This window comes from Xiphophorus couchianus, chromosome 20 (genome assembly GCF_001444195.1).
Source record: "Xiphophorus couchianus chromosome 20, X_couchianus-1.0, whole genome shotgun sequence".
Classification (NCBI taxonomy): domain Eukaryota; kingdom Metazoa; phylum Chordata; class Actinopteri; order Cyprinodontiformes; family Poeciliidae; genus Xiphophorus; species Xiphophorus couchianus.
The window spans coordinates 14,546,742-14,606,503 of NC_040247.1; the positions used below are offsets into that span (position 1 = coordinate 14,546,742).

A 59,762-nucleotide genomic window follows, 5' to 3' on the forward strand; every position below is an offset into this window, starting at 1 on the left:
AAAAAAACAACCTGTTTTTGTTTGCTTCACATTGAGGTTTTTTTTTTCAATTATCCGCCACCTAATGAAATCCACTGAGGACTGTGCAACACTGTAGCCAATGTTATTGTTTCAAAATAAATTTTGTTATATAGTAATTAAATGGTCTTAAATTAATTTACTCTTGAAGCTTTATTGAGATGGGACATTTTTTAAGTCCCTGCACAGCACATAATTGTGAGTCTAAATAAAAAATGATGGTAGGAAAAGTTATGAAAAGAGCTTTAATTGCTCTTGCAAAGCATTTATAAATTCATAAGAACCAGGCCATTCATCTTCACCTAGAAAACACAACCAGGCTCACAGAAGCCTGCCTTTATGAAGTAGACAGCAAGTATGTGTGTATTGTGATAATATCCTTACTTATTTAATATGATTCTCACTGCTCGGTTGAGCAGCTGCTGAAGTGAAGCCAGATTAAATCTTTGAATCATGTCCATTCATCCTGATGATTCAGTGATACTTCCAGATGTGCTAACTACACAGCCAAGCTCATTTTGTCTGGCTGAGCTAATACTGAAACAGGCTGAGGTTCATTATAATGCTTCTATGTTTCCCACCACATCCAATCAATATTACAGCCAACCTTTCACTATTTATTTTGGTTACAAGCCATGTTCCCAGAAAACATAAAAATATAACAGTCTTAAGCTTTCTCATCATCCTTATCACTTGTGACTTTCACACTCCATCTTCCATCTGAGAGGTTATATCTCAGTAGCCTCTCTCATTTTGGTGTGCTGAGAATCCATCTGTGCTTACAGCATCTTGCAAAAGTATTTCTAATCAGTTCTAGTGATGTACTTCACAAATTTGGCCTTTATGGAAGAGTGACCAGTTTTATTTGTTTTTATGGGCCATGATGGGGAAAATCAGCAAAAGTGAAAATAGGTGCTATAATCAAATAAAACAGAATGCTCTCTCCAGATTTTCCTCAACATGGACAGAAATGATTGCAAAAAAACACCAAATCTTTCAGCTATAATGCAGCTTTTCAGAGTTTTCCTTTATCTCCTCTGAATGCATATTTTTTCTTCTGCTACACAAAAATACACCCCATCCAATTAAATCCAAATATGTATGGGTTTTAAACATCAAACACAAACAAACAAAAAGTCAAGAGCCAACATGTTTGGTTGTTTCTGATCCCATGGCATGCTTTCAACTTTAAACTTTACCATTCTTCATACCAGCATCAACAATGATCTCTGGCACATTATTTTGCTCAGCAGAAAAGATAACATTTTTACTTTCACAGCTTATAACAGAAGTGGTTTCATTAGCATCCAAGAGGAAGGAGTTCAAATAAACTGGTGGAAGCCGAGACTGTCAGAGGGAGGTAAACAGCAGCCTGGCCGCCTGCACTTCTAGTTGGACTCTTCTTTAGTTGAAGTACTTCAAATGAAAAACATAACCATCCTTAAGATCAAACTAAAAGTCCAGATGCCTTTTAATTAACACCACATGAAAAGGTCCGTGCAACACAGCCTCGTATCTGTGTGTGGATTTGGATATTTTATGTCCATAAACCTGCTGATCCAGATTATTAATCACATTTAAGCTTATCAGAATAAGCCACATCTTGTTTCTAATAAGGGGAACTATATGGACTTAAAATTGTGTTCTTTAAAGTGCTTACAAAGAAGCTGGAAGATTTTTTTTTTGGTGCAAGTTTGAGTCTTTGCCAATGTGATAGCTTCTGTTTAGCTCATTAAATATGCATGAAGCAATCCTGCAAATGTGACTTGCATGTACAAACTACTCATGCGTTTGGTAGGAAAACAACAATTGTAGGGGAAAGAAAAACAAACAAAAAAACCTAACCTCAAACTAAATCTGCTGAATTCCACTAAACATGTTATTGTGTATATGCTGTGTGATAAATGCACAATGTATTCATACACACATGTGAAATGCGTTACATCAGTAGCATTACATCTGGCTCACACTGCAGTTTCTCACACTGATCCTCTGAATAAAGAGCTGCTTAGGAAACAGTCTCCCCTGTAGTTTGAAATTATTTAAATATATTAGACTTATTCCATTCCAAAGACAGGACAAAAATAAAAATCAAATGTATATCAAGTACCTACAGCTGATGAGTGACTGTTGCACATGGCAGGAGGACTATACCGGTAAGTATAGTCATCCTGCTGTTGTGAGCTTTCTTATGTTTCTCTTCTATGAGTCGCTGACTGACAAGGTTGAAGAGGTGAAGACCACTTGTTTCTACATCGTGGACACAGGGAGGGATGTTTTATCATCCATCCCTCCCTTCGCTTTGCTCTAGCGTTTGGTGTTTTATCAGTGTTTAATGTATGATTGCACTTACCATTGTTTTATGTATCTCGACACTTTGACAAGCCATGAATCCCATCCTGACAGACCAACCATTAGTGTGAATCCACCGCCTCTCCTGCTTGCCTTTCCTGTCTAGGGCATGAGCATCACATTAACTCCACAACAAATGAGAATTGGCTTTCCTATTGATATTCTTTAGCTAAACATCTAATTTCAGTTTGTTGCTATGGAATTCCAACATCATTTCATAGGTATCAGCAGATCAAAAATGTTACAATTTTTTTCATTTGCAACTTTATGTAGCTGGATATTGCAGAATGCAACATATATGAGAGAAAAAAATGGAACATTTGTTTCAGCTACTCTCTTACAAATTGTAATGTTAAAAAAGCAAAAAGATGCAAAACTTCAAGGGTTTGATATAATCCAACCCTAAATGTAAGGTGCATAGCTACATGGAGGAAAATGTGCAATATCCATGAGTTTTTTAAAAACTGAGAATTCCTCGCTTTGCTCGAATTACTGCACCAGGAAGTCACTGAGCTCCAACACTGGAAGAACAAGACTTGCCATTCTCAGAATACAGCAGTGTTGCAGTGAATCAAAATCAATGCCCAAATTTATTTTCATGGAAGGGAGTAAGCGTGACTAATGAATTTCCTAAAGCGTAGAGTTGCATAATAAATATCTAAAGTCAGGTGCCGCAAAATATTGTTTGTGCCCTAAATTTCTGTTTTTCATTTTGACTTAAACGTTTTCCAGTCTATAATATTACAACATTGCCACTCAAATTATCCAAATCTTTACAAATACAAAATCTACCATATTTTTCTAATTAAAATTTTGTAACTAATGGTTAAAAAGAACTAGAAGCTTCACACTTTCCTTCTTTCTTTTACTTCTTTACAATTTTTCCACCACTGAGCTTTAGCATCTCAGCTACATAAATAAATAAATAAATAAATAAATAAATAAATAAATAAAAAGGCTTGCATCAGGCTCGATGAAAGTCTATCCTATCCATATCAGGTATCAGTAGATGCGGGAAAAAAAGTGCAAGACAGTAGAAGTATTTGTTTTGTGCCTGTAGACACAGAAGTTTAATTACCATTATGGGTTATGGATAGAGAAGGGAAGATGACATGAGGGAGAAAAAGGGGTCATGAGGAACGTCACTGCCACACACAGCAGTGACAATCACATTACATCACACGCTACATTTAGTAAATAATTTTTGGTTGTTTATAGAAAGCACTCTAGGAAAATCAACAAACATCGTCAGCTGCACCCTAGACAAAGAAGAGGCCCAAACTTAACATATTTTCTTTATCAACTAGCTTGGCGAGAATAAAACATAAAAACACATAAAAATATAAGAAACAATTTCTATCCAAAACAAAACAATGTTCACAGTTCATCACTTAAGGGTTATTTTTAATCACATACACTCAAAAATCATTGACTAGGATGCAGCCATTGTTTCTATATTGAAAAGAAAAATAAATAATGTGTACAATTAAACAACATCAAGGAGGAGAAGCTATTTTCCTATCAATCTTGTTTAACTGTGAACATTTTGTAACAGTAAGCTTAACACTTCAGGGCCCACAGTGGGTGAAGCTCTCTGTAGCAAGCCAAAACAAGACTAAGAACACTGTGGGGTGAGTTTTCTCTAGAGCTTTCACAGACAACCAAACCTGATCTAAGCCGTGCTATCCAGCGTCTGTGCCAATGTGCTTGAGTTAGCCTGTTTGAGGTGCAGGTCACCCTCCATTTCCTGCTTGCCACACCTGCAGCAAAAAGGACACATTCAGTTTTGTTGTAAGGCTGATCAAATAGGGGGAAATGCAGAGTAGAACGAGAAACGCAGAGTAAAATATTCTAAAAAGGATTGTGTCCTCTCAAAAAAAAAAAAAAAAAAGGCTGGAGATATTTCAACATGAGAGCCTAAAGTTTGGCTTGAATTTCTTCAAATATAAAGTTTTATTAGACATTACATCCAGCCTATTTTAAATAAGTTGTAATTTTGTTTTTAATTTTCATTTGAATATAAAGTAATTCAATAACCAACTAATGCATTTGCGCATTAGTTTTGCACAAATGCAAAAATTATTTTTTTTAAAATTCACCTCCAATAAAAATACTAAGTTTAATTATAAGCATGCTGAATATTTCATGGGTAAATAAATGCTTAACTAAATGTCAACTTGGCATTTCTTCACATCTTACCCTGAGGCTGGTCCATTCCCCGTCCTTTCGTTTGGCTGCTGGTCTAACTCTGACAGCAACTTCAATATATTCAGAGCAGCCTGCAGAGATAAAGGAATAACATTTATTACGCTGAAGCCCATTCCGCTCAGCACCAGCTTTAACAATGCCTTTTGTCTTGCATTACAGTAACTCAGAGATCCAAACCATTGAAGAGTTTTAATACTCAGCAAAGTAAATATTTCACCCACTAATAGACATTTGTCCCATTTTTCTATTGCTAGGTATTAATCTGCAACTGTGTCATCTCAAAAAAAGTAGCTGAAAAGATGCTGTGTGCATGAATCTGCAAAACTACTTGCAAAATATTGATATTTCTTGAATTTCATCACATTTTTTGATGCAACAACTACAAACCAAACTGTATTTTATTATTATTTAAAGCAGGGCACATTTGTGAAATAGGAAAAAAAGAAAGAAATGTATGGTTTTCAAAATGTTTTGCAAACAAAAACCTGCATTTCTCCAATGGCTTTACAGGTCACAAGATATTTCAATTCATTTTTGTAAAACATGTCCAGCCCCATCAGTTTGAAGGAAGAGCATTTTTCATTTAAAGAGCTGGCATTTTTATCCGAACATGAGTTTTCTTAAAACCATTTTAAATGCTTATCTGTTAATAATCTGTATCTTAATTTGTTTTGCCTTTTGAATCCTGTTTTAAGTTTTATGCATTCTTATTGTGAAAGACTGAGAATTTTATTAATGAAAGTTGCTATACAAATAAAATGTACTTTTCTAAGACTAAGTATGTATAAGTTCCGTATCTCCAAGGAACAATATTTTTTTCATGTTGATAACTGGAGATAACTGAACACTGAGTGTCCTTTTATCCACCAGAAGTCATGTTTAATTTTGTTCTTGTTAACTATGATCCATTCTAAACTCGTACTATGAAAGTCAAAGCTTTGTTTTCTTGTGATCATGATTTTTTTGCATCGTATTTTAAAATAAACATATTTAAATATAATAGACATCTTTCCAGCTAATTTTGGTTTTATTGGTGGCTATAAATGGACTCTGAATATTTTCTGAAATCATAAATAGTTTTATAGTAGTTATATTTAAGTTACTTACCATATCATGACAGGACTCTATGTCTTTTCCAATGCCATGACTGATGAGCGGAGGCTGGGAGGAGCAGTTAATCAGCGATACAAATTCATTCTTATTGTTTTTTGGGAAATCCTTGTATTCCACCTGCAAGCAAATCACATACTTATAGAAAAAAAAAAATACAGCAACTATAAAATCCATGCTTTAATGAAGGCGACGTGCTGTTTACCTGCAGACCCTGTACAGACGCAAGATAGCCAAGCTGTTCCGAGGGTCTGGTGAGCGGTCCGTGGGGAACCTGGATCATGTTGTTTGTGTTCTTTAGTATCGTCACAGCGGTCAGGGACGTGCCGGCATACAGCAGCTCGTTGGCGATGGTGGCAGTGATGGTGGTCTTGCCTGGGTTGGGCACAACTCGGCTGTAGTCCTTGACCTGGGATCCTTGGCAGACCCCGACTGCTTGCGCCACCTCGGGCACCATGGGCAGGATACCTGCAGGCAGCTGCTGGTGGCTGAGGTAAGGCAAGCGGAAGTCCTCCTCCTTGGAGCCTGACATGAACACCCATGTGAGAAGATGCTTGTGATGTTTTTTTTTAACCCATTCAAGGTGACTCTAATGGAGACTTACCCACAGACACCTCCTCTGCAGAACCTGGTTCAAAGAAGGTCACTTTGCGCCCATCACACGACTTTTTCACTGGCGTCTGAATGAAAAGATATCAAGTCACATAAATATGTTTTACTGGGATTTATAACATTAAATTGCAAATATCATTTCAGAGCCAGGAGAGTTAAAAATATTTAAAGCGAAAAAAAAATAAATTCACTTGGTTTCAAATAACGTGGGTAATTTTACAACACTTTTCTAACAAAAACAAAGAGCCTTTAGGAGACATGCCCCTGTAAAAGGGAAAGTTGCCTAAAGCAACATTAAAATATCAAAAATGCCAATGAATGAAAAGGATGGATTTCTTGTCATCCAACACAAAAAAAATTCCCCATTCAAAACCCTTTTCATACAGCAATATGAAACAATCAGGAGTCTTTGCTTTTAGGAAAGAACCTACTCAAAGCTGAGGGATGAGAAAACATTACAGATCATGTCATGGTGATAAGGGAAAGCTCTTATGGTGTGGATACAGCAGCCATCCCAGAGATAACCACAGGTACCTCAGAAAATGTGCTACTTAAGCCCGACTTATTTTTTGAGGTCTCTGTCACTACGAAATATCTGCCAACAGTCACGAATTGCGTAGTTCAATTTTATTTTATAAAATAAAATTACCTGTAATAATTGCCAGCTGCTACGAGTATTTCAACCACCAAATGTGCAGCTTTAGCTTGAAGTGACTTTTCAGGGCAAAATGAAAAACCATTGAGAGAAAACCAGCTGTAGGCAGATTTAAACAGTTCCGAGGGTCCAGATGACAGCCTAAAAATGTCTTGACAGCTGCACTAGGGCAATTCAGCTAGTGAGTAAAACTCAAAGTGATTAAGTGGAGAAAAGTGAGCCGTTCTGCTCCTTCCATTTATTGCCAATATGTTTCATAATCACAGCAAAGCTCAGAGAAATCAGTGCTGAATCTTGTGTGCAACTCAAAAACAACCCTGGTTGTAATTAAAGTACAAATTACTCTCATCTTAATGTCAACAGAAATGTTGTTTTTTGGATACATATTTTTTGTTCACACTGAGTATTGCCAGCTTGTTGTTCCTTTTCCTCATCGGATACATTTTCACATGTTGAACTCACAGAAGGCGAGTTCCACACTTAAAGAGTTTAAGTAGAAAACCATTAAAAGCATCAACTGTATTGTTTAACCTGCCACCAGGAGCTTAACTGCAGAGATCTGAAACTCATTATTCTGAGACCAGATTCTACATCTGTGCATATCCCTCATCTGGGAGCAACAGTAACTATATCCCTTGATTGTTTCCAAACCCACTAACTGTCTCACCGCATGATCGATTTAACCTTGTCTTAAGTTACATTAACATTTAGGCCTTTACCATCACTATTTTTTAGGTGCTCAATGAACAAGCCTAGGTTTTTGTAGGTGATGTCATCACTTTGGCCAAGTACTGAGCTGCATTGGCTTTGATTTCTCTCCGTTTCAAACATTTTCCATTTGGGACATTAATAAAACTAATTCAACAACTGAAAAGGAGATGTTGTAAAAGTTGTGCTGCATTTCCTTTAAAATTAATACATTCATGAAGCTTTTTTTGAAAATTGAGCAGTACCTTTTCATCAGATTTGAGTGCTGGTTTGGGAGGTTGAGGCTGAGGCACTTTATATCCCAACAGTTCTAGCATTTTCTCAGCGGCATTCCTCTTGGCCACCTTCTTACTCGGCCCCAGCCCCTCTGCAGTCTGGCCGCACACAGTCACCTGCAACAGAAGATGGAAGTCACCAAAAATCCCACAAAGAATAAACAAGCAAAGAAGGGCAAACGGAAGCATGACTGCCAGCATGCCTCAAACTGCAGATGATTCACCTGCATGACGAACTCTCTGCGCCGCGGCAGACCTCTTTCTGTCACCATGCTGTACTCCGGCTCCTTCTCCTTCTTGGCTTGCTGGATCTGAGCCAAGCGGCTGATGGGATTCATCCCCTGGCCATACTCAGGGCTGGTCTGCAGCTGTTGACACGATGGACAAATCATTACCTTATGAACAGCCTTTAGGTCTCTTCTGACTAATCCCAACCAGCGTTAAAAGTTGCATCACCTTGATTATAGATTTTGTTTTCTTTTTGATGCGTGGCAGCTTCTTCTCCACACTGGGTATGTGGGGGAGCCTCTTTAGCTCCACCAGCGCTGCAGCAGCTGCCAGCTTCTTTGCAATCTTTTTGCTTTTGCCCTCACCCTCTCCCACAAACTCCCCGACTATAACACGCACTAGAAAACTCTTCATGTGTGGAGGCCCTTCTTCCTTTAAAATCTGTGTGGGAAAAACAGTGATCTTCCATGTAACAATATATATTTGACACGCAATCCCTTCTTATTCCTATGTAGCTGGATCTTTGAGAACAGCAAATCCATTCGAACCTCAAAGTTGACGGGTAGGTTCCTTTTAAGAGCAATTTCAAACACTTGACTTATTTCTGATTTGTTCAAGTTCTCCTCCTCGGGCTCTCCGTTCATCTGTCAAAAACAACATTAAAAATAGAAAAGTTGTGAGTCTCTTATCTAGTGCTGCATAAAAGCCTTTTCATGCTGAGCTGCTCTTCTTTCTCACCACTGGCAACTGCTGCAGCATTGGCTCCTTCTGCAGCACTGTCAAGGCTTTGGCAGCGGCGTCGTGTTTGGCCTGCTGCCGCGTCCGTCCCTTCCCAATGAACTGCTGGCTCCCGACGGAAAGCTCCATGTGGTAAATTATTGGTCCCACTGGAGGAAATGGATAGTAGTACCTGGACACAATGAGAGAGTTTACACCAACTGCAAATGACAATTATTGAAACATTTTATTGACTTTTTTTTTTCCCCCTTTGTGATTTAACTCACTGTTGCATAGAGCGCTGGTAAGGTCCTGGAGCGCGGACACTGTAGTTATAGCTTGGTGGTCGCATACCCGGGTATGGGTCGATGGGTTTAAAGTTAGGTTTTTTACCAAGTTTCAAACAAAGTGCATTCAACTCCATGGTGTGTGTGCTGCCATCTACTGTAAAGCAAAGAGCAGAAAACTCCTCTAAGATAAAATTCATGTGTTCATTTTCCTCTATGAAAATGATTACTCAGATTGGGCCAGAGCAAGTTTGAGCGGCCCACCTGGGTTCCTGCCGGTGTTGCGGGGTGTCCTCACTGTGGGTTTGGGAAGCGTCGTTTCGGCAAGGGCAGATGCTGCAGCAGAATGCTGGGCTTTCTTTATACTGGTTCCTTCGGCCTCCCAGTACTGATCTCCCAGTGTGAGTCTCACTGAGAAAATCTGAAGGGAAAAATCGCTTCATTTGAATAAAAGGCACAAAACAAGTCAGAGAACTGAATTCTGGTATGAGACGTGTACCTTGGAGTGAGCTGGTCCTTGCTCAGAAAGAAGCTTGTATTCAGGTTGGATCTTGTTGAAACGGGCTAACTCATTCACCAAACACATGGGAGTCTTCTCTTTAGGGTTTGCCATGTTATAAACTATAACAAAACAAAATAAGTCACTCACAACCAACAACCTAACATGGTCCTAAACACTTAAAAGATTCCTTTATTTAAATAATTCAATTCAGAAAATCTGAGTACATAAAGAGTTATTTGTTTCAAGAGTTTGTTAGCTTTGATGATCATGGCTTAAAGCAAACAAAAAACAAAATTAGTTCCGTAAAAATTTTGAATATTGCATAAGAGAAAAAAAAATTAAGTGCAGAAATTTCAAAGAGGAAAAGCAGACTTTGTGACTAACTTGGGTTTTCTTATCACCTCCATAAAAAGCTGCAACATTAAAAGGAGCCCCAATCGAGAACTGAGCATTTACCACGCAGTGTATGGACTTACTTTTTTCATACGTCTTAAATTCATGTTATTGGCCTCATGTAATGTCCTAATTATCTGAGAAATTGAATTTTGCATTTTTATTCGCAAAAAAAATAGTGAAATATATCACTATGTACAAGATCAATATATCTTTAATTTTTTCAACTGAAATGGTAAAACAATGCGTTTCGAGATGCATCAGCATCCTTCAGGAGACTAAAATATATTTTAAGGCAAACAAACCTGTGGTGGTGTTATAGGGAGTGGCGGAGCCTGCAGGCAGAGCAGAGCTTCTGATTGGCTGGCTGGCGCTCTCTGATGGAAGGGCACCTGTAGCACACGGGATGCTGTAGCCAGGCTGCAGCTGCCCTAGCTGCAGCGGGGCAGAGGCAGCAGGAATGGCGGTAGGCGGACACTGAAACTGGAGCTGAGACATTCTTTTGCTCTGATGCTGAAGTCAAGATGAGAAATCTGCAGTGGGAAATATACAACATCTTCCAGAAAAATGTAGCACTGCATTCAGAGCACTTCAAATCATGCTAAAAGTGTTTCAACAGGCTGAGATAAGGACTTTTTACAAGCCAATCAAGTTCATTTACAAACTCTGAGATACCAGGAAATATGGTATCTTAATTATTTCCAAAAAAATATAATAAAAAACAAAAACAAATAATCATCTGTCTATGAAGCATCATACTTTGCAAAATGCAGGATGAAATGGTCGGTTCTCTTAGCAATCCAGACTCTAATTGGATTACCAGACAGGGAGACATGATCCTCTACAGACCAGTGGATGTGTGCATCTCTCCAGCTGATGCTTTGCATTGCAATCAATCTACTTCTTGAATTTTTCTGAAATCAATAAGGTCAAGTTTTGACTGCGATTGGTTGATAAACAACTTGAGAAAAAAAGAAAGCAAATACACTCTTAGTAATCAGCTGATAGACATTAACCAAGCATATAATGAAATCATGATAAAAATACGCAAATTTAAAATTCATTGCCACACAGCATCAGCTCTATCTATTTTACAGAAAACATCTTTCATTCTTTGTCAGTCTTTCCTGTTGAAGACCCGCTTCAACAGGAAATAGCGTCACATTAATAGCTATGGTAAGGCCTAAGGTGTTTTGTGAATAATTTTAATCTTACTGAAGTACAATTCTAAGAAAAATCTTAGAATTCCACAATTCTAAGTATTAGGAGCTACATTTAGTCCAATTACTCCTTGAGAATACAGGCCCAGGACTCATAGGTGTCAAACTCCAGTCCTCAAGGGTCGGTGTCCTGCAACCTTTAGACGAGTTTCTCCTTCAACACGCCTGTTTAAAATAATGAGGTTCATTAGCAAGACTCTGGAGAACTTGACTGCATATTGAGTAGGTCATTTTAGTCATTTGATTCAGAAGTGTTCAACTACACATCTCAAAGTTGCAGGGATCAGAGTTTGACATCCCTAGTCGGTGATTGACTCTGTACACCTGTGGCCACGATAGTGATTGAAACACCTGAATTCAGTTACCTGTATAGCTGACCCAGTACTTCTAGATACTATTACAATGAGGGTTGTTGATGGATTACAGTCCTATAGTTTCTAAAATTGTTTAAATGCTGCATTAATCTAAATTACCCAATGAATAAAAGCTACAGTAGATGACATGAACCTTTTGTAGAGGTGAAAGCTCTCCTCCTGCCATAATGATGAAAAATATGAGCAAAGAGACTTATAAGCTTTTTACTGTGTAACTGGATTTCATCAGTCTATCCTCCATACATTAATTTTCTTTTGTCACGAATCATGTGCGCGCTGATGCTGTTGCGGTCTAAATAGGTATATTTGGGCGTTAAAACTCCGATTTCAGTCACATTTAGCGCGTTAATTCACAAATATCAGTCTGCCGAACCTCACCCGACTTGCAGATGAAATGTCACCTTAAATGTTTCTGTTCCTAAGAGATTAACCTGTATGCTAGCCAGTTAGCTGACGCATACAAGCACGCAAAGCACTTGCAGAAACATAATAAAGGTCAACTACATTATTTTGAGTGATTACGAAACCTGTCCTTAGAAAATGCTACTGTCAGCTAAGAACATATTTAAGTTCCCAAAATAAATCAGGCCGCCGGTTTGCTACTAAAACAATGTTAGCAAAGCAGTTTTCTCGCTGCAAAGCCACTAGTGGTTTAATTTTCGCAGAATCAAAAGCTATCATTTCCAAAAAATTGTGTAGATATGACGAAAACCCCATAATAGACGAGCAAAATAGCTTGACATTGCGCTACTAATCAAGTCTGGTGTTTAATTTACCGGCGACTCCTACAGCAGTGAATCAAAGCCGCTAGCCATCTGGCTAGTGCCGACAACTCCGAGCAGAAAATCAACCTCACCTAGTCGCTCCTTGTCTTCAGATTTTAAATCAATCCATACGAACTGACAGCTTAAAGTGATTTGTTTTTCTTGGTTCCAGTTTCTAGCGTCGGTGTGTTATTTTTATTGTCAAAATGCGGGCAGCTAAGAGGAGAACATTGGGAGGACAGGGCAAACACTAAAGAGAATGGCACAGACTTAATTCTCTCCAGGATATGACAACAGCAGACAGGAAGTACTTCAAATAAATTCCAAAATAATTTAGAAACGCATTCAAATTAAACCTACAGCAGGTAAAAGGAGATCATAATTTTATTTTGGTTGCACAAGTACATCAAAAAAGAAAAACTTAAAATAAAATTACAGGCTTAGCGTCACTATTATTCCAAATTGTATTAAAAAACACACAATTTTTTTTAAGCTGATAAATATAAAAGTGGTCATTACTCACTATAAAATATTGCTTCTATAGTCTAGCAGTTTAAGAACATGAGGATAAAGAGTCGTTACTGAGGTGAGTGGTTCTATGTGGGAGGTTACAGGTTGTACGCCTGACAGATATTCAGAGAATCTCTCAACATTAGGTCACGCAAACGCCACAATGCGTCCACCATGGTTGTATGAGCTCCTTTGCTCTTCAGCCAGTGTGCTGGAAGCCGACTCTCCTGCTCTTTGGTCAGGTGGGCATCACGTCTTTGAGCTGTAAAGAAAATAATTTACTGATTTAAACAATGCTTTGCAAATATATTCAAACTGCCTGAACCTCTCCACATTTTGTTTTACCGCAACAGCCTTTAAATAGTTTCACTGAGATTTTATGTCGTAGACCAACACAAAGAAGTATATTATCCAAGCTTTGAACATCTCATGGAGCACTGTACACCAATCATTTGTAAATCCAAAGAGAGTGACGCAATCACAAATATGTAGGAAAATGTGTTCTGGTCAGATGAGACTAAAACTTCGCTTTCTGGCTTACATGCAGGTGCTACGTTTTCATGGAAAACCAACAACTTCCATACATCATTCCTACAACCACTTATGGTGATGGAAACAGTATTTTCATGAGAGAGGAACATTGTTCATAGTTGATGGAAAATTGGATGCAGATATGTACAAGGCATATCTAGAATAAAACCTTTTTGAAGTCAGCAAATATTTGAGACTGTGGAAGAGATTCACATTCTAATAGGACAATGACTTAACATACAACCGTTTTATTCTCTATATGAGCAGAGCCCATAAACACAGACTCCAAAAGATTTGCAGCTGGTAATTGAGTTAAGTGGTTTCCACAATACTAACATAGGGGGCCTGAATACAAATGTACACATCAATTTTCATATTTTTATGAGGGGAAAAAACTGAAAACCTTGTATCTATCTCCTTGAATTTAAGGATTACACACAACTTTATTTTTAAATTTGTGATTGCAGCCTGATAAAATGTGGAAAAATCAAGGGGAATGAAACTTCTGAAAACTAAGCAAGCAGAACCACATACACATGTTTTTTGAAGTGTGTAAAAACATGAAAATGACATATTGTAAGTTTTGTTGATCCAGAAAAAAATACTAAAAATGTAGATCTTGAAACTTAATTCATTGAATTTACAAAAACAAACAGATACTAGAAAGTGTGCATTTCCTATGAAAATGCAAGTGTGAATGCTCAATGCTGAATGCTTTTTGGTGAAAATGGCAAAAGCGTTTGAAGCCAACTGCTGAAGACTTGCAGAAAGGTAAGAAATACTCCATGCAGTGTGAAAAACCCACGTAAAAGCCAAAATTAGCTAAAAAGCTAAAACTAGCTAAAATACTAATTATTGGTATTTGCTACTAGTGGTAGCAAATAGGCTACCACTAGATTACTGTAATATATTCCATGAAATGTAAAATAAATAAAGCAAAAAAAAAAAAAAAAACTCATGTGAACCCTAAAATTTGAAAAGGACAGAAACTTCCCCTCATTCCTTCTGATAAATACAGTGGGTGAATGAAATCCATACCTTTCATGGTTCTTGAGATATCAACATTTGCTTGGAAGCATTGTTTAGCACGGTGACTACAAAAAACATGCTACATGCAGTATGAAAAAAAGCAATGTCAAAAGCTCAAATTATTCCCAGGTGTTAAACGGCATAAAAGCTGTTAAAATGCCCAACTTTAAAATGGCCACTGCCTTTTTCTCTCCATGACAGCTCGAAACTGGATGATTCAATGCAATTAATAGGCAGGACCTGAAACATCCACTGTAAAACACAACGGACATTTTATATTGTAATTCTCAATTCTGCCACAGCGGTTTCCCCCATGGGGAGAAAAATTCACAAAAAGCTGATTATTATAAGAAGTATAAAGATTATGGATACCAAGAGAAATAGCCGGCATTAGGAGAGCAAGCTGAATAGTATAAAAGTTGAATGGTGAAAATGGCACAAAGTATGCAGGAGAAGAAGCGCGGTGAAATTTATGGAGCAACCAGAAAAGTGGAACTCATTAGTGTGAATGCCTAAAGCATTCACTCTAATGAGCACTTTTCTCAAATCTTCATTGTGGTAAGATCATGTAAGTTTTTTTTTAAATCCATGAAAACTCATCATTATGTAAGGTATGTTAGCTCAGCAGGTCAGAGCATGGTGCTAATAATGCTGAGGTCATGGGTTCAATCCCCCAAACTGGCCAATTGAAATCTAAAGTCTTTCAGACAATCAACACTTCAAACTAAAAAAAGGCTGAAAAACAAAATCAACACTTCAAACTAAAAAAAGGCTAAAAAACAAAATCAACACTTCAAAATAAAAAATGGCTCTGAAATACAATCAACACTCCAAAATAAAAAATGCTGGAAAATAAAATCAACACTCCAAAATAAAAAATGCTGGAAAATAAAATCAACACTCCAAAATAAAAAATGCTGGAAAATAAAATCAACACTTCAAAATAAAAGAAAGCTGGAAAATATACCTCTATGCATGTTGATTTTGAAAAAAATAAGAATATAAGCACTTTTGTCAAGATCATGTCAGATTTTCTTAAATCGATGGAAACTAAACATTATGTAGTTTCAACATTAGCTCAGCTGGTCAGAGCGTGGCGCTAATAATGCCAAGGTCCTGGGTGCAATCCTCATACTGGCCAATTGAAATATAAAGTCTTCAGAAAATCAACACTTAAAAATAGCAGAAGGCTTTAAATTAAACCATTATACATATTGATTTTGCAAAAACATTAGAATACTAGAAAGTGTGCATTTCCTATGAAAATGCAAGTGTGAATTCTCAATGCTCAATGCTTTTGGTGAAAATGGCAAAAGCGTCTAAAGCCAACTGCTGAAGACTTGCAGAAAGGTAAGAAATAGTCCATGCAGTGTGAAAAACCCACATAAAAGCCAAAATTAGCTAAAAAGCTAAAACACTAATGATAGCAAATAGGCTACCACTAGCATGCTGGGTTACAGTAATATATTCCATGAAATGTTAAAAAAAAAAAAACTCATGTGAACCCTAAAATTTGAAAAGGACAGAAACTTTCCCCTATTCCTTCTGATAAATACATGCCTACAGCATTCACACTAATAAGCCTAAAGGGAGCAGAAAGAAGCACCTTTCAGCATTTGGTCCCACTTGCTGACAGTGTTTGACTCAGAATTTAATCCCTCTATATACTTCAGGTAGGCCTCTGAGTGGAGCACCCTCTGTGTTTTTGGTGGTGGTGCCACAAACATCGGAGTAGTCGGCTGCAAGTGAGACGGCTGGCCCTGTCCTGGATATGGTGGAGGAGCATGCTGTCCTGGACTGAACATGCCAGGCTTGGAAGAAATAGAAAATAAATCAAAGCTGAATGTTAATCACAACATTGTTGCATCACTACAATAACTGCCTTCTCCATTTAAGTGCAGCTAATGAGGAATCAATATGACTATAAACACACTCAATATGATTATTTACTAAAATATTAAATAAAATAAAAAATCACTCACCTGTTGAATGAAGTTGCTTTGCCCAGGACTTCCTGCCATGCCATTGATACCAGCTCCCATCATACCTAATTTAAGACATAACTTGCATTAAATTTAAGAAGGCCTGAGTTGGTTCTTACTGCTGGATTTCCTTTACATTAGGACTTACAACAACTTCTAAAATTGTTAGTCTATCAATATCAGTTAAATGTTAGTTATCTGGTATCAGCTCTATCATGCAATATGTGTATGAATATGGATGTTGTACATTAGGTGCGTTAAGTGAGTGAATGTTGGCTGTTTGAGAGCGGGGAGCTTTCTCAGCTCAGATGTGTGTAGCTCAGGCTTTGCAGCCTGTGGACCAGGTAAACCCCTCCAGCAGGAGAGACACCACCGCATGTGACTGAGCAGGTGTGGCTAGGACAGTCGGGCCCTTACCCTGATGTGGCATGCTCGGATACCCTGGCATGCCTTGGAGGAGATGGTGAGGAAGCAGGTTAGGACCCCCTGCAGGGTGAGGTGGCATTGGGGCCACACTCAGCAAACCCTCGTGGGGGCCCTGCATGGGCATGTAAGGTGGACCATAAGCTCCCATCATGCCTTTGGGAAGAAGGCGAGGAGAGCACAACACATTCATGCATAAGTTACATGCAGCTGTCGCTAAAACAACATGCACTACTGCTACTACACACATTTGCCCTTTTCACACATGCACCTTCAGAACATATGTTTATGTTTCAGTCAAGTTTCCTCCCTATTTAAGAATTACACTGAATGGAAGTGTGGCAGTTTATTCTACATATATATGTTGAGCACTTCAGTTTATATGCAAGCAACATGGATGAGTTCTATGAAGGTAAAAAGGCAAAGAAGACAGATTTTGCCAAGTTTTCTATAGTGACATTAAGCCTGTCTCCACTTGCACAATGTGAAAAGGAACTCTGGACAGTTGTGTAGTCTAAAGAAAAACTGATTAGTGAGGCTAATCACAACAAAAGGCTTTAATTTACCAGGGAGCATAATGCTTAATGTTAACAGAACAAAAGTATGTGTAGCAATACTATGATCTGCTGTCACTGCAGTTGGTCTGATCTAGATTTAGCAACGTTATCACTCCGTTGCCATAGTGAATGTACGATGTAATCAGAGCTAAAGGTGGTCAACAAAATATTGGTGTGTGTAACCTTTCCTGGACCGGCAGTGTAGCTTGCTTAAGCAGGGAGTAAAAAGCCATAACATTGATATGACCTTAGGAATTGTTTGTGAGCATAAAGTTCCTTCATTTAATCCAAACTTATCATTTCAAGTAGCCTGAAAAATGATCGTCTCTCATTGGGTCTACATCTTCAAAAAAACAACATGCATACATGCATGAGTGAGGAATAAGGAAAAGCTTTGTGTGAACTATTAGAAAATAAAATTGCACTTAATTTGCAAAAACTGGTAATGCTGAAGATGCAGTGTGTGAAAGGGGCTGACAATGCACATGTTTGAAAATGAATAAATGTTAAAAAAAACTGTATATTAAATGGAAAACTTGATAACAAAACATTCCTGGTTAAAAAGTCAATCATGCAGTCACTGTCATGCAAAATCACACATGAAACTGAAGATGATGACAATATAAAATATGTAACAGAAGCAAAAGAAGAAATGGAATGTTTCCAGAACGTGGTTTTATGTCAAAAAAGGCCTACAATGTTAAAGGAAGGTCAAGGTTTGCAAACAGTCCAGCCTCATTTTCCTGCTGCCTTGTTGTCAAACACTCGTGCTGTCTCTGAGAGGGGTTACCTGACACAGGTGTCATGGTCTGGTTTATCATTCCCATAGTGCTAGGCGAAGGCACCACCCCCATCAGTGCCCCTACGGGGGTACCTGCTCTAGGGGAACCTTGCTTGAAGGGCCTGTCACGTTCTTGTTGCTCCACTATCCTGGCGGCACGCTCTGAAACATGAAAATAGTTTCTTGGTTGATATCTGCTAACACAGAGACCCTGATCCAGCTTGCAGGTCCTAATGATTCACCTTCATATTCAGCTTTCTTAGAAGCTTCAAGGTTTCTCCACTCCGTGCCAACAAGACGACTCAGCTCCCCGAAAGAATAATCGGGGTGTCGAGCTTTGATGATTGCTCGCACTTCACTGCTGAACAGGATGTAGCCACTCATGTTGATCTTTCTCTTGGCTCCCTCCTTCTTTGCCAACCCTTTTACCTTAGGAGTTGCCTTAATAATAAATTTTAAAAAATTAATCCATTGTAATATCCGCAGTAAGAAGTTGAAGCTTCTGATTGTAAAATAAAATGCAGTTTTATTTTACAAGTGTATGAATACCTGAGGTGTGTAGGACAAAATGTCCATGTCACTTGTAAGAGAGGATTGCATCTGAGGCATAGAGGGTGTTGTTGGAGCGTCTTCATCTTCATCCATGTCATCCATGTCGTCATCTGCATCCTCCAGCTTCACCTCAAGCTCATCTATTTTTTTGTCCAAGAAGGGTGAAGCTTCCTTTTGCGGCACTATCAGTTTCCTATAAAAGATATCAAAACAAACGAAAGATAAAACAGATGGGAACAAATTGGCTCCATTAGGAAATCAAATAATATACGTAATTTAGTTCCCAAACCTGAAATAATAGACCTCATCCTCCACCACTTTGGAGGTGTACGAGAACCGTTTCAAACCCTTGAATTTTTTCATTGTCTTCTCTGTCTCAATGTAACGGCTCTCACACAGTAGGATATCTTCCTCTGCAAACTCAGTGGGTCTGTTGGACAGGTAGTCCTTAAAAGAGGACACCATGCATTTACCTGACAGAGAGAAAGAAATATTTTTACTGAATTATACTAACACTTAATGTAAACTTTATCCCCACTATTTTGGGGATCACATACTTCACAAACACTACAAAGTGAAAAAAAATATGCGGGGGGAAGAAAGGGGATTGCCTGTAATCAGTCAATTGGCTTCTTAATCTAAGCAAGTGGCTGAGGAATCAGAAAACTAATGGTCTGAATGATGGCACATAAATTTTCGGTCAATTTCCTGAGGGAGTCTTCCCAAGGGATCAATAAAGTACAAGTCTAAGTCTAAATGACTGAACAACAGTTTCAGAAAGAGTTTTTCAAAAAAGTACCCATGACACAAGACATGGGCAGGGTCTCCTCCCGGTGACTCAGAAACACTTCTCTCTTGTAGAACATTTTTGTAGGCTCATGCTCCGTTTCCTCTGGATGAATAAAAATGGGTCCAAAGAGAAAGGTAGTTCCATTCTGTACCCACAGCTTTTCTAACCTGCAGGGCAACCAGAGGAGTCATCAAATATAATCAATCAATAACTATATCATCTTTAAACAGGATCAGCATTATTTAAAACATTATTTCCTTAACAATTGCTTGAATGATGAACTTTCACCAACCTGGCAACCCGAGGTTTTGACAGACCATGTGATTGGATGTAAACAAAGTCTCCCACTTTAAACCACAAGCTGTTGAAGCGTAATTGCTCATAGTACTGGCAGCTTGGTTCAGTTGCACTCATCTCCATAGGGACATCTTCTCTCTCCTAAGTAAATTCATGAATGTACACAGAAGAGATGTTTATACTTTCATAATGTTTTGTACACAGAAATGACAACTCCTTAGTCACCCTGTCCCATGTCAGGAAGTGGGTAGCCACCTTAGGAGTTAATTAATCCTCAGTAGGACATGAAAAATAATAAATGTTTTTGCTGAGTAACAATACATGAGGGAAATCAATTTTCCTTTTTCTCATGACGTCAGCTACACGATTATACTTTAAAGTGAGATTCCCTGCAGTGCAAGTACTCCAGTTTCATAATTAATAATAATGAGGTACACTAAATTACTGTTGTTCTTTAAAGTTTACAAAAAAAATCTAATTTTGCTATTGCAAATAAATGTACCAGTATATAAAATCTTTGAACCCTAATGTCAAGTATTTAATTCAGGAAAACATGACATCGTCTGACCTTTTCAATAAAATTGCCATGGCCAGTGTATGACATTGCCATTTTTTCCAGGTCGGGTTTGGCAAACATTGACGCTACACGCACAACAGGAAGAGGAACTTCTCGGGGTACGAGTTTCACAGAACTCTCCGGCATGGCCCAAACTTTGATCTTCTTGAAAGACTTGGTTCTGGCAGCATAACGTGATTCACACACATACACATCCTCTGGTTTAAAGCCCTCAGGCTGCATCTTGAAATAATCCTACACAAAGCAGAAAGTTGCTAATAAATAAATTTGATAACTGAATAAAAAATCTGGTTTTCATTAATGTTTTCATTTTAGAGTAGTCTTACCTTCACAAAAATGACCATACATTTGTCAAGAACTTTACTAATGGAAACCTTGTTGTAGTAGTCGCTCTTGAAGACCTCTTTTTCCAGAAACTTGCGAGTGGCCAAATGAAAAGTTTCGCTAGGTCTATAAAACCAGCAGCCGTGGAGCCATTTTCCACCTTCCGACACAAAAGTAAAGAAAGAATAAAACACACAGAGTTTTCCAAAATCCTTGTTCAGTAAACTGAAACAAGGATATCAATGGTTTACTTCCCAAGAGCCGATTAAATGGTAAAAAGTAGAATTTTTACCCGTTTCATCTTCCCACAAACGTTCGATGCAGACAACATGAGGCTTCAGGTTTGGTTCTGATGGCTCCACATAAACAAACTCGCCCACATGGTAAGTTCTGTTCTCAAAGCTGCATTCCTCCCTGTAAACAATCTTTGATTCTGATTCAGACTGCCATCCCTCTTTCTGCAAGTCTTCTGCTTTCTTCGCCTCTGTAAATGAGAACCCGAAGAATGATTTAAATGGGCTGAAAAAATGTTTAGTCTTATTCACATCATTGTGATGAAGCTTTGCAGGAATCAACTGGCAGGGATCAGAATTTGACATTTTTCTTAATTTGCTCTAATTTGTGATCACCAAGTCAAATAACATTTTTTTCTTGCAGTCATTCTTTCCATCAAGCCAGAAACTGGTTACAACCAGGAAATGGAATATTGGTGCATCACCACCATACTGAGAGAAACATATACTGTACAAACCTTTGTTTTCCTCCTCTTCCTGTGTTTTTTGCTTATCTTCCTCAATCTCTTTAGGGATTTTCTCCCTCTTATCCTGCTCCACGTCATTGTGCAGGTGCTTTAACGTGTAATTGAGGGCAATAGAGAGTAAGATCTCCCCATTCTTGCATAGCTCATCCCTGATCTTTATAAAAAACTGATGAAGCTCAACAGCATCCTCAAACACCTCAGAGTCAGTCCTGTAAAGTGAAAAAAGTATCTTCAACCGCAAGACACAGCTTCCAAAAGTAAAGCAGAGGAAAAAATGAGTCAAAACAACCAGCTAAATTAAATAGATAAATGAAAAGATATACAACTATGGACAACATTAAATATCAGAAAACATTTAAGCTGATTTCCGTATTTGTCTTATGATCCAAGACAATGTGGCCAATTTATTATAAATAAGAATCACTATTTTCAACTAAAAACTATTTGGAATCAAGTAAGTACAAACATAATGGATTAGTTAGATTTCATTCTGATATTTTCAAACAACATCACTACAACTATAAGCAAATGTTTTATTTATCAACTAAAGTTGATCATATCAGTGAGTGAATGTAAACTTTTGAAATTGTGGTGAAAGATACCAATTACCCAATTACAATCATCTCTGGGAAAAACATCTGTTTTACTTAAAACTCTTTTTGGTATTCAAAACAAATGTTTTTTACATACTGAAATTAAAGGTATTTTCAGAGGGACCTACATTTTATGTTTTTTTTATTTAAGTTTCCATACCTGTTCAGCCTTCTTGCCTTCTCCAGCACCTCAAACACATGCTCCTGGAAAATGTCCAGTCTCCGGTAAAGACCCCGCTCCACATTATTCCTGATGATGTCAAAGTTAAGCATCGGCCTCTCAGGGGCACTTGGATCCACAGCAGGAATCTCAGCCAGAGAGTCACTGTAACATCGGCCCTCTTCATCCTGGTGGCCCATTACCGACACAAACAGATTCCTGATCAGCTCTCGCACCAGAGGTCCCACAGGAGGGGGGCCGGAGTCCTCCCCTCGTTCCTGCTGCTTTCGCGTCTCCAATAGCACTCTGTGCAACACCAGAGCGTCCCTGTAGATCAGTGACTCTGGCTCATTGTAGATGCAAGCGTTGTTGAACATGAGAGCAAAATCCTCGAACAGAGCTTCAACATCCTGATAGCGGCCTGTTAACATGTGGCTTCGGATGCGCTCCATATCGATGGGTCTTTTAATTGTGGCGTAGTAGTCAGGCAGCTCGGAGCGAGACGGCAGCCGGAGAAAGATTGTGCTTAAACGGCGACCTCGGCGGTCTGTGAAGTTTCGGACGGCATCGTAGAGCTCATTTAATTTCTGCTGGAGAGGGGTGAGGTATTTGGACTTCTTTGGAGAAATGCCACTTTTTCCTGGGGATAGAAAATTTAACTCTGAATTAAAACTGCAAGTAAGAGTTGTAAAACAATGACAAGTTGGATAAAACGTTATGAAATCACAAAGCAGGTCACAAACTTCTGCAAAATATGATGGCACACCTTATAAAGATGTGTAAAAAGCCCAAAAATAACCTCTTTTGTTGAAAGAGTAATATCTCAACATGTTAAGATTAGATAGTACATTTGGTCATTATATTGGTGGGGGTTGTAAAAGACCCAAAGATTACCCACTTTAAATTACTGGCAAAGACTCTAGATTTTCTTTTCTATGTCCCACTACTTTTAATGATTTCATTTAGCAAAATGAGGCTTTTAAAAGAGAAACCAGCCCAAAGCATCTTAGCTGCTTCATCATACTTAACAATAGGAAGGTGTTAAACCACATAATTATATCTTCCTTCATGCTTTTCCTATCTGACTATTTTCTAGTAGAAAAGTTCCATCTTAGTATACTTTTGACTAACAGTTTTACTTCAGACAGCTTACTAATTAGAATTATCTAGAAACTCTGATGCACGCAAAAATGTAAACTATGAATTAAAAAAATTGTTTCAGTTAAATTTAAAGGGACATATAAGACACTCAATTGATTAACCAATGAGTTAGTAACAAAGTTATTTCTGTGACATCATATTGACACTGAACAAGTGTTCTTGTTTGACATTAAAACAATTCTTCAACATTATAAGATCAAAGTAAAGGAGGGATTTATTTTAAGATATTTTACAGTTCCTTACTAAGGGTGCCAATAACACCTCCGTCCAAGAAGACAGGATTCGCTGATGATAATTTCGTCCCCAAACTGCTGACTAAGCGTCAACTTTGAATAAAAGAATAGTCCAGGTTTTCTACCGCTGGAATGTACTGTAAATGGGCTAAGCCAATACAGAAACTGAAGAAAAAAATATTTGCATTGAAAACAAAATTGTAAATTTGCAACTAGCAAAATATATCAAAGGGTATGTATAAATTGAGTATATTTGACTGCAGCACATCCAGTCTATCTAGGTCAATTAAAACACAGCAAACACTGACAACACCTACGTAATTTCAATTTAGGTGATCCCACATCCTCCTCCTCTGGTGGTGGCCCCAACTCCTTCCGCTTATCTTTTAGTATCTTCTCCAAAACATCTGCATCATTATACACCTGCATAAACCCAAAAACTAGAATCAGAAAAGTGTATTGCATTTCAAAATGAGTTTTTAAATGCAACTGCAACTCCCTAAATACATATTTAATATTTTATAAAAGACGTCTTGCTGCAGACCTGAGATCCCTCCTCGTTATAATGCCGAGCGTTACGAAACATAAGCTTCATGTCCTCTATGAGCTCCTCCTCGTTCCCGTAGCGTTCATTTTTAATCTTGTGCTCAATGGTTTTCAGGTCCATCGGTTCGAGGATGACGTTATAGTAGTCCGGGTAGTCTTTCTTGGATGGTTTGACCATGAAAAGATCACACAGACGTCTGCTGGTAGCTGCCTCCCTGGCTTCACTCACTGCTGCGTACAACGCTTTCATTCGGTTCTTTTTGATATTTTTCTTGTGGCTGAACACACGTAGAAAAACAACAAACTGTAAGGATATAAACAACTTAAAATTATTAAAGAATGCTTAACATTAAGATTCTACAACCTTTTCCTCTTTACGCTTCCTGCATCAGATGACAAAATGCTATCTCCATCTTCCTCATCTTTCCTCAGAAGCTCCCTTTTCTTTGCCTAAACAAACAACAGAAACAAACACATAACAATAAGTTATCTATTCAATATTTTTTGTTGTTTTGGACTAATATCCCATTTAACAACAAATTACTACCTGCATAATCTGCTGCAGCCTGAAGGCTCGTTTGTATATGCTGGAATTGGGCATGTTGTAGCGCTTCGCGTTCTCAAACATCAAATTGAGGTCGGCATCTATCTGTTCCACGCTGTCATACTCGCCATTCTTCATCTTTGCCCTAAAAATGTAAATGTAGCACCTTGATTTTAACTCCTTTTGCCCATGCACACTTCCAGTAGAACAATCATTTGAAGAAAAGTCGATGAAGTCAATTGAAATGTAATAAACCTTATTTGCTGCAGCGAGATGGGCTGTTTTATCTGTTGATAGTAATCAGGATACTCCCTGCGGGACGGCAGTTGCTGGAAAGGTTCGGAGAAAACCTGGCCCTGGCTGTTCCGGGCCCCCCGCACGGCTTCGTACAGCTGGAAGATTGGATTGCTCATCTCCATGCTTGAACTCTGGCTCTCTGCCTCTGACTCGCCCTCATCATAGCAGACAGAGCCTGTAAGAATTTAAAGTTTGAACAGTTATTTTTGAACGTAGCTATTATTTTTTTCCACATCCAAAATAATTGCTGAATTTTACCAGAAAGCACAGGGTCATCCTCACTCTCTGAACCATAATGAAGAGCAACGCTGACACCAGAAAAGCGATCCACTTGTCCTGATTTGCGGTTTCTGCAGGAGAGCCATAAATTTAAAAACATATTTGTCTGAATAATTCGGTGGTCTTAAGAAGTGCAACTATCTGAGTACCTGATACGAATGCTAGATTTAGTAGGCTCAGCATGTTCGAGTTCAGTCTTGCGTTGGATGAAGACTTTTTTTATGGTGTTTGCATCCTGTAAAATAGGAAAACATGATTAGATTATTTTAGGAACAACAAAAATATCAAAAACAAAAAAGAGAAAAGATTTCACCTTGAAAACCTGAGATCCTGGTTCATTGTACGTTTTGGCATTTTTGGTCATCAAGTCAATGTCCTTGGCCATAGCATGAACACTTTTATAGTATCCAGTCTGTTGACATAAAGTAAAACAGTCAAGTACCAGTACAAAGATCTAAAATTGTGAAACAAGTTTGTTTGAAAAGCATAACAGAAAAGGAGTAAGTAGGTTACCTGTATTCTCTGAGCAATCGTTCTGAGATCGATTGGCTCTTTTATAATAGCATAGTAGTCTGGGTATTGCTATGAAGGACAGACAAGGTGTGAAACAAAACAATCAAACATGTCAGTATTAAAAGAAATAAATGAAATAATACTTTGGGGCTTTAATTTGGAATCAAGTCTACACAAAGAGATTAGAAGAATACAAAACGCTTAATGTGTCAACTCATGTTTATTGTACTTTTATAAGTATGAAAGTAAGTGTGATAAATTAACTGGTATTATTACAAGTCTGAATACTAACCACTTTGGAAGGCAGTTTTTGGAATAGTTCACTGACGAGGTGGCCTGAAGGGTCGGTGTGTGACACTATGGCCTCCAAGAGTTGCTCCAGGACTTCTTTCAGACTGCTACCCGATGTCTAAAATATAAATAAGCAAGTTAGAGGTTCAACAATATAAATAATACAGTATGTCTGTCAAAGTCGCTGTGTTACAATCAGATAAACATTAGCAATTTAACAATATCTGAATACAAACACCTACCTCATATTCATTTGACAGTCCTGAATTAGCCATCATGTCGTCACCTTCTTCATCGTCCTCATCTCCATCTCCAGGCTGCACAAATTCATTCCTTGTTTGCAAATACACTTCCCACAGCTTGCTCGCTGTTTGATACTCCTCACTGTCACTCTGATTAGACACAAGCATAAGGTGGGACATCAGATGTGCAGCCACACTAGTCACACTTAAAAATTAGAGATCAAAACTGTCAAAATTCTTTTGCACAGGCTGTGTTTACTGGCATTATCCCACACATGGTAATGAGAGAGGCACAGTGGCTGCTCAGCTACTGACAGAAAGGCATCGCAGAGAGCGAATAAAAATGCCCAGCACATCAACAGTCTGCCGCCATTCTTGGACTATGTTGCCACCTTCCTTAGCCTGGTAACAAAAATGTCCTCTGACCCCTTCCATCCTAGATGGTATTTGTTTAAACTCCCTACCTTTAGAAGGCAGTGAAGCTCTACTAAATGCATAACAAAATAGACTCAAGAACACTGTCTTCTGATGCTTTACCGTATTTCATGTTTTCTATTTACATGGACTATTTATTTAGCTAAAATGGTTATAAATGATTGTCTATATGCTGGTTTCTTTGTAAACAGCACTGTGTATTTTACTTTATTCTTTTTTGCACCACAACAGATATTTAAATCATGCTGACTATTTGGTACAGAGCAGAGAGTTAATTATAAATCTCCAATGTCCCTATATCTATGCCCACACAAAGTCTTGATTACATTAATAACCATAGTCAATCCCTTCCCCAAATGTCATTCTGTTATAAAATGGCCTCTTTATGATTAAGAATATATTGTAATCAAATTGGATGTTACCAATCTCTGTTCCGATCTAGCAGTATAGTTGGGCTTTTACCAAGAAAAGAAGTTTACGGGCTAAATTTGACTATTTTTAAAATTTTAAAATAAAACTAAATTCATGCTCATATTAAGAGCAAATGCTGTTTACAGCCTATGTAGCAGCAAGGTTTATGGTACAAATTTACTGCTGATGAGAATCACAAATTAAATATACCTTGTAGAAATTTCTAGCATTATTAAACATGAGCTGAAAATCCGCAGTAAGCTGCTCCACATCATTGTATTCTTCTGACTTCAGTTTGTACTGGATTTTTGTCATATCAATTGGCTGGGAGACAACGTCATAGTAATCAGGCTGATTCCTGAAAAAGAAGAAAAAGAAAATGAAGTCTAACCATTTGTACATTACATTGTGTGTAATCCATTGTTTGTGTATTAACCTTGCAACACTCACACTATTACCATAACTGAGTGAATGGTATTTTAAAATGCTCCACATAGTTTCTCATTATGTGTCATCACATGTTTTGTCATAAGTATATTGCAAACGCAATGTTAGATGATCTGTCAACTCATATTTCAAGCCTTCTGATGTATTATAATAGGATAAAAGGACCTGAATCAATTTCAAATTGATGCAGTAATTCAGAGTAAAATCAAAATTGGGAAAACCTAGTTTTTGACCCTATGATCAACTTTTTTTAAAAATAAGGATAAAAAATATTGCCAATCCTCAGGCTATTTCCATCTCAATAATCATTTGTCTTTTTAGTTATAGTATTATTTTAAATTATGTTATTAAAGGAGAAATTTCCAGAAATTCCAAAAAGACTGAAACACTTAGTTCCTTAAAATGAAGTCTAAAAATCAATTTGTTTAGAGCTGCTTTTATTAATAACCGAAACTTCATTAATCTGAGTCCATATTCCAACATTCCTTTATTTTGCCATTGATAAGACAAGATAAATCTTTATTGTCATTGTCACAAGGACAACGAAATTCAAAGGGTGCCATCAGTCGGTGCACATGCCCAAAAACAATATATAACTGTCTCACAATTCACACACAACGCAAGAATCAACAAACAACTGGCAAAAAAAAAAAAAAATGTTGCAATGTTTCTTGGTTTTTGTTGCTTCATGTTTTCATCAAGTAAAGCACTTTCAATCGCCTTACCTTAAAAATAAGATTAAAATACCTACTAATGTTTTATCTTTTATTTTGTTAAGTAAAACACAGTTAAAGTGAAACATTAGCTATATTTTACAGGCTGCTATATACGTCACCAAGGCAAATTTTAATAAACTGCTTAGATTGAACCAATAAATTTAGAGTGTAGGTTTATAGTAGTAGGCGCTGGTCTTCTAAATATTACCTCCTCTTTGGTACCCTAAGGAAAACTTCACAAAGTTGCCTCCCTTGATCATCCTTGTAGTCTTTAACAGCATTAAACAGCTCATGGCACACAGCGATCTGGAGGACAAAAGGAAAACACACTCAGCCGTTGAGACCGGGATTTACAATAAACCAAGTCCCGTCAGATTAAGTGTAATCGTGCAATGAAAAGGCGCACTCACCGTGTCAACAGGGGGAACATTGGAGATCTTCCTTTTCTTCCTGCCGCTTCCAGCCGTCGAAGACGCATCCTCAGGATCTCCTCCTCCGCTGACACTGCTGCAGGGAGAGGTGGCTCTTCTTCTCTTAGAGTTCGCTGACATCGCCGACTGCTTTAACAGTCTAGCCCGCTAGCTAAAAACAAGATCCAGAAAAACAAATAATATAATAAGAATGAAAATCTGTTACCAGATTAATTCAAGAGACCATCAGTTGTTAACGCCCCCACCAAGAACAAAGTTAAAGAAGGAACTACCACTCAACGGGTTGCTACGGCTAGAATGAAACAAAGCAAACCGACGAGCGGCTACTAGCATCCCATTCTAGTTATCTTGCTACTTTTATGAAAAGGAACGTTAATTAAACAAAAGTTCCACAAAAGATAAAGAAGTCCAAAACTAAAAAACTATTATGTTTTTGATACATATCTTACCGAAGTTCGGAAAATGTCACTTTAATTCCCTGAGCAAAAAAGAAAAACAGTCAAAGCTAGCTATATTGCTAGCTTAGCGTTCTTTGAAAACTCCTGTCCGGAAGTTGAAAACGTGTTATGTTTGTCAGTGGGAGGTGCTGACCTCTTGAGTGTAGAGGGGGTACTACATCTAAAAGAATACAAGCGCAAATACCGAAGACTGAGTGTTTTACTGCAAAAAGAAAAGTAGTTATTTTACTCACTAACCAAATAACACCATTAAAATCTATAGGTAGATTTTCTTGGCTAGTATAATCTGTAAAGGGTTTGAAGTTACTCTGTAAACACTGTTTACTGAGGTTTTAAATTGATCTAAAGCTGAAAGTGAACAGATTACACCCTGTTGTGTTACACCCTGATCAGTACAAAGAGCAACGTAAGGACATACAGGAGGATTTTGCACACTGTCACTCATACCTAGTGGCTCGAGCAATTAAGTGAGACCGAGACCAACCAACCAGTTGTTGGAGTACAGAAGAAAACTTCTCCGCCCGCATCCATGGTGAGTAAAGGTAATCTCTACGTAGAAACACCGAAACAATATCCCCTCACATTGAAATGTAACATTATGTGGCTGCAATACGTGTGTTTAGACATCTTTACCACAGAAGCCATTAACTGCACTGGTAAACTACTAAATATGTTTGTAATTTTTTGACAATATTTTGCCATTAACGTTTGTTTGTTAGTCCAGGACATTTACTGTCCAAAAGACCAAAAATAACGAAAAAATTAAAATTCTTTTCGACCAACATAACGATAAACTGTGCAGATATAGCAGAGGTTTGTCACGTTGAAGTTTTTATTATTAATTTTGTTTGTTTCTGATTTATTATAGTCCTCCACATATTAGAGTTAACCATGCTGTCAAATTATTTACTTATTATTTAATTATTTTTAAACAATAATCTATCATTTTCTTTATTCATTTACTGGCATCAGACTTTTTGCCTGTCCACACCCTTTATGCAAAGTTAGCTTTAACAGTGTGTGCCCAGGCTTTTCTAACTTAGAGAAACGAGTGGGAGTGTCTGGATTAAAAAAGGAAAGTAGGCGTTACCTTAAGATCGGGGTTTACATTCCGTTTAATCAAGAGAAGTACATTTAGGCTATTCTGGAATATGTTCTTCTGACAAAAAAAAAAATAAAATTCTCTGCTCAGTGGCTTCTGCTGCTTTTGCTGCTGCTGTTTGATGCATTATTCACAGTGACACGCTGTGCCTGTTTTGAAATCCACCTAAAAACTGTGCAGAACCTACACACTCTGCACAAGCAGATGTCTAAGAAAAAAAGAAAGCACCTCCCATATTAAGAGAAGGTGGCTCGACGACCAGAAACTAAATTTTGCAGATCCGTGTTGTTGAGAGAACACTTAGTGATTTTATGGTACACTACGTCCGTAGACGTCTGGATTTCTTGACGTCAAAAGAAGTCTGAGCGCATCTAGCGCTGCGCACAAGCTCAGCAACCACATCTCTCCCAGAGGAAAGCAGGACACCGCACAGCTACAGCTCGCCATTTAGGTACGTTCCTTTCCAGCTGTAGATTTATTCAAATGCACTATCCGGTTTTTAATGTACTTTCCTTTTTGCGTAAAACAAAGCGCATTTGGTGCGCTTCCATGTCCGCAGCCTCCTGATTTAACCTAAAGATGTTGCTTACATTTGACTGCCATACCCTTGAACGCTGCAGTATGCAGGTTGCACACCCACACCGCCTGTTCTTTCTATTTAAAAGGGGGTTATTTCATGATTACCATCCTAAAAAATAGGTAGACTTGAGTATTGGTCATGGCACCTGCGAACGGTTTCATTGCATGCAAACTCCCTCACTTACATGTCATTCACGCCCTGCAGGCTTAATGCAGAACAGGTTGGTAAATGTTACTCAGAAGAATTCAGTTTCCACTTGACAAGAGCTCCTAGAATGCATATATCTGTATGATTTTTCATCATATTTTGATTATTTCCCCCCCTCGGGCAAGGGGAACTGTTTGAAGCTTTAGATGTTAAATATAGCACAGGTCCTCCAGTTTGTGTCCGCCTCTACTGACCATGCGTTTGTTTTTGCGACGGTATACGGTCCCTTTCGTGCAGCCTGCTCCTCTATTGGCCATGCTTTAAACGCTATTATTAGTTGCTATTTATTGATGAAAGCGGAATGTCAGCAGAAATATCTGCAGTTGTGCCACTTTGAGGCGTTACTAATTGAGAATTGAGCGCTTTGTTTTTTGGCATGTCTTCATTATCCCAAAATGTTAACCTTTAGATTTTTCCTTTAATTTAGGCAAATAATGAATACCAAACAATTAACAAAGAAAGGATCACAGGCCTAATATGTATCGTTTTATCCAAAATTCTGCAAAGAAAGCATTTGATAATGATAATCAATCTAAATGATAAATAGTTTAGGTATCCTAAAGACTCTTTCTACCTGCTTGATTTGTTTGGTATACAAAGGATTCAGTTTTGCAAGTTTAAGATCCCTAAGAACATACATAATTTTAAGGATACATTTACTTAATTCTTTTACATTTTTTCTCTTTGCAGTTGATATAAGGACATATGTTCATATGTTTCTGTTTCAGAAAACGTATTAAAAAAAACTTTTAACGTCTTCCTAAAACTGAAATGACATTACAATATAAGGAATGAAGATTTATCCTATGGAACGGTAGCCGAGCAGCTTATAGCTGTAGTCGACAATAATATAGAAATCTGATGTTTATATGAACCTATGCCATATGGCTCACTACCTTGTGCACCATTCTGTCAAAAAGCAGCACAAAGTCTTTAAAAATGTATGTCAGTTGTGCCATGTTTTCTATTGCTTTATTTCTCTGTCCTTTTATTAAAGAAATTATCTTCTTGTGTCATGCACAGTGTAGGCACCATTAGAAAACATATCTGTATGACACTCCTGAGGAACTACACTAACAACACAAGTTGGAGTCTGATTTGTAACTTCTTTTTTTTTGTAAGAAAATTGGACTGCATTTCATACCCGTAGTTCAAAATCAATACCATTGGTCAGACTCTAACCAATGGTAGAGTCTTTAGTATGCAGATTGAGGTTTATTAAACTCTTGGAACATTTTGGGCATGGCAGTAGTGCAGGGGTAAAGCATATGACCCATGTATGGAGGCTTCAGCCCTCTATGTGACCATCACAGGTGCAAGTCCCGGCCATTTGACCTTTGTTGCATGTCTTCCCTCGCTCTCACAACCCACTTTCCTGTCCACTCTGTCAAATAAAGGCAGCTAGAGCCAAAAAAATCAAAAATTCCAAAACTCTTTGGACGTTTTCACACTGGAATAGTCCAGGGAACTCATTTCAATTAGTTGTCATATGCCAAAACATGTCACACCTTTATTTGGTTTGGTACAGTTTCACACTGCACTTTTTAAAATCAGACAAAACCAACTGTACCACACTATGCTGTTATAGAGCCCTTCTTTGGGACACTAACATGAGGAGCTGCCCATTATGGGCAGAATAGGAAATCTCTTTCCCTTCTGTTTTTGGTTTGCTAGATAGTCTGTTTGCTGTCTCACTAAACCACACAATGATTAACGTTTTAGTGAACCACAGCTCACTTGTGTAATCTGCATGAGATATTAGATGAGTTGTCTTAAATGTCCAATTGAAAAAGACTTATGTAAAAAAATAAAATACAAAATCTAGTGCTAGTGGCAATGCAATGCTTTTTTCAAGCCAAACTTATATTAAGATTAACATATTTCTGTATATAGAGTATGCAAGGAGGGGCTAACTCTGGTAGCATTCATTCAGAAATCACAAGTAGTGAATATTGTGGATTTAGAAATATGAAGAGATCTATGCAGTAGATATAGATGTAGATATTAAACTTAAAACATAGACAAGAGTCAGGTCAGAGACTAGGAAGATTTGAAAGTTGCTTTGCTAAACAGGTGAAAAAGTAATGTTCATATGGTGTCCCCTTTTTCCATTTTGTATTTTATCATATTTATAGTCTAACTGTTATGCAGTATCCAACTATTCTTGTTCTTCCATCAAATAGCAAGAGGTTAACCTACAAATCTTTGCCGCAGCCCTTCACTTATTGACAAAACAACCTCTTTAAAGTTAAAGTTCACAAAAGTTTTAACACTCCCCAATGCAGGCATTTGAAGGAGCCTGAGCACAACACTACCAATACTACATGAGAAAATGATAGTTATTAAAGAAGATAAAAAACATAAACACAACTAAATCTTTTGCATTTTGCTCTGTGTATTACTTCACTGTCTATCTCCCGCTTTGGTCACGACATCCGCCTTGTTAGTCACCATGACGTCTTGAAGCTGCTGCCTCTCAAACAAAATCTGTCCTCATTTCTGCTCCACCGTCACTGGACAAAATACTGAATTAAGCATCCTTCTATGAGCTCACATTGAAATAGAATAGAATACATGTTGTCTTGGATGTTAGAGTTCAGATTAAAACATGATGTCTCACTTGATTTGTGTGCATTCTAGTTGCAAAGAGGAAAATTAGTGAGGTTTTCTACTTTTGAGGGGTAAAAATACTTCCAATAAAGTAAGCAAAAAATGAAATTTTTCTATCCATGTGAGGCAAACCAGCTCCAGAGGAACATTTTCCAAAACAGAAGATGCGTGTGTCTCACTTAAATGTTAAGACTTTTACCTTTAAGCATTTAAAAACTGTTTGACAAATCCTCATTCAGTTCCTGTTCCTTTATTGGTAACATTTAGCATGTGCCTCTTACTGTAATCGTGATCTGCTCCTAGTGTGGCTGCTTAAAACTTGACTGTACGCAATATGTTCTTTCTGACCTTAAGCTTTAGTGTGGCGAATCCAATCAGCGTTGTAGGATGCCTCTTGGAGAGGATGGAAACGGATGGAAGAAGAAGACATCAGACATCAAAGAACATTATGACTTCAAAGAAGTGCTGGGAACGTAAGTAATGTAGCAATTCAATTCTGTTTTTTTTAACACAACCTGCCAAATGAGCATCTTTTGATCTCAGTAGTTTAAAGGTGTAATAATATATATAGTGAGCTGAGTGTACATACATTTGTCCATCAATTAAAACAAGTGCAAATTTACAGATGCACAGACTTTGGATCAGTGTATCTGCTGTCCAGAGAGAAAGAGTTATTTATGTCCAGTGCACTGTCTCTACAGAGGCCTCTGCAGAAGGAGATTTGCTCAAAGCATTTCCAAAACTAATCCTAAACAATCTTCATAACTGGATACCAAAATAAGTGCATATTCAACATGCACACAGGCTTGCAGATGAAGGAACAAAGAGAAGGTATTCATCCCATCAATCCTTGCTGTTTGTGTGGGACACTGGAGATTTTGGGTCAAACATCTCTTGTTCTTGGCCACTGCTTAAAGCTGACTTTGCTGTTTCCCATATAAACCCACACATCACTCCTTCCACTCCCACCAACTGTTTTCCTTCCCTGAAGTACAGTTAACTTTTATAGTTTGGTTAGTGTATAAAAAAGAAAGTGCCATAAACTCAGAATGTTGTGCAGTGAAAGTTTTGGTTTTAGGCTTCATTGCAGCTGTGAATCGGCCAGAGTTTATGCTTTTAGAAATTTAGTCCTCAGGTTTACAGGCATTGAAAGCCACCTGACTCCAGTGAGTTGTTACACATAAATCTCAAGTGAAGTGAAGGGGAAAGAACATTTGGTTCTCAAAGGGGGATTTTTTTTGTTTTCCAATTAAGTCTGAAGAGTTTGGCAAGAATTTGTATTCAGAGAATAATTTCTGCCACAATGTTCTTTTGTGTATATTTCTACTCATTTTGCACATTTACAAGCAGATTTTGTTTGGTCCATTTTTCTTTGCCAAATAGCTCACGCTCAGCCAATTTGGATGGAGAGTGTCTGTGAAAATCTATTTTCATGTCTTGCCACAAATTTTAAGCTTCCAGACTTTTCAGACTAGGCTGTTCTACCATCCTCTGATCAAAACCAGTTCATGTTGCTCTGGTTGTGTGTTTATGATTATTGTCCTGTTGGAAGGTAAATTTCTGCCCTTGTCTGAATTTTTTTTTTTCCAGCTTTCGACATTCTTTCTTCCAGTATTCTCCTGTATTTAGCTCCTTCAGCTCTAATCAGCTTCCCTGTACCTGCTGAAGAAAAGCATTCCCACAGCATGATGCTGCCACTACATAGGAGCCACTTTGTGTTCCTGTCAAGTCCAGAATGATGTGCAGGACTAGTTTTCTGCCACACATGGATTTGTTTTTTGTTCACATTTGATTTAATCTGATCCAAGCAGCTTCTTCCACACTTTTGCTGGTTGTTGGTGTTCTAGCCATACTGTTGCAAAAACAGCACTTACTTTTTAAAAACAGTTGTAAGCCTTTCAGCTATGGAGTTAAAGAATTGTACTTTACAACAGACACTTTGAGTTTCCTGGGAAGATAAGTCGAGTTTTACTTTTATTATAGTCTGATTTGCGCCCATAGCTCAGAGAGACACTAAAGGAAATCACTTTTCATTGTTAAAACTGGGCTTTGTTTGCAGTGGCATATCAGTTTATGAAGTCTAAAACAATATATACTTTAGATTTTAGAACACAAAGCAGAATAGAGTTTGTAAATCTGTTTAACGCCTTCTTTGCTTTTTCCAAGTGTCAGGGGGAATCGGATGCATCTGTGTTCCATCTTACTCTAAAGAGCTGACTGAATATGATGGATCGACGCAAAAACTCTTTAGGGTAATCATGACCAATGGATGACATTAATGAAACTGCTGCCATTAACCCTGACAAATATTTCAGATACATAATCTACTGCTGAACTTTACTTTCCACTGCTCTTACTCTGACCCTGGTTAGATTATTTTATTGCTACTGAATTTTGAAATTCAAATTATGCCTTGATTTATTCATCCCATTTTTTAAAAGAATTGCTATATTAATCACAAATCAGTGGCATAAAGTAAGTAAAGTTAAGAGCTGGGCTCGGGTTTTCACTGTCCAAAAGGGACAGGACTGAGCCCAGATGGTCAGGGAACAACTCCCCACTCTCAGTCTGTGTACAGGTGACCCCAGCACATGCCCACCTGTCATGACATGATGCTGCCATATGTGGTGAGACCGTTTTCTCTCATTTTGGAATCACACCTGCTTCCCCCGGAGAGGCTGGACAGCATTGGACATTAATTCCCGCAAAACACTGTTTCAGCTCCAGGAAAGTGAAACAGCAGTGATTCAAATTAAACTGTTTTTCCCAATGTTGAAAGAGCACAGCAGATAATACGTAAGTCATCCACGTGCCAGATATGGATATTCACAGTTTAACTTTAACAAACTCTAAAGTTGAGAATTTCTGTTGATTTCTTCAGCAAATATTTGACAAAAACTCATTTAAATGTCTGTAATTTAAATGAGGACCTACAAAGTTATATAACAATGTGTTTGGCTGGGATACCTTGTTTCCTTATTTTAATAGGAAAGAAAGAGGGAAAACAAGCTGCAGTAATATTTTTCCCTCCTGTCGCTGTAGGACCTGACTGAGAGCAGAATTAAACACATAGATGAAAAGCTCCTTATGCTCAGAGAAATGATTACTAAGGAGCTTTATCCAGGAATTTAGTGTGTGAAGTTAATTGATTTATGTTGAAATATTATTTTCAGATCCGGCTAATCCCCACAGTTCTACTTCTGTTTGGAATCCACTTTAGGACAAACTGTCCTCCTAGGAGGGTTAGCAGATGGGAGAGAAATTTCCCATTTTCATCTGTTATGTTAGACTGTGAGTAGAGACATTTTTTCCAATTGTGTTTATTCTTCTAATGAACAATTTTTCTGTGAACAGTAAAATGTATTCAAACTTAAATAAATGAATCCCCAATTCAATGAATCTAAATTTGAGGCAGAGACGCTCAGTCTTGCATAAATATTCACAAAGGGTTTACTTATCCTTTGTAAAATGTTGCTGTTACAGCATATTTTCATTAAAAAACACCATGCATTCTAAAAGTGTTTTCATTTATACAAAAACACTAAAAACTACCCAAAGATGCAAGATATTCTTTGAGTACTGCTGAACTTTACTTTCCACTGGTCTTACTCTGACCCTGGTTAGATTATTACATTTAAACCAGTATTAATTTTACTGAAGAATAGTAATATAGGCAGATGTGTAGATAGAGATGTATAGAGATTATATTCTAACTTTTCCTTTTAGGTGTAATTTCAGATGTTTATTGATGGATGAAAATATTTTGGGAGTTTATATATGGTTTAAATGCAGGGACCATGTTTTCAAACACAGGGTTTCATTTCATCATCTTTTCTTAAAAACAAGTACAGGGTTGTAAATTACAGAATGGGTCGGTTTTAAGAGTTACCTGTACTCTTCAGGTGGATATCCAGTAAGAGCTTAAACTTTGTGCCTATGTACCTCTTAACACTGCTACAAAGCACTTGTGCTTGTCAGATTGTCTGTGGAGGTAAGAGGCTTCACCAACTCATGATTTAAGAGGAGCCAGAGGACAAGTTGCACGGTTGTTATATGATGGGGGAATTTTGTGAAGACATCCTTTATAAAAGTTGGAGATATTTGAATTATGTATAATTTTGCAGCCGCTTTGATGGACTGGCAACCTGTCCAGTTCAGACAATGCATGGAAGATTTAGCAGGTGTCAGTATTGACTGGAAACTTAACGAACGCAAGATCAATTATGCTCGTCAGTTCCTTATTGAGCAATGTGTTAGAGCCTTGCCAAGTTACATATGCACTTTTTCAGATTATATTGGTTCAACTTATTTTTCAAACTTTATCTCCTGCCCTTGTTATTTTTCATCCACTTAATTTGACTCAAAACCCATAGCAGACACTCAGCATCAGGCATAGATGACAGAGTTTATGTTGTACAGATCTTGATGTCAATTAGAAGATGTCTGCGTTTTTTATTTCTGTTTTGTTTGTTTGTTTGTTTGTTTCAGTAATGCTAAAAAGAAAGCACAACTTCTGTCAATTCTTGGCTTTAATCTAGACATGAGCTGGTCTCTAGCATGTTTTACAATTAATTCCAATTTTCATTTAGCAAACGACACAGATTCAAACATATCATTACTTATGGTGAAGTAAAATGGTGAAATGGAAAATTTATTGTAACTTTTTTTATAGTTAATTTAAAAATTACAGCTACATCATAAACAAACAACATGTATGACTTACATAGACTAAATTACAATTGAACCTAGATCCTGCATAAAGCAGCACAAACTAAACCTTTCCTGTTTTAGGATTAACAAAATAACCTCTTATTGCTAAACAGGAGAATAATGAGGGAAATCAATTTACTACTTCCCTCCGAGTCAGAAATTTACATACACTAAGAGAACAAGCCCTTTAAACAGTGGAAGCACAGATGCTTGTGTCATGACTGTATAAGTATTCAACAGATTAATTAACAATGTTTGAGTTAAATGGAAGGAAACCTGCGGACACATTTAAAGGCAGGCGAATCAAGTATAAGAAAAAAAAATCGAGGCACTTTACATGCATGGCGTCGATGGTAGGAGTTTAGCAATCTGTGGGTTGCTGGTTAGATTCCCGCTCTGTCCGTCTCTGTTGTGTCCTTGTGCAAGTCACATCATCCGCCTTGCCTGGTAGTACAGCTGTGGCTACTCTCCACCAGTTTGCCACCACCAGTGTGTGAATGTGTGCAGGAATAACTGAATGTTTAGCACTACACAAGTACAAACCATTTACTGGTTTACTCTTTTTTTTAAATGACTACACAAATTGAAATGTTGCTCTTAGTACAATATTGCTACTGTTTCCACGTGGATTACACAACACAATAGAAATGTAGTGATGAACTCAATTTACCTTGAACATATGACATACATTTAATAATATTTAGACTAGCTGTGCTTGTGCTAATAAATAAACCAAACTAGTTTTCCAGAGACCTGAAGGTGCCATATTTATCTTATCCAGCAGATAGATAGTTCAGGAAGAAAACAGATTTTGTGTCCCTTTGAGGAACAATTTTGCACCAAACACAGAAGAAAAACAAACATATTCACCCTTGTGAATATGTTGGTTGAAGTTTTTAATATGCATGCTTTAAGCTGAATTTCACAAACCAAAAGGTGAAATTAGTGGTTGTGTTCATCTTTTACTCACAGTCAGTGCTTTTGATGTAGGCAAATTGTGTTTGGACTCATTTGGAGTGATTTGGCTGCAATCTTCCTTGTGCTATTGGATTGAAAACAAATAACTTTGTCCCTGCTGATCATTTTGATATTTTAAGATGGGTGATGGAGCCAGAATTAAAAGCATAATAATTGATACAGTAATCAACATTGTTTATGTTTGTGTTTATTTAATATAATTAAACCACCCCTTTGGGAAGTCTTGAAGACACAGCTCATACCTCGAACACTGAGACACTCATAGCAAATTGAGAATGTGTGAATCAATATTTGCCCATATAGGCAGCTGGGATTACAATGTCTTCACCAACTTGTATGTGTGTGCCTGTTTGTGGGTGGGGGTGAGCGTGAGAGTGTGTCAGACAGGGACCCATGCTGTGCTGCATGTGTTCATAATGTGCCGATGGCTGTGGGACTGGTGGTATCTGTCTGTCTGTCTATAACTACTTATATTTTATTATCTATCTGTAATTAGCTATATCTTATTGTCTATAATTAGTTATATTAGTTATAGTTAATTAATACAGTCAATATTGCCTGAAGACTTTCCACGAGATGCTTCAAAAAGTTTCCAAAACTCAAAAATGTCATCACAGGACCTACAGTCAGTTGTTGCTGAAGTGGATATAAATATTAATTCCTGTACAATCAGAAAAGGACAGAAGAAATTTGACTGAAATGGTGTGTGTGCACTTTAAGAAAAGAACATGTTTATCTCACTGTAAACATGATTAGATGGAATTTCCTGACATTTGTTTTTTTTCTTTTCTTGTCAGGGTGTGAGTGTCCTAACTTTTCCTCAGAACTATTTTGTTAATCCATTTTTGATTAATTAGAAAAATTATTACTTTTTGGTATTTATTTGTAATTATTGTGTTTAATTTAATTTCCAGAGATTAAAAACAATTAAATGTGATTTTTTTTCAAATAAACTAAGCTGAGTATTTATTGCTGTGTTATATTTTTTAAAATGACTACACAAACTAAAATGTTGCTCTTAGCACAAAATTGCTACTGTTTCCAGGTAGATTGCATAATGTAGCACAAATGTGGTCATAAACTAAATCAACCATGAATACAGGATGTATAATATTTAGAGTAACTGTGTTTGTTCTTCTAAATAAACCAAACTAGTTTTATAAGCAGTATCATTCTCTGAAATCCTTGTGAGAGTCAAAAAGCCTGACACTAAATCAGGAAGTATACACACATACAGACGTATCTTCTGTTGCCATTAGACACTGTGTAATTAACCATCCACTTGCTCGTTTCTCCTTGGAGACGTAGTAAGTGTGGGCTCTCAGTGGATTTGTGAGAGAAATGCAAAGGAGGAGAGGAAGCTACTGTCGCAACTGCTCTCTACTAATGAGATTTTGTGAAGAGTTAATGTGCACTTTGTACAGTAATGCCTGACAGTCATAAAAATAGATAAATGGGTGGTTTGTGCTACAGTCAGGCCTCATGGATTTAAATATTTAAATAATGCAGTCAAACCCTGGTACAGCAAAAACAAATTTAATGCCAGTAACCAATTCTTGCCCTTACTTTAACTCCATGTTAAAAAAAATTATAAATAAAAGTTTTGCATGACTCACTGGTCTCAGAGACTCATAGCTAATTCATCTGTCAGCTTGGCAGTTTCTGTGACCATGAATATAAATGTCATAGAACAGCTTTGACATGGCATTTTCCTCAGAAATCTACCCTTCATTAGATAGATAAGGGAGAAGAAATGGATGGATGGATAGAACAACAAAAAGAAGCAAATGTAATCTATATCTGAAGTCAGTATATGAATATAATAAGGTGCAATATGAATATACATTATATGCATTAACTTCCAAATTTTTTATATTTTAGGATTGTAAAAAATAAGATCCTAAAATAATTGGTACAATTGGTACAATTTAAAAGTTTCACCACAAATTAATTTAAAGCTTTTTCGCAGATTAAGATTACTTGGTCATTCATTAAACAAAACAAACATTGTGACCAGAGCTAAAACGATTAGTATAGCAAAGCAGCATACACCAGTTCTTTCTAGAGGAATGGGACAAAACTCCTGTAAATTATTTTGAGCGAAAGGAGAGCCAAAATGTTTAACCGAAACCTTGCAGATTAAAAAGCAATGTAAGAAAATGTGCATAAATTTCTGTGAACCTCAGAATTTACAAAATGTGACTGAGAAATTTTCTCTCTCATTGTTGTGGCGTTTAGCAACAGACACAATTTTGGTAATCCGACCTACAAAAGAAAAGTGTGGTTTAAGATCAGACAGTAGAAAAAAAAAAGGTTGTGTCTTTTCTTATAGTGAATAGAAATATCAAGTTTCAGCCTCTTCTATTTTTTCTTGTGGTTTCCCATTCAACTTCCTAAACAAAAACTTTTAACTGGCGGATAATTGAGGTTTAGAGTTCTGGTCTCTCTGATGAATCCATGGCTAAAGATGCTGCAGACATAAACGCATTAAGACGCTTTTATGGGTCGATGAGAACAGGAGCTTTATGTGATTTTGTTGAGGGGATTATTTTAGGACGGTTTAAAAAAGAAACTGGAGACGAGTGTGAAAAGTGGCCCCTCTCTTGACAGCTTTAGACTTTTTCCGCACTGTTTTCATGATTGCAGGATGTAACGGAGCAAAGCGGGGATTCATTCTATGAAGCCAGATGGGAACAGAAATCCACATCAGAGAGAGACGCCTGGAATCAAATAAGAAGCTGAACATGAATATTGGAATTTGTTGGTTTCTGATGTTGAGAAGGCTGCAGATTGATTTGACAAAATATATAAAAAAAACCATCTCTATTTAGATGCATCCCTTTAAAACCCAGGAGAACAGGTTTTTGAGTGGTGATCTATTATGATCGTCTTGTCATCGCTTTTTCGCTCATGGATCGGATCCCCGTGGTTACTTACAATGTTCAGGCATTTAGGCCTCCTTCTGAGCCTCCGCCCACGCTTTGGTGGGTAGACTGTGTAAATACACACAATTCTCCCTCTCATCATTACCAGACCATAATCCATAATGCAGTCTGGTCTCCCTCAGATGCAACTCCACTACATTTACACTATTTATTATTGAATGGTTTAAAAATAGTTTCATTTCTTAACAGCAGCTGCGTTTTTTTCTTCTTCCTACAAATATGCTTCAACTCTGGAGCCTTTGCTCCAGCCCCTTCCAAATCACTTAGGAATGTCACCACTTTGAATTTTTCATCTGTACGCAAACACTAGCGTACACGCAAAACAATGGTTACAAAAAAGAATGGAAGATATGAAGTTGTTGGGAAAACCAGATTTTACAAGCAAAAAAAAATTAGAAAAAACATTTTTTTTCCCACACTGTTAAATTTATAATATATATATGTGATGATATGTTGCAGGGGGGCTTTCTCCGAGGTGGTTCTCGCAGAGGAGAAGAGGACTCAGAGGCTAGTGGCCATCAAGTGCATCCCTAAGAAAGCCCTGGAAGGAAAAGAGAACAACATTGAAAACGAGATCGCTGTTCTGCACAGGTGAGGTACCTGCCATGCATCCGCCGTGGGCTCAGGAATTAGTCAGCGCAGCGTCTCACACCACATGCACGTGTAGATCCAGCATAGGGGTCAACAGAAAAGATGACTGAATGTATAGTGTCAGTAGAAACAGTAGGATTGTGCACCGGAAATGTCAGGAGTAAAGAAGATAGGCCTATTTTTAGTGTCCCTGTTTCTAGGGCAACAGCACACAGAGGCGGAGATGGTGTGGAGTTCCCCGCAGCAGTGTACTGAAGAAAGAGAAAGAGGCACGGAGAGGGTGGGAGTGTGGAGAGTGGTGAGGAGGTGTGTGCAGGAGGCTTTGATAGAAGAAGAAGAGAAGTGTATGGGAGTGTGGAGTTTTGGAAATATTTAAAGCAATAAAGTAACAGGGAGACCAGTGAAAGATGTGAAACAGTCTGTTAATAGTTAGACGTTTTTTGGCTCTTTTTGTTGAAGTGGTGTTAGCTCATACGCTCTCAACTCGACTCTGATGGCCACTTTGTCCAGATCAATCCCTTCTATGAATGAGATGAGATTAGCATTTATTGTAGTTTTTTTTGTTAAGTTCTGCATCATTTCTTTTAGTGTTTCAAGCTGTTGTTCTGAATGTCAACCCTCCTTAACTGTTGTCATTTTTCAGTGAACTGGTTTATTTTTAACTTTTATGTATTTTCTGTGTAACATAATTGCTTTTCCAGTTTTGCTTTCTATAAAAATGAGAGAGCAGACTTTTCTTCATGTGATCTGTTCATCACAGATACATCTGTTGACCAACTTGTGGTGAGATCTGGCTTGTTTCAGTAAGATTTCTGTCATATATCTCCTCTAGAATCAAGCACCCAAACATTGTTTCACTGGAGGACATCTTTGAGAGTATGTCTCATCTATATCTTGTCATGCAACTGTGAGTAGCCTTTTCCTCTTTTCCATCTATCCGTGTTCTAAATCAAAGATTATCCATCATTTCTCTGCAAATGACTGGATGACTGTAAAAGCAATTAAAATAAGACTTTGTCCTACTACTTGATTGAGAAATACCCATATAAGGATATATATTTTTGTATTTTTTCCCTTTTTGCCTTGTGAGAACTGGAATTATTTAAGAGGCTGTGTCTTGTCCTGCTTGGGAAACATACACAGCAAAATCCAGGCATTTAGCCATCATAGACACCCACACATGTGAAAAATAGCAACACAATGCAGCCAAAACAGTGGAGATGCTCAGAAATGTATCACAGTGCAAAAGTTTTTGGTAGGTGTAAAAAAAAAATGTAGTCATATACTAAACTATTTTGGATTTCCTTTAGTTATTTAAAATTTCAAAGCGGACTAGAGGTTACAAGATGTTCTTCTAAAAGGACCTTTTCAAAAAAGACAAAGTTTGGGATTTATCCAGAAAAGTAATTACTTTCTCAGATCAGGACTGTTCAGAATCTTTTTTAATTAATAAAATCCACATTTGAGAACCCTTTTTGATTTGATTCTATGTCTGTATATAAAATATAACATTTTGTTTGATGATCTGAATGATGTAAATGAGACCAGTAAACAGCTAAATCAGAAGCAATCTGTAAATGGATAAATGCTTTTTCAGAGTACTGAAGAAAGTATACATACAGTATGTCACTTTGCAAATTGATTATGTCAATTTATTTTCCAAAAACTGTCTGTGTCAGCTTTTCTACAACTACTCTGGTCTTTGTTACAATCTGTGTTCACAAATAATGCATTCAACCATCTTCCCAATAAACTAGCTCACATTCATATATTTTTCCACCTCTGTTGTCAGACTGTAAATAAAGTCTGGGATTCAATTTAAATAGAGCCTCATTAAAACCACATTTTAGATTGCAGTCGCCCTCAAAGCTCTTCAAGCTGATTTAAAACCCCGATTTCATTTAGGCAAAACATCAGCTCAGTAATCCTCCACTTACATAATCTGAAGACATCTGCCCTGTTAATTTGGCTGTAGTCACTAGTATGATGGCCAGAGGAGAAAAATCACAGTATCAAAAAGCTCCCTTTTTCTCTCTGCAAGCTGAGTTCTGATTTATTTGTAAATGCTAAACAATCTGTTATGGCAAAACTCCACATACAATAAACTTTCATTTTTAATGGTTAAGAGATGAAGCCTCTTCATTTTGTAAACTTAATATGATTGGAAAGGCATGAATTTGACCAGGGGTCTCCATGAAGACAGGATTGTGTGCAGATTTCAACAAGATACTAACAATGAGCTAAAAAAAAAAAGATTTCACAAAACTTTTCAATAAGATAACCTTTTTTTTTTTATTTTACAGCTGATGTTTAGAGCTACGATAAATTTAAACTTATCGTACTTATGCCACTCATGAACCCTATGTAGTGCTTATGTAATTAAGGTGAAAAAATTAGGACATACCATTAATATTCAATTCATCAAGATATCTTCATATGCTGGTGTACAGTTCATTGTTTTGGACAGGCAGAGGGAACGTTTTCTCTAGAAACAAAATGAATGTATTTACACTTAAATTTTAAAAGTAACTTTTGTTTACTCAGAAAAATAATAATAATAAAAAAAACAAATCCAACAACATTCAGAAATGAATTCTTCTCACTGAAGAAAAGTTTAAAAAGTTATTTTAGAAAAGTAAGTTTTTTATTTAATTTAATTTTTTTACATATTTTTCTTTTTGACAGAGTTTCTGGTGGGGAACTTTTCGACCGGATTGTGGAGAAAGGGTTCTACACGGAGAGGGATGCCAGCCAGCTCATCCACCAGATCTTGGATGCTGTAAAATATCTCCATGATATGGGAATCGTCCACAGAGATTTGAAGGTACCTTCTTTCATTAAAGACAGACGCACTACCTTTGCTTTCCATTTTCAAACAATAATACTGGTCCTACGTTGTTTTGTTTGCAGCCAGAGAATTTACTGTACTACAGTATGGACGAGGACTCCAAGATCATGATCAGTGACTTTGGTCTGTCGAAGATCGAGGGAGCGGGCAGTGTCATGTCCACGGCGTGTGGTACTCCTGGTTATGTGGGTGAGGAGCTCTTTCTCTGGTCATTCAGATTCTCTTCACCTTCTCCTCTCATTTCTATGAGAGCTGTTACAGCTGACATCTCCTCATTACTCAATGGACTGTAAGAGGCTCTTTATCCACTTCTGAGCCAGTTTTAAGTGCTTCAGAAGAGCTCTGTTCTTGCTTAGAGTGACCTGTTAGATCATACAGTTTTGCTGAAAGGTCAGGATTACTTACATCTTGTGTATTTTTTACTCTGTGTATTGTGTTTGCTTCACAGCCCCCGAAGTCCTCGCTCAGAAACCATACAGTAAAGCTGTGGATTGTTGGTCCATAGGAGTTATTTCTTACATTTTGTGAGTTGATCTTTTGTGTTTATTTTTCAAATGAACGTTTTTTAAAGAAAATGATCAGGTTGTAACCTTGTTCCCCCAGACTCTGTGGATATCCTCCGTTTTACGACGAAAATGATGCCAAGTTATTTGAGCAGATTCTGAAAGCAGAGTATGAATTCGACTCTCCATACTGGGATGACATCTCAGATTCAGGTACTTCCAGAATATTTACAGTGGACACAACAATTACAAGTGCTTTTTAATAACATGAACCTAAATTTTGTTGGCAGCCAAAGACTTCATCTGTCATATGATGGAAAAGGACCCCATGAAGAGGTATACTTGTGAGCAGGCTCTCCAACATCCTTGGTAGGAAACTCAAACAATTTTTGGTATCTGTTATAAATAATGCTGCAACTTTTCTGTGCAAGAAGGCCAATGGCATATGCTTTAAGTTATATTTTTAATTTCAGTATGAAATTTAAAGCTTTCTGTTTTGGGGGAAATTAGATTAAGAAAAAGGTTAAGATGAGCCTAGACGACAATGTGGGATTTGTGGCCTTTTGAGGTCATTTTAGATTCAATTCAGGATCACTTTAGTGACTAATGCTGAAAATCTAATCTGAACAAGTTTATTCAAATATATTAGGGTTTTCTTTGAGAAATCTACTCTTACTAATTCCAAAACAGAACATTTTGCTCAAATTGTGATACAAAAGGGTTACTCACTTTGGATATGAGTTGGTTTTGATACATTGATGTTGTAAAAGCTGCTGGTTTAATATACGTGCCACAGTCCTGACTGTTCTAAATCCCCCTCACAAAAATGAAAAGGATTCATTCCAGCAATAGTGGAGATATTGCAAATGTCTGAGGTCATTTTGTGCCATCCAAACTCTACTCTGGATGGCAATTAGATTGAACTTGTTTCGACATGAACATTGTTTAAGATTAAGGTATTTTAGTTAAGAAACAACCCTAATATTAGTTTTAACCCATTAACCTCTAATTGGAGCAAACTTTAGAATTAACAATCTCTGTTTTAGGTAGATAACTCATCAGAGTTACTTCTGATGAGAAGTAACTCATCAAATTATGTTCAAAGACAGAATGTGTAGGAGAACAAAGAAGACACTGTTCACAGACTACCAGGTTTTATTTATTTATTCTTTTCCTGGCATTCATTGGTTGAGAAAAAGTGATTTTATGCTCTTGAGCTCTAATCTGCAAACCTAATCTGTTAAAGGGCAGATTAAGTTTGTCTCATATGTTACTGTGGTGATAGAGCCAGGTAAGAAATGAACCCTCACTGTGATGCTGAAAATCCCAAACTGATTTCAAAGTTACCTTAATAAAGCACTGAAAGATCCATGTTCAGTATGCAGATTACAAATCAACACTTACAAAGAGATCAATGGTGAGAGACAATGAAAAGAGTAAGAACAGTCATAAAAGATGGTTTCACCTCTATTCTTCTCCCCCTCTCAGAGTTAGATTGGTCTTCCGCAAAAGTAACATTAACCAGAGATACAGTATATGCTGATCGACAACACTTATGAAAATTATTGAATTTAGGTGATCCCTTCAGTGGCCACAGGTATATAAACTCTATCTCTGAGGTATTCTGACTGCTTCTACAAACACTTTTGGAAACAGGACTCAGGAAGTTAGTGAAGTTAGTGAAAACAATAACTCAGCTACAAAGTGAGAAAAATCACACAATGGGGTTAGATGACTATTAGGCGTGTGACGGACATTTCAGATTTTCTGCAGTCCTGCAAACTTCATGCGGTCTTCAGATTAGCTCAAGAAAAATTTATGAAGCCTTTTAACTCCAAAAGTGAAACAATTAAATGATTATTAAAACAGGTGTCAATAGTCTGTTGTGTTAAATTCACTTGTGATGAGCAAACTCCAAGCGTCCATGTTGCAAAAGTCCCTTTAATGTGTCCTGTTCTATTTTTATTTTATTTTTTTCAGGATATGTGGTGACACAGCTCTGGACAAGAATATACATGAATCTGTCAGTGCTCAAATCAAGAAGAACTTTGCCAAAAGTAAATGGAAGGTCAGTCAACAAACTGTGAAAGGAGCAGATTTAGGTCCAGCAGGAGTTGGATTACATGTTTTCTTCTTTGCCTGTTTGTCTCACTTAGATATATATATATATATTTTTTTTTTTTAAAAACTGGCAATCATTGCGTCACTATGGCGTTATACATTTAGTGTTTTAGATTGAAGTAAAACACTGCACACACTCCTTTGGATTTACAGAAATTAGTCACCACCTGGCAAATTTTCAGACCTTGACAGACCTAAAATGTCCCTCAATCTCTCCTCAGGTTTTTATTATTGAAAACAACCTCCCTATGATAAAAAGTCTAAGAGATCCCAGCACAAACAAGAATGAAAAGTAGCAGCAATAACATATCTTTCTCTCTCTCTGTCAATCTTTATCTATCTCTCTTTCTCTTGAACCCAAAGCAGGCATGCATAAAATCTACACCTCCCCTGGTGCAGTTAATGAAAACAATTTAACTCATGCAGACAATTGCTCTGGCACTGCCAGGCTAGAGAAGGAACTTTGGGGCCATTGCAGAATAGTTGAGTTTAATTATTTTGGTTTTGGAATATTGACTCAACATAAAAGCAGACACTCACTGATGACAAAGCAACCAAGTCTGGCTGCTTATTTTTTCTGTCAGTCAGTGCCTTTTCTATAAACTTATGACTAAGGCTTGTCACTATAAAAATGTTATATCTTTGTATCCTGAAAGTATTTTCAAGTAGACATATCTCTCTGTGTTCTTGTATGTGAGCCCTGTTCCTACTATTTTTAGGTCAGCTGTATAACCATCTTCTCCCCAGAAATATACAGTTTTACTAAAGCTTCCTGGGGGAGATGTTGATGCCCTGGTTTATATGGTGTCTCTGCAGAGAAAGAAATTAAGAAAAGGACTGAATAGTACAAGCTGGGACAGAGCAGAGGTCCTAATGTTTCTTAAAAACAAACATGACCATAATTCATCTTCACCTGCTCATGAACTGACCCATAATGTTCCTTTTTTTGCTGTGTGTTTGGGCTCAGCTTCTGACTTACTTTATGTTTCGGATCTTCAGTGATCTACAGATCACTTTTCTACCAAAATCAGAATATATTGTTGGTCTCCTGAAATTATTTTTGTGTTTAGTTTACTGTTGAGCAGCAAAAATAATGAGATTAATATTACAAAATAAAAAGGATTTTCAAGTTAACAAATTTTCTCCATGTGACAAAGGATTAAACATCCCAGCTATAACCGTAACACATTCAGAAGTTTACTGACATGCCTCTTTTTTATCTTTTGTTGAGAGGCAACTTTCTGCTACACATCAGTATGACTGTGTGGGAGTTTGTCATAAATAATTTAATGTAACCTTTAGTGGCCTACACCATCTGTGATTTTTGCAATTTTCACTTCACTGTTCAGTTTAAAGAATCTTTTCATATTTACTGGTAAAGTTTTTATGTGCAAAATATTTTTTCATTTACAGCTTAGAAAAGACACGCAAAAACATAATCACTGGTAAAACAGAGCCACCGTAAGAACAATGTTAATATAAGGATATTTAGTCATTTGAATTGATTTACAAAATATGCATGACAGCATCTGTCAAAAATAAATTTTCCAACTCTGTGAATGTACTTTTGTATACATTTATTATTCAGTTGTTTATGCAATTCTCCAAAGACACTTATTGCTAATTGGTTGGCCAACTTTATTTTAATAAGTAAAAAATTACAATTTTCTTACATTTTCCTTACTGGAGTATATTTGGCATGATGTTTCAGTCAACCTGTTAAAAAAAAAACATTTTAAATTAGAAATATTTATTTCTACAACTCACATTTCAAATTACTGTCAAAAAAAAGAAAACATACAAGGAAAAAAAATTGAGGAATTTTTTGACCTACAGGAAGCATACATATATATATATATATATATATATATATATATATATATATATATATATATTTGGGGGTTTTTTTCTTGTATTTTTGGCTTCTGCAGCAAGCATTCAATGCCACGGCGGTGGTGCGACACATGCGGAGGCTGCAGCTGGGCACCAGTCTCGAGGGACCGAGTCAGATTACTCCCACCAGTCCCTGCCATGGACATCTGCTCCCAGAGGAGGAGGTGGAGGAAGAAGAGGATGAACTGGGGAATGAGGAGGAGGAGAGCTGTAAGTCAGCAACTCATAGTCAACGAGCAAATACAACTTCAAACCGGCCAGTGCTGTATGTGGTTAATAGACAAATCTTGCAAAATAGGTGCTTTGTGAAAGTACCTCCAAAGACTTTTTTAGATGAAGTCTTTAATTTTGCTTTTGCTCAGTGGAGTACTCACCTCAGGTAGAAATCATTTTTTGACATTTCAATTAAGTATATGATAAATAATGTCCATATTTTCTTTTGACCATTTTCAAAGTTACATTTATATTGTGTAAATTAATAAATTAATTTTATTCATTGTTTTACAATGAATAAAAATGTTAGGCTGGAAAAATTAACAACAAACGTGCAATAACCTTAAACTAATACTTTGCTGAAATATCTTTTGATTTAATTTTAGCATTTTGATTTCATGTGGTTGGAGTCTTTAGGCATCCCACATTGACTTAAAAATATTTACCCAAATTTAATTTTCAAAATAACCACATCATTCCTTTAGAGCTCAACAAGATTGAAATCAAACTAAGTTTTAGTTTAAGGATATGCAATTAGGTTATTACAATTTTTTTTACTCCTTGCATTTTCCTCTGATCTGGTTTATTTACCTGCTGAATTGGGCAGGAAACATGTGATGACACTGAAAGTAAAAAAAGACTGGAAGTTATTCATTGTGATCAAAAAATCTGGAATTTTGACAGGTGTGTGTAGAAGTAGTGAGTCATTGTATGTTATCACAATTTAAAAATATTTAAGATTACAGAAAACGGTAGATATTACATTAAGATACTACAATAACTTTAGAGAAATCTCAGGCTTATTTTACAAAGTTCTTTAACCAACTGTGTAGTTTACATGACAGAATAATGATGAGCAATGTAAGATATATATATATATATATATATATATATATATATATATATATATATATATATATATATATATATATATATATATACTTTTTTTTTTCATTTACAAATCCTTTAGTTGCCAGGACGCCCCGTCTGCCGTATTTTTGAGAGACGATCTGGTTGTGACTCAGCCCAGGCTGTTGACAAATGTTGACAAAAAGCACCAAAAGCAGTTATATAATTTTTTTGTGCAGATGGGATTGTGTGTTTTCTTTCACAACACGCAGTATCTCTTTAGAAGTAATGTATTTGTTTGGAAACTAGTATTTTGCTTTCATTATTCCTATTTGCAGAGTCTAAGTTTCCCTTAAACCATGTTGTGAATGAATGTATTCTATTATAAGATAAGCTACTGTGTTACATATTCTAACCCTTGTCATTTGTTACTCCTAAAGTAATGATTTACATCTCTGCAAGACCTGCAGTTGTAAAGCATCATGTGTGTCATGTGCAACATACAGATGTAGAAATGGTTGCAGGTGATACTTTGTTTTAGTATTGCCATATTATAAGAGTTTTGTTACAAATGGATAGGGACACTTTCAATCTAAGCCTGCCATGAGCTCCTGACTACAACTTTCAAAATTTCTGATTGTGTATGATATAAAGTAAAGCATTACAATTTTAAAGGTAATGAGTGAGATGAAGGTCCTGCTGCTACAGAAAGCACAAGGCTTGTTCCCTGTGTGCTGTTGCTAGACTTGAATTGTTATTGCATTAATTCTGCTCTGTTGCGTATCTTATATCTTCCCTCCTACTCATAAATCTTATTTATTAGTTGGACAGGTTTGCCAACATATTAAATTATGCAGCACTGTCACAGTCAAACAGATACTCTCATGTTAAATATACTGAAAAAATTATGTTAACTTTGATGTTGTACTCGTAATGACTAACCCTTGGGTTTTTCTTAATTCCTCTGCTGCTCTGCTCTTCATCCCCAAGTGTCGCACTACGAGGATGGTCGTCGTGGAAGTAACGAGGGTAGCACAGATCGGGACAGCCTGAGAAGCTGCACCTACTGCTGCAGGCCAACCAGTCGCATCTGAGCAAAGCCTCCTAGTGTCATGATGATTAAGTGTCTTTGGAGCACCCAGAACCCGCCCACCCAGTCTGGCCAGTAAGGCAGAGTAGATATTAGTCAATGTCCACCAGAGCACATACCCAGACAACAGTACTCCTCTACTTTCTTTTTTTTTTAAAGAACCAAGAATATATATATATATATATATATATATATATATATATATATATATATATATATATATATATATATATATATATGTATAATTATTTTATTATTTTCAAATAAATCATTATTTCAGTTCTTTAAGAAAAGTATTTGCCCAATTACAGATTGTTTTTTTTGTTGCCACACTTCAATGTTTTGCTGCATCATTAAGCAAATTATACTGTCAAAGATACAAGGGGAAATACAAGAAGCAGTTCTAAAGTGATGATTTCAATTATTAAGGGAAGCTAACCAAAGCAAGGTTAATTACAGGGAAAGGTTAATCTCAGCCTTTGCCTGTAATTGACCTCATTGTTGTTCAATTTTACAGCCACATACAGGGCTAGTTACTACCAGACCATCTGAATCAGGAAGGAATGTGACATAGGTTAAGAGATCTCAAAGGAATTAAACAACAGATGAGAAATAAAATTACTAAGTTTAAGTTTGTAAAGGGTCCAAAAGCTTTCATAAGCTATAGGACCTACATTGTACCATAGTAAGAGTCATTATCCTCAAATAGAAAAAATCAACCAAAATTGTCATCTAGAAAGTCACTTCTGATGTGTAGAGCACTGCACACCTCACATGCCTAAGTAAAATGTCCTCCATAAGAGATCTAAAGTGAATATCACTGCTGATTGGACCTAAATCTGTCAGAAATCCTGTGAAACAACAGTTATCAGGCTGTTAAAATGTTCAAATGCTACAATGTGCCCGAATTAAAATTCTTCAAAGTAGAGTAAGATAACATTCCTCCACTGAGATATAAAAAGACTCATTGCAGGTTAACCCAAGAGCTTGGTGGCAGTCTTTGCCAAGGATTGTTAAATTTAGCAACCAAATACTTTTTTCACAAAGGGATACATTGTTTGAATAGTTTTTATCTTTAATAAATGAAATTACCATTTGAGAACTGCATTTTGTATCAACTCAGGTGAGCTGAAACAATTTGTTGTGACAACAAACCAAAAACTGAAAAAAATCTGTAAGGCTGCTTTGAGAATGCAGAGGTTATTTCAGTTTGAAAAGGTCTAACTCAGCAACCCATCCTTATAATGAAATTATCTTTGTTGTGCAGCCATAACAGAGCATGTTTTTTAATTTTTTTTTTACCAATGGTTCAGCATGTTAGCTTCACAGTGGGTTTCAATCAAAGAGGAGTTCTAAAAGCTGTGTCCTTTATTGTAATTGTTATCTCATTATGTGAAACATCTACCTCTAATCATAATTTCTGTGTCTGCATCCATCTGGCCCACACACTCTACAATACTGGCAGCTTTCCCTGAGAAATTTGGCCAGGCAGGTTACAGAGAAAATACCATTTAAAGGGAACCGGTACTTAAAGAGAGTCCTGCAGGTCTTTCTACTCTTTATTCTTTAATGAAATGCCAGCCGCTATCCAAGAAGTGACTCTAGTCAAGTAGCTGAACATTGTTTCTCCCTCAAGTTATGTTTTAATGCTTACTGAACAACTCAGTTTGTGTGGAACCTCTGCAAAACAAAAGTCCACTCAGGGAACATTTTAGATAAAGTAAACCATTTCAATTAAATTGAATGCAGTTCTATTGTAATGTGATTTGATCAGATTCATTTTTGAGGTCGGGGGGCCATAGGATGTTTCGTCACCTCTGTTATGCACTTTGAATGTCAGGCGCGCACACTTGTTCAATGGGTATGATGGCACCTGTCAATCAATTCAGTGGGTTTGTTGAAATTTGCCCCGAAGTAAACAGTAAACATCCCTTACCTGGAGGACAAAGTTTTTGGGTCTACCATGTGCTGCGGTCTGGCTAGTTTTGATGATTGTTTGCTATTGAACCGCGCACACGGTAAAAAGCTCTGGCAGGATCCAAACGACCGCTCTTAGAACTACGGGAGGATTCAAACTCTGCTCATTCATTTGTAGCTTACAGAAAAAGCTCCAAGCCGCCAAATGTACGAAAGTAAACTGACTAATAACATTTAGGCTTACACAGACTTGTTATGTACAATTAAATATAAAGCACTTCAGTTAAAAAATAGACAGATTAACTCCAGTTCATCCCAGCTGAATATAGCTCAAGTAAATACTTACTCTAATTTATTTTAGCTTTTTCAACCCCAAATATAATCCAATTCAGTCCACCGTAACACAGTTCAACCTAAAAATCCTACTTATAAAACTAGTCTGGTTTATCTCAGTTATCACTAAAATGACTAAAATTTACTAAATAATTTTAACTGAATACAATATATTTAAGTCCCAATATAATCCACCAGATTCACAGTTCAGCCCATTTTTACATCTCATTTACTCAAACGTTTTCTAACTGAATGAAATGCATTTCAGTCCAGTGAAGCCCAATTTAATCTAATTCTTTATTGGATACAGTTTACTTCTATCAAGTATGTAGTGGGCATTAGTGGCTGGATATTCTATTCATGAAGAAATACAAAATGCCAACCTTAAAATGTCATTTTCCCCAACAAATGCTGTTTTCATGTGGATGAGAAATAAAAACACTGCAAAAAGAAGTTCAGATCAGTTGGATAATAACATAACATTTAACAATTAATTTAACAATAGATGTGTTTTGTGATCATAAAAGAGCTGCCTGTCTGAAGGCTGAGTGTTTATTATTGCAAAATTAAGGGTTTTTTTTATTTTGTCAACTATCATTTTTTTCTTTTTTCTCCTGACTCATTACCACTTTGTGTAAACAATATGGAGATATCTGAAAGTAGCAATTAAAACATGGGGTTTTTGGACTCTATATTCTGGCTCAGACTGGGTTAGTAATGGGTGGTTTTGACCTGAAGTGTCTGCATGCTTCCTGTCGGGGAAAACCATTGAAATGTATGAATATCCAAAAGGAGACATTTTTGTTTGTTTGTTTTATGGCTGTTTTGTTATCAGAGGCTCAAACTGAGATCCCCACTCTTTATATCCATGAGCTCTTATGCCATGTGGAATACAGAAACATCATGCTTATTTTCACCATTTTGTTTTCAGCAAAAAATAAAATAAACAATCAAAAAATAAATAAAGTGATAAAAATACAGAAATCCACAGGCTGTCAGTCTCCTGTCCTGGCCCAGACCCGGCTCATGTTGAGTCGGGAGGATCTCAGTCTGGGCGCTCTGCCTGCTCTGTGCTGTGCACCTCTAGTGGAAGAAGTTTTGGTCTACTGTTTGCATGACCTGGTTTAATATGTTTACATGAATGATGATCAATTAGTCTAAACACACAATTTAATATTACTATGTTGTATTGAAAACTGATGTAATTTTTGAGCTATATAATGTGAAGTGATTAACACCTGAAGTAATGTTGACAAAGTACAACACAGCACAGTGGACTTATCATTTGCATTGACTCGAACAGTCAAGTCTCTTTCTGAGTGATCTTTTTTCTGTACTATGTTTATTTACGGCTGTTTTCCTGCTTGCTTTTTTTCCCTCATCTTTGACCCTACTAAAGAAAAAAAAAACCATATATCAGCTATCATACTAAGTTGGTATTTTTTTAAATCTATTTTCAGCAAGGTCTTAAAAACAAATGTACAAGTAGCAACAACTGGCTGCTGGAGTGCACTATTTACATTTGTCCTCTTAAGGAAAAGACACTGAAGCCATACATAGATTGATACATGATTTATTTTGTTTGTTTACTTATTGTACCACTCCAATTCTACAAGTGACTGAAAACACATAATGTTATCACTGTAACTTCACCACTGAATTAAAAAGGCCTACAATCCTGATATTCTTCACATCATTACTGGTATAAAAGAATGTATCCCATGATATGTTGGATTCTGTTTCAAGACAAAAAAAAGCTTTAGAAACTCAGTGAACTAACCCATCAACTTGATCCTTCTTCGTTAAAGAGTTTTGTTTCATATGTAGCTGTTAATGTGGGTCCATAGTACAAAAAAAAAGGCAAATCACTCTGGATTTACATGACTGTAGATGTGGAATATATGCAAACTGTGTTTGAAGGGCTTCATGTTGAGTGTACTATAGCCAATGTTGATGACTTTGATAATCTGGCCATTATATGTTTGGTAAAGACTTTCTGTTGGGATTTATCTCAACCCGGCTGTGTTTTTTTTTTTATTTGTTTTTTTTTTAAAGCTTCTGTTACCCGTTACAAACACACTAAAATGCATAAAGAAACACATGTATATAATATATATATATATATATATATATATATATATAAAATATAAATATAAGTATATATTGTATATCCTTTTTTGTAAAAGCTGTTTTGAGCTACAAATGTATGGATGCAATGCATCATGGGTTATTGAAAAAGTTGTATGAAAATACGATTTGTACCCACAAAGAAATGACTGCAGGAAATGAAATAAAACTTCCTTGTCTATGCATTGTTTGTATTGTCATGAGACGAGACAGTCTTTATAATGGAAAGTAAAATGAGAAAACAGATTCAGTTGTGAACAAATTCAGGTCACAGATAACTATTTACATTCTTTACAGTGTGCTTTGGTTTAAAGTTATAGATGTGCAGACATTTCTTGGTCTTGCAGATGACATTGACTTTATATTTGATGAACCATTCTTTTTAATTTAGATAAATGTTTTGGATCTTATTGCTGTGAAAATAGCAGAGAAATTTGCTGATCAAGCCTATCAGATTGTCTTTTTTATGGTTCCTGGTATTTCAAAGAACTTATGACACCATGTACTTCAACAAAGTTCACAGTGCCTTTGGATGAGAAACATATCCATAGCATTACAGATCTCTTTACCTAATAGAGGCAGTTTTTCCAATTTTTCATCAGTACCAATCCAGTGTGTAAGGGTGTTTTTGCTGAAAAATTAAATGGTCCCATTTAATTGTGTAAACTCACACACACTGCTCCGGTTGAAATAACTTTGGATAAACTCAACATATCAGGACAGTCTCCCAACTAACTGGTTGTCATGTCGACACAATCTAACAGCTGTGATAGAGACTTAGACGCCTCTCTCTGCTGCATCTCTGAGAATCCTCCTATTTGTGTTGGCAAGACAGACATGAGTCCATACCGAGCCAGGTGGCCAGAGGATTTGAGAAATGTTATGTTTGGAAACAGAAAATCTTAGATTGCTGTATGTTTATAGAATGATAATGTTTAAATTTGAAGAAGTACACATTCAGAATTGCATGTAATTCAAAAGTGGAGGGATGAATAATTATGCCAATGGAGATTTAGTGGATTTAGTAAAATAACTTTTTTAATTAGGGATTTTTTCAACTCCAGTCTAACTGTACTCAAACAAAGACTGTTCTAATTTTTTTCCCCATGAGATTCTAATAATAATAATAATAATAATAATAATTTTAAGACTTTTTGCACATCTCAAAAGACAAATTTGTCTGCATATCTATCTCACCTACTTGTTTTTTTTTTTTGCAGGATGAGAATGTAAACTAATTATTCCAATGAAAGTAAACAAAGGCATGGTATTATGTTACACAGAGAGCGAAATACATAAAACTAAACCACTAATAGGGAAAATTGCTGTCACACCTCACCAGAACCATGAAGACACAGATGTTTGCTTACACTGTATACATTTTACATAAATCTTTCCTATTTTCAGTTAATAATATGAGAAATTTGATTTCCTTCTCTTTAAATTCAGAGGCTTAAACACATCCTCTGTATAGGGTGGGGCTGCTTTTTAAACTGTATTACACTAATGAAATCTTTTGTGAATCTCTTTACAACCGGATAATGGATTGTTGTAATTTTGGCCCATTTCTCCTGACAGGAAGGAATGGGCTGTCTATAAACGGAGCCAAGTTTATAGGCCGTCTCTCTGACAAACACCTTTTCTGTTCAGTCTACAGATTTTCTTCGTGATGGTCACTCCAACACATTGACCTTTCACCCTTAAGCAACCTTGTAATTAATTCTGACTCCTGCCAGCATATATTTGTACTGAGAAATGTTGTACCTTTCGCTCACACAATTTTCTGCTTCTTTCTGTCCCTTTTGCTCAGACTGAATTGGGAAAGAATGTTTTCATTCACTCTGCTTCCTTTTCATGAAACTTGTTACAAGAAGCTTTCAGACTGACTGAACTCATCTTGTTTAGTGCTTTTAAATCTAAACCGAAAGTTTTTGACGCTGATTCTATGACACAGAACTATTTTTGTATAGCTTGACAATCTTTTAACTGTGTATTTTTCTATAACACCTGTTTGATATTTAGCCAAACTTAATCCTGTTTGGCAAAATATCTAAAAGAAACAGACACAGGATTCATAGTATTTTTTATTATTGAGAACAGAGGTCCTAAACAACATTTAATTTGGAGTTAGGCACTTTCTTCCATTCCTTGTCTTTTTGTCAGTAGAAACAAAACTTAAGTAATTGTGTTTAGATCTTGGGATCTTGAGATGAAACTTTCTTTGAAACTTTTTTTTTAAATGACTGCTTAATGAAAAGGCAAAATTCATAAAAACAAAACAGGCAGTAAAATTGTGTTACAGTACAGATATTTATTCATTATATGTGATGCATATCTGTTAATTTCTGTGGAAACTGTATTATACGAAATAAATTAGATATAGCATGTCTTGAATGAATAAATTCAGTACATTGACAAAGACTAGGTTGGGCTGCCCTCCACTGGCTGAATACGGAACTACAATGCATGCTGTACAATCAAAGTATCAATTAATTTGGTTTTCAAACCCAGTTAATATTTGCAGGATGCGAAATAGTGTAGATCCTGAATCCCAGGAAGGTCGGAGCTGTATCAAAACACAACACAGGACAATCTTTCATCCCACAGTACTACATAAAGACAATTCATTCATTGAACAAGCAGGGGGCTCAGAAGTGCAAGAAAGAACCGTGCACACCACACCAGCCTGGTCCTCCTGCTGATGGTCACCTGCTTATCACACTGTCACGGTGTCCAGTTCTTCTTCGTTCAGCCCACATATGCATTTTTCTTCCTTGTCATGGCACAAGTTAGGGAAGAAAACATAGTTTAATGGGTATACTACCTGAAGCATTACAAAAACTAGAAAAAAA

The 59,762-nt window shown here is 36.8% G+C and overlaps 3 protein-coding genes and 1 long non-coding RNA gene across 6 annotated transcripts; 1 reads left to right on the forward strand and 3 right to left on the reverse strand.

The window, feature by feature from the left end:
* Positions 1-3,410: 3,410 nt before the first annotated feature.
* stau1 (staufen double-stranded RNA binding protein 1) lies at positions 3,411-12,700 on the reverse strand. Of its 2 annotated transcripts, none has more exons than XM_028002207.1 (15): positions 12,516-12,700; positions 10,371-10,598; positions 9,670-9,791; positions 9,435-9,591; positions 9,171-9,324; positions 8,905-9,076; positions 8,715-8,810; positions 8,395-8,607; positions 8,163-8,306; positions 7,909-8,055; positions 6,293-6,368; positions 5,894-6,213; positions 5,686-5,808; positions 4,570-4,649; positions 3,411-4,130 (listed from the first exon to the last, which is right to left on the reverse strand). In XM_028002207.1, the coding sequence occupies exons 2-15, from the start codon at positions 10,561-10,563 to the stop codon at positions 4,043-4,045; spliced, it is 2,085 nt and encodes a 694-aa protein (XP_027858008.1). In that variant the 5' UTR covers positions 10,564-10,598; positions 12,516-12,700; the 3' UTR covers positions 3,411-4,042. The 2 variants fall into 2 exon arrangements, with proteins under 2 accessions (XP_027858008.1, XP_027858006.1); XM_028002205.1 differs by having other exon boundaries at positions 9,171-9,327; positions 12,516-12,698.
* A 216-nt stretch (positions 12,701-12,916) lies between these two features.
* On the reverse strand, positions 12,917-29,408 carry pbrm1l (polybromo 1, like). The gene is made up of 30 exons (XM_028002204.1): positions 29,285-29,408; positions 28,815-28,986; positions 28,613-28,710; positions 27,452-27,599; positions 26,396-26,545; positions 26,155-26,271; positions 25,863-25,931; positions 25,663-25,761; positions 25,499-25,584; positions 25,329-25,420; positions 25,029-25,245; positions 24,777-24,918; positions 24,594-24,679; positions 24,228-24,507; positions 24,001-24,106; positions 22,290-22,929; positions 21,528-21,745; positions 21,069-21,260; positions 20,779-20,936; positions 20,444-20,686; positions 19,871-20,016; positions 19,588-19,745; positions 19,078-19,261; positions 18,786-18,981; positions 18,479-18,677; positions 18,246-18,398; positions 16,893-17,054; positions 16,476-16,540; positions 16,100-16,304; positions 12,917-13,195 (listed from the first exon to the last, which is right to left on the reverse strand). The coding sequence occupies exons 2-30, from the start codon at positions 28,953-28,955 to the stop codon at positions 13,032-13,034; spliced, it is 4,914 nt and encodes a 1,637-aa protein (XP_027858005.1). The 5' UTR covers positions 28,956-28,986; positions 29,285-29,408; the 3' UTR covers positions 12,917-13,031.
* On the reverse strand, positions 13,697-16,076 carry LOC114135187 (uncharacterized). The gene is made up of 2 exons (XR_003593556.1): positions 15,834-16,076; positions 13,697-14,214 (listed from the first exon to the last, which is right to left on the reverse strand). It is a non-coding gene; the product is annotated as an uncharacterized LOC114135187 (long non-coding RNA).
* A 1,082-nt stretch (positions 29,409-30,490) lies between the features above and the next one.
* Positions 30,491-52,708, forward strand: camk1a (calcium/calmodulin-dependent protein kinase Ia). Of its 2 annotated transcripts, XM_028001774.1 has the most exons (12): positions 30,491-30,846; positions 34,147-34,265; positions 42,885-43,016; positions 43,849-43,923; positions 45,702-45,840; positions 45,927-46,053; positions 46,313-46,388; positions 46,468-46,580; positions 46,658-46,736; positions 48,348-48,435; positions 50,420-50,591; positions 52,434-52,708. In XM_028001774.1, the coding sequence occupies exons 2-12, from the start codon at positions 34,180-34,182 to the stop codon at positions 52,535-52,537; spliced, it is 1,191 nt and encodes a 396-aa protein (XP_027857575.1). In that variant the 5' UTR covers positions 30,491-30,846; positions 34,147-34,179; the 3' UTR covers positions 52,538-52,708. The 2 variants fall into 2 exon arrangements, with proteins under 2 accessions (XP_027857575.1, XP_027857576.1); XM_028001775.1 differs by lacking the exons at positions 30,491-30,846; positions 34,147-34,265 and adding an exon at positions 36,282-37,083.
* The last annotated feature ends 7,054 nt before the right edge of the window (positions 52,709-59,762 follow it).

Excerpts from the sequence above, each read along its gene's own strand:
- stau1 (XM_028002205.1), bottom strand. The coding sequence starts at position 10,563 with ATGTCTCAGCTCCAGTTTCAGTGTCCGCCTACCGCCATTCCTGCTGCC. Across the intron at positions 9,328-9,434 it reads CAACACCGGCAGGAACCCAG|TAGATGGCAGCACACACACC; the intron begins GTGGGCCGCTCA and ends TTTGCTTTACAG. Across the intron at positions 6,369-7,908 it reads CACTCAAATCTGATGAAAAG|ACGCCAGTGAAAAAGTCGTG; the intron begins GTACTGCTCAAT and ends CTTTTCATTCAG.
- camk1a (XM_028001774.1), top strand. The coding sequence starts at position 34,180 with ATGCCTCTTGGAGAGGATGGAAACGGATGGAAGAAGAAGACATCAGAC. Across the intron at positions 43,924-45,701 it reads CTATATCTTGTCATGCAACT|AGTTTCTGGTGGGGAACTTT; the intron begins GTGAGTAGCCTT and ends TCTTTTTGACAG. Across the intron at positions 45,841-45,926 it reads TCGTCCACAGAGATTTGAAG|CCAGAGAATTTACTGTACTA; the intron begins GTACCTTCTTTC and ends TTTTGTTTGCAG.
- pbrm1l (XM_028002204.1), bottom strand. The coding sequence starts at position 28,955 with ATGTCAGCGAACTCTAAGAGAAGAAGAGCCACCTCTCCCTGCAGCAGT. Across the intron at positions 19,746-19,870 it reads TCAAAACCTCGGGTTGCCAG|GTTAGAAAAGCTGTGGGTAC; the intron begins GTTGGTGAAAGT and ends GTTGCCCTGCAG. Across the intron at positions 16,541-16,892 it reads TCCGAGCATGCCACATCAGG|GTATGATGGGAGCTGGTATC; the intron begins GTAAGGGCCCGA and ends GTCTTAAATTAG.